Source organism: Accipiter gentilis, chromosome 3, assembly GCF_929443795.1.
Source record: "Accipiter gentilis chromosome 3, bAccGen1.1, whole genome shotgun sequence".
Lineage (NCBI taxonomy): Eukaryota > Metazoa > Chordata > Aves > Accipitriformes > Accipitridae > Astur > Astur gentilis.
Window position 1 is genome coordinate 2649100 of NC_064882.1, and position 72089 is coordinate 2721188.

General features: G+C 40.4%; 1 protein-coding gene across 5 annotated transcripts; it reads left to right on the plus strand.

Moving 5' to 3' along the window:
* Positions 1-18517: 18517 nt before the first annotated feature.
* Positions 18518-40094, plus strand: MFAP3L (microfibril associated protein 3 like). Of its 5 annotated transcripts, none has more exons than XM_049791126.1 (4): positions 18518-18591; positions 23997-24148; positions 30724-31131; positions 34804-40094. In XM_049791126.1, the coding sequence occupies exons 3-4, from the start codon at positions 30849-30851 to the stop codon at positions 35667-35669; spliced, it is 1149 nt and encodes a 382-aa protein (XP_049647083.1). In that variant the 5' UTR covers positions 18518-18591; positions 23997-24148; positions 30724-30848; the 3' UTR covers positions 35670-40094. The 5 variants fall into 5 exon arrangements, with proteins under 5 accessions (XP_049647083.1, XP_049647093.1, XP_049647075.1 ...); XM_049791111.1 differs by lacking the exon at positions 18518-18591 and adding an exon at positions 20550-21529; XM_049791136.1 differs by lacking the exon at positions 23997-24148 and having other exon boundaries at positions 18539-18591.
* Positions 40095-72089: the final 31995 nt, after the last annotated feature.

Consider the following 72089-nt stretch of genomic DNA (forward strand, 5'->3'; position numbering starts at 1 on the left):
TGGCTTTAAACTTACAGATCAGACTCGCTGTAACACCTCACCAGGCTACCAGAAATTAGCCTGGCAGGAAAAGCCCCTCTTCACCTGGAGCACAAAGTCATTTCTGTACAGAAGCGCAGGCAGACACTGAGGACTACATATAGCTGAACTCCAGGACCTCTTTCACAGCTTTCTGAACATGAGAGTTAGGGACATTTCAGCTGGGAGCCCATCCTGAAAGGGACAAGGGACACCCTCCCACGCATCTTCAGTGAGCTCATCGTACAAAAAAGCGGAACAGACAGAGACAAAGAGCAGAGAGCCTAAAACATCCAGGCCATCAGAGACTGTAAGTGATACCTGCAGTTTTCCCTGCTATCAGAGCTATCAGAGAGCAATGTGCAGGCAGGAGCTTAGGCAGGTAAGCCCATCAGACTGCAGCGCTCGCAAGGCAGGAGACTCATCTGCTGCAGGAACGTCACGGCGCTCCAAAGGCAAATCACCCTCGGCTCTGCCAAGGGTTGTCCTGCTGTCTGTCACAGGCCAGCGACTGGAGGCAGTTCCAGTGAAACATTTTGCCTAGTGAGGATATAAAAGATATTCTGAGCACTGCCAAGAGCAGGAGCCTTGGCACCTGGAGGGTGCCAAGAAAGAAGCACCTGGATGGACATATCTTTGGAGTCACTCTGGTGATGGGAGGTGACTCCACTCCGCTACATTCATCTCTCCTGAGGTAAGTCATGACTTCCAGACAAAGAATAAAAGATAAGTTGTTTTTTTTTTTTTAAATCCAGATCACTGCTTTTGGCAGAGGAAATGGTCAGTAACCCATAAACACCTGCAGCTTGTGCTCAGAACAGGAAAGTTTTATGCCTGTCCTACTGCTTTGGGGCCACAAATCTGCTTGCCTCGGCGTTGGTCTATATGATGAGCAGTGTCTGAAATGCACTGCTAAGGCAATTGAATGCTGGTTTGCAGACTCTGAGCTTGTCTACAACTTGTGTATTACAGAGTACAGTGGGTTCGTTTCCTTCAGGGAAATATTTTTTTCACCCGATAAACTGTAGGGGTAGTCTCTCTCTGTGGGGCACATAAGCTATGCAAGGCACGTCTCACTAAACTTTCTCGCATGGACTTTCTTTTTTAAGAACTGCTATAAATATTAAAACTATTTAGAAGGATTTCTAACTGCATCAAACAACCCTGCAGTTCAGATTTATGTTCACAGCATAAGTATACGCAGAGGTAATTATAGGAGACGTGTATGTTCCCAGGAAGTTGTTTTGTGATGCTGTCTGTTTTATTTAAAAAATAATTGGCATGCAAAATTGACCTGGTAAGCTGGGCTTTCCAAACACTGTTTATCTTTTTTGACAATGAACAGAAAATGGAGAAGAATGAAGTAAATCCTCTGAGGGAATTGCTATTCAAACAGCTGCATATGCTGATAATCAGAAGGTATTACCTATACAAATTTGCTAGGAAAAAATGAGGGGGTCTAAAGTTCTCCCTAACATGGACTCTGTCAATGAGCCTACAGCCCACCACTTGTGTAAAAGCAGAAAGTAGCAAATTAAGTTAGCAAGCCTCTCATTGAAAGGTGCTAGCTGCAAACAGGCTGTCTGGAAGGAGTATTATTTCAAGAGGATGCATAATTTTAAAGTTATGGCTTTCACAGTGAAATACAAGGCAAACTGGTACCATGATTTGCTGCAAACATAATGATTTAGCAGCAAACATAATGATTTAGCAGCAGGCACAGATCACATAATGAAATGATGGAAAGAGGCAATGTACCAAGCTGCCAGGCTCTGAATATGCGTGAGGGTCTACACATGCATCCTTGCATACACACATATACGCTGCACACAAAAGGATCAAATTAGCGTGACCATTTGAAGGCAGCATTCCTGCTTTTCTTTACCTTTTGTGCGAGTATACATTTGGTAGTTAGTAATGGAGGATAATTATGCTTGTTAAGCTCTTTAAAAAATATATTTAATTTTTAAAAAGCATTGATTAAGTTATGCTGAACTGTGTACATCACTGATTTGGAATGAACGTTGATTGACAAAGGGAAAACCAGAAAATCCAGAAATCCAGAAAAAGAAAGAATTGCTTGGTCATCACATAAAATATGGCTGTAAAAAAATTGTGTAGTAAATTACCCACAGCATCTTGCCCATCTTGAAGCTACTTTCAGTATGACAATGTTGGAGAGTTGCAGGATCAATAAAACATTCATTTTATATCTTTTCTTTTGCCAGGCTTGGCAGACTAGAACTGTGCTTCCACTGGAATGGTTTTGTGGATTACAGTTAAGGAATCCTCCAAAACACAACAGCTGATCATGGAAGAAACCATGGAGAGAGGGGTAAGTAAGAACTATCCACTCAGGGGAAAAAAAAAAAAAATATTCCACAAGTAGTTTTGCCTGTATTGTGAATTTTTTTTGTTCTGAATATGGTGTGAGTCAAGTGATGTTTTCTTTCAGAAGACAATCAAATTTCAAGAGGTGGGAAGGGGGAATCACATGGTTATTATAATGATTTGGATCTGATCCATTATTTGCACATTGTTTCCTCTGGGAATGTAATATTGTAAAATTCCATTAAATGAGATGGACATTATTGCCCACAAATAAAAATGCTCATCTCCACAGGCATGTATAAAAGCCAGGATGGGTGAATCTTTGTACCAGTCTCTCTCACCTACTGACAAAAAAGCTTCTACCAATTATTTTACCTGAGTCTTTGCAGAAGTAACGTGATTAGCAAGTTGCAAGAAGCATCACCACAGAGATAACAAGATTAGCAAGACTAGGGTGTGAACATTTAGCAGTTTTACAGTTTTTACACTACAAAGTGTAAAACACTAGAAAAAGTATGAATATGGTATTATAAGGACACCATCAGCCTGGAAGATCTTCTGAGCGACCACACACATATTCAAAAATGCTGTCTCCAACAACAGCATTTCCACTGGCTTCTTTCAGCCCCAGTGAAAGCTGGCCTGCACCTTAGATATAAGTATGTGGGCTTGTTGGTTGTTGGAAGCCCCGAAATTAACTTATTGATTACTTTTTCTTTATAAATACTTGGGAACATTATGCAATTTACAAACATTATGCGAAAACCAAAAGGAAACTAGGGGAAAAAAAAAAAACCCAACCTTTAGAGAGGAGAAAAAAAAAACAAACAGCTGTTCTAAAGTCTATGAACTATTCTGCCAATAGCCTTGGCTTTCTTTCCATCTTCAATTTTTATTCTAATGTCAATTACACTTGTAACCAAGCCACTGACTTTTTTCCAGGACAAAACCAGATACACATTCCTAATCCTACCACGACTGTGAATAATTTTTCAATTAGCAGAAGGGACTTTACAGGAGTTTTCTAGGTCTGCAATACATCCTTCTTCACTATTGTGAATAACCACACACTAGTGCCACAATAACCAAAGTGGCACCTAACTCTTCCTCCACTTCTGAACAGGAATGATACTTCCACAAAACCCCTCAGTTATTTCTGTAAATAGTTGTATGGATTATTTGTTAGAATCTAGCCCAAAATGCTTGCAATTACTTATTTGATGTTCTGTAAGGCTCTGATTAAGCTTCTGACACAAGGAGGCATAATCTCCACAGATGGCAGAGAAGGGACAGTTCTTATACCTAAGCTTGTCAGAAAAAAAAAAGGGAGTGTTGTGAGAAAATCTAAAGCTGATGACTGAGATGCTTAATTTTCATCCTGCTGAATCCTCTTAAATCCTCCTCACTTTTGTTTGCCTTCAGATGCAAATGATTTGGTTTAAACAACTGATGAGTGACCAAGTTATACAAACTGACACTTAGTCCCAGTTGCACTGCACCACTGTCTAATATTTACATGCATTTTTTTTCCAATCATCTGCCAATTGAAATGCAATTAATAACTTTTTTTTAATGTCCTCACTGGAGTTGGCTTGCATATCCATCACAAATGCATTCATTTACTCTAAACACGCTCTTTGGGTTTTACTCATTTAAATGAAGCAGTTATATTCTTTCCCAGCTCCCGTTAGCCGTGATTTCTTCTGTCCATCAGCCTAGATGGTCTGTGATACCCCTTTAGTTAGTTATAGCCTATAATCACGTTTGACATTGTCACGACATTATAGCCAATTCTGTTCACTTTGACAGAAGTCAGAAAGACCTAAGAAGTGGTATCCTGAACAAAATCAGAAGCAGCATTGTTTCGGCTTGTTGGAGACTACCATAGTATTGGAATGCTGGATAATACACAGTGTAGGCATTTTCATAACATGCCTACTACACAGATAAAAACTTCATTTTACAGCTGGGAGCTTAGGCACTAAAATCCAGACTGGATCATTATTATTATTATTCACTCCTAGGAGCAACGCCTCTTGGCTGCACAAAGGGATCTGCAGCCTTGTGCTGGGAACCCTACAACCTGATTGAGCAGACAATGGCTACAGGGGATGGAGCACATCCCCCAGTTAGCAGAGGTGGTTTGCCTCGACACCGGTAGCAGTGAAGTTACGTTAGAGCGGTGACATGCATAAACCGAAAGAGAAGGCTTGTTAGCTCAGGGGTGGTACCGTTCTAGCAAGGCTGGCTATCTCCGAGGACTAAGCCAGAAGCTCTGCTTTGGTAGGTTTGAACTATCAAGGCTGCTCAGGCAGCTGACCCAGCACACATGAACACATACCCTCCTTTCATCTGCCGCAGGAATGCTCTGAAAATACATACCGGCTCTCACCCTGTGGGTCACAAAGTCCAGGGGATGTTTGGGTGTGAGAATCAAAGTGGTTGGTAGTAGCTGAGCCAAGGCATTGGAGATCTCAACAGTTCCCGATGTGGTAGCAATGGACTAGTAGCCATTCACACAGTCAGCCAGCCCAGGCAGACGACAGATTTTTCTACACTGACCAACACCAGCTTGCATCCCAAAAAAGCCAGATAATGGCACACGGTTAGCTTTCTCTACCTATTGGACACATCCAAAATGCCACCCACCTTTAACCCCTCACTAATGTGTGGTTATTTTCATTATTTGTAAGCAGTCGAATTAATTTTTACAATATTGGCAAATTCGCAATTGTTAATGCCCGACGATTTTGAGCTCTACAAATTATTATTGCAAAGTTCTCCGAGCTGTTTTGATGCAAAGCGTACAGTGCAGTGAGACGAGCAGGACAGAGTCAGCACTGGGTGCCTGCAGTGCCCAGCTCCATTGCTCAGAAGGTGCAGAGCAAGATCACCCGTCTGCCCAAGGGAAGGGAACAAATGCAACATGACAAATCAGTGCAGTTTTCCTGATATACTTCACTGCTTCCTTGTGCTTTTCTCCAGAGCCGAACCATCTATTTCTAGCTCAAATACGATTTATGCATCTCACCAGATAGCTTTCAGACACCGTTGTGTTTGCTGATTCCAGATGTTGGAGACTGTCCCAGACAAGAAGTGCTGCCCATTTCTCCCTCGCTCCCTCAGACCGATTATTCAGTTCATTTCGGAGCAGGGTCATTTCAGACACTGACAAATTGCTGTATTAAAATACAAATTCTGAAGTGTAAGACATCAGCCTATATGCCATGCTAAACAAGCAAGTCAAGTCAATCGTGACTTGAGAGAACAGAGCCTCAAAGTGCCATCAAGTGGAATGGCATGGAGGGGAGCAAGATGGAAAGCTTGCTTGGGGTTTTCAACGTGTGAAATGACACTACTGCTTAAAGTTCCCTACAAGCGCAGTATTACAGTTTGATATTAGCAGTCAGTATGTTAGTTGCTGGTGTTTGGACTAAGTCAACTCCAGCTTCTCTTGTTTTATGATACTTGTTTTATCTGCTTTTTCCTCTATTTTCAACAGCAGGGGTTTAGGACACTATCAGAAACTGTAAAATAAATCGTATGAAGATATCAAAACAAAATTCTCTGGTGAACTGGCACTTTTTGAAACTGGCATTTATTAATGTATAGAAATTGTGGCTCTAATTTCACTGAGACATCGGAAAAAAGTAACAATCTTACCTTCAGTAACTATCAAGAATTGCGTAATAAATCCAAAGAATAACACTTTACTGGTGTATAAACTGCAGCTCAGGGCAAAGCGTTTAAGCAATTTGCTCAAGGATACGCCCCACCTTACTGAGAGCCCAGGAGTTCAGAGCATCCAGCCCCCTGGACGTGTGACTTAAGACTATTGTTACCTCTCAATGTGACCAAAGCGCACAATGATTTTGTTTCCTTTTTAATAAGTGTGTTTATGCTCATCAACAAGCAGCCCAAGAACCCCAATGAGAAAGAAATACTGGCTGCTCAGCACTGTCATTACCACGTCAGTCATAAGGTTTGTAATACTAAAGAAAGTGGCTGCATACATCCAGTGGCTTCATATACTTTTTCTAGTGCTCTGAAATATGAAAGAGCAGACCCAAAAGGATGAATTCTATATTCCCCACGAAAATCTGAGCATTTGCAATCCTCCTTGCATGGCATGTGAGGAAGAAGAGAACCAAGAGAGCAGCCTGCAACAACCCAGCAGCACCTCTACGTAGGTACCTCCACACGGGACCGAAGCAAATCTGATGCGCTTGGCCTTACATTCCACAGAGAAATGTCACCAAAGTTAAATCTCTTTTGCAGCACAGAGTCCCTTTTCCTTAACATCTTGGTAATAATAGTGTTGTTTCAAAAGAAAAAGTTTAGTTTTGAAAATGTCTTCATAAACTATTTCCAAACAAACAAATAATAGGAAATGCCCACTCAGATGAACTGACAGTTCGCTTTATCTTTATAAGAATGTATGACATTTCAGTGAATAACCATTTAATTTTTACATTTTAAAAGTCTCACTTGACTTGAAAATCAATAGATATTACAGTTAATTCATTTTACCACCAATTCATATTTTCCAAATAACGTAAGAAAGGATAGAGTACTGTTTTTTTCTAATACATCTTGATTTCCTATCTAATTTTTTTAAATAACAGATATACTATCAAACAGTTTTCTCACTTCTTTATGCTAAAACACTGTTTGATTTTATAAGCCATCCTGTACACATGTTAAGTTACTCTTATAGACTGTGATATTTTCCAGCAGTTTCATAAATTAGCCTTCTAAGGCGATTAAGCTGTTCTCTGGACTCCAGAATTAAACTCCTCAAGCAAAATTATGTGTCTTTCATCGAACAATAAACACCAAGAGTGGAAGTGCTTTATTTTTCCAGAGCTGCAAATACTTTCAACAACTGCTTGTCATCAGTACCTGGGCTATATATCGTGCAAAGAGAAACCAATTACCCACGTATCAGTTCATGCGCGGTGAAGAGAAAGCCGTGTGCTCCTGTTGCTGTGAGGAATCAATTATCTCGAATTACCTATTTGCTTGAAATACACAGCTACATCTGCCACCGAATACCTGATGTGGATAGCTTGAATATGCTCACCCCACCACACCTGTGAGGTGGCTGGACACGGCTCACACCAGCTGGGTTTATCCAAGATGACTCCTGGCTTGTAAGTGCATGAAGAATGGGGGGAAGGGCACCTTCTCTACTCCTGCCACTGCGTTGCTTCCCTCCAGAGCATCTCCACTGTAAGCAAGAACAGACACCATCCTCCTCTTCAGAGTGGAGAGACAACTCCCTGCTACTCAGTGCAAGTGCTAAAGGTGACGGATATTTGGCACGAATGAAAATAAAAGACGGAATAAAATTCTACAAGAACACAGAAGAAGAAACACCAAATGCACCCTGTTTGTTCTGCCAGTTGGAGTTATTGCGGTTACCCTTTCCTGGCCGTGCTCAATGTATTCACAACAGCCATTCCCACCTTCAGAAGTGGAAGGGCTGCTGGTGGGAGGCTGGGCAGATGGATGCTCTGCTCTGTTCTTCCTGTGTTTCAAAGAATCTTAGTACATCTATCAATTCTGAAAAGTACATAGGTAGCTTTCTACAAACAAGAATTACCCTATTTAACTCTGCAATAATTAATATTTTTGCAGTCTATGAGTCCTGGAATTTCTTGCAGTTTTATTTATTCTAGTAAACGGTACCACTTTCTCCCTCTAAGGCAATCTGCCAGTATCTGTTAGGATTTCTCCTACAGTGTCTCATTAATGCAGGCTTGGGAACAATGAGAGTAGGCAGTACAATCAACTCATGTTGTAGACAAAAGGAAAGTTTTATAATGCCTAAATATCACAGCCCTGTGAAATGGATTGTGAAAAGGAAGAAGCAGTTTTAATGAGCTTTTAAAAACTATGAGGAGAAGAAAAAAAGGAAGTGTGTGTGAAAAAAATACATGTTCTACATAGAGTAGACAGTAGCTGGTCTTTCAGGAGGTGAAATGCAGGGGAGGTGGAAGAGATTTTTTTACAGTTATCACGATGTGACAGGAGAAGCTAAACCAGAATATTTTTGGTTCCCTTTAGGATCTAGCCATGACTGAAATTGTCCCGCTTTTGTTCAAGACATACTTCAATGTAACATGCAGAGATGCATTGCAGCTGGAGGAAGAAAAATAACCCAACCCACGTCAGTTGGCTGACTGCATGAAAGAGACGTGGTGTTCACACGGGGACAGAACAATGTCACAGTACCTTGTCCCACCCTTCTCTCAGCCTAAGTACCAGCAGTGCTAGTTCAGTGCTGAAGCAGAAAATTAGAATCGGTTTCACTGGCAATCACCAAAACATCCCTATTTTTTTGTCTTCTGATCGGAAGCAGCTTGAGCAGTTCCTGCGTCCTCTCCCTGCAAAACTACCCCTGTTAACGCCTAATGCAAAGATTCTTCTGCAAAGCCGAGAGGCTGACCCCACCAGTCCCATCCCTGACGCCATACCTTCTGCAGTTCATCCCATTTCAGTCCTAGATAAATGATATTCCATGTCTGGGGCTTTAAAACGTTGCCATTTAAAACTGCTCTCTAGTATAGTGTAGGAGACAATTGTCTGTAAGACTAAATAAGCTAAAATGGTTTTGAGCTTAAATTTAGGTAAGCCTATGATTCTGCCAAGCCTCCTCCTTTCTAATATACGGTGGGAATAAATTATTTTTTCAGCGAAGGTGAAACTGAAATATTATTAACATCCAGACAATGTTCTGGTACCAATTACTTTTTTTTTTTTTTTTTTTTTTTTTTGGTATCTGGAAGTAATATCAACCCTATTCAAGGTCTTTCCATGAGGAGGCGAGCTGTAGAATGACTATTTTAATGGAGAGTAGAGAAAGTTACATCATTTGCCCAAAATAGAAGGGTCTCCTAGCAAGAAATATCATCTCTTTTGAAAAATAGTATGTGGAGGAAAGAAAGCACTAATAAGATGTTGATTACACCTCTGCCATTACATGATAATCCTTAAAATCACTTGCCTGTTGTATCCTGCTGTTTAATCTAGCCTTAAAATCGAAACCGAAGCAGATGCTTAATATACTTCATTTGTATAGCTGTTTACACTTAAAAATCATTCTGGAGAAACTTCTCCTTGCTAATGGGAAGCTGTCACGGCTGCTAAGCCAATTGTAGTTGGGCATAGCTGCATTGCCAGGTGCTGGCACATCTTGCTTAGCTCCTCCCGCAGGGAGCCCCAGACAGGGACACAACCCCAGATGTCTGGATGTGAGTCTGACCAAGCACTATGTCCTGCTCAGCACAGCTAAAGTCACTGCTGAGTTTATTTGTTGGGACTGAACATTATGCAACACATATGGCTATATCTGAACCGGTGAAGTTGCCTGTATTGTGCTAAGGGGTACAGACCCCTGTACGGACAGTTTTAGCTGTGAATCTCTGCATGGCAGTTGATTAAACAGGGACATAGCTTCCAGTCCTTGCAAACCAATGCCAGGTGATTTATGAATCCCTTCAACTCTTTTATGGGACAAACTGGTTTTGGTTGGGTTTCCTTTCCCTCTCTTTCAGAGGAGGTAATTCCTCTTGCTGTTTAGATTAACTTTTATACAGAGCCATAGGCTTAATTCTGGGAAAAAAACCAGTCTTGTTGAATAACTAAAGCAAAGCTCACCCACAAAGAGTGAGTACAGGAAGAGCATGACATGGAGTGGGTCTGTGGTCAGTAGAGATGTCGGCTCTGATGCCTTCAAGGCAAGATGCTCCCAGAAGCACAGGCATAACAGTATATGTCCGACCACGTTACAAGAACTTGTTCGCACCTCTCAGCTACACAAATACACGGGGAAGGAAAAACATGAGCTCAGAAAGCCAAGAAGAGACTTTGTCTTTTACTGGACCCCGTATTTCCAGATGCCAGCAGTCTACCAGCTGCAAAGTAATTTACAGAGAAGAGGACAAAATCGGTAACCCCAGAGCCCCTCTCACAGCATCACCTGCAAGCAGAGACTGGCAACATTAGAAACATGCACAGCTCCTCCAGCACAGCTGGTCTGTCATGGTTGGTCTGTCCCGATGCTTGCTTATTCCTTCTCTCCAGATGAACACCTTGTGATGACCAGGGTCCAGATGCACGCTTGACTGGTAATCAGATGCACACATATGAAAGCTCTGAGCCGCCAAAGGAGCTGTGCACCCCTGACTGCTGCCCACTGAGCTCCAACCTTTCCAACCACACAGAGAACCGGGAGGCCAGGGGACTCCCCAGACATCCTCCCTAGTCCTGGGGCAGCACTCAAAAAGTAGCTCCAGGGGAAGCTGAGAGATTTGAAAACCTTTGATGGAGAAAATGTCGACTGTCTGAGAGGGAAAGGAAAAGCCTTTGTTTACTACCTATTTGATCCCTTCCCAGGTAACTCAATATCTGTGCATTTCAGATGCATGTTTCCCCGAACAACAGGAAATCAGCCTGTGTGTTTCAGAAGAGAAGTGGCCTTTTTTGTAGGTAAAAATTGTAGACATCCCCACTCCAATTTTACAGACAAAACCCGTTACTAAAGACTTGCCAGTAGATGGCAGGGTTACCTTGTGACAAAGCTGAAACTCTTAAGTTGAAAGGGCTCCTGGGTACAAGTTCAAGTACCGGTTAAGTATATTTAATTAGCAGAATGAACTAATATCTGAAAAGACATAAACACGCGTTGGATTAACTGATCTAATGTGAGCTGGGAATGAAGAAGCTATATTTTAAGGGAGTGAAAAATCTTGAACCTCAACACAATATTAAAAATTAGCTTTGTTAAAAATGAGCTTCATTTAGACAACTGTTTCTACCACAAAACCGACAAGACAGAAAATACAGCGTTTAACGTGAGAATCCACTGGAGTTGCCAGCTGTAGAATAGTCATGGGAAAAGCAAAAAGCCCTCACAAATGTTACTGAAAGTGATCGGCAAAAGTGGCTTTCAGGACCAAAATCAGCTCAGCCAGACAGTGTAGTGTTTGCCTCTTTCTAGAGACGGAGCAAAAAAAGAGCACCCCCCCAAAAAGGGAATTCTGTACCGCTTTTGCCAATATGAGAAAGCATGACCTCAGCGGGTGGAGAACATCTTCAAAGGTTGGGACCCCCCTCAGAGACAGCTGAGACAAAAGCCTGATGCACCCTGAGGATCTCAGAAACGTTTTTTTTATGTGCCGGGAACTGAACCGCTCAGCCCGGTATGACTTAATAATAACTGGCTGCAAATGGACAAGGGTTTGGCGTCTTAAAACTACAATTCTCTGAAACCGCTTCTCAGCCAAAGCAGTAAGAAGCACCCCACTGTATTTCAAACACTTATAATGACTCCAGTAAGTGAATTCCCTTGTAAGCGTCCCAAGGTTGTATACGCATCTCCTTGAAGGATAGCTGGATTTCCATCAGGTGGATATAAATGTGGTCATTCTGGTTGTGTCAACACTTTCTGAAATCATTTGTAGATGACTACTAATGTCAAACCTTTGTACGCTGCAGATAAACTGAAATGGCTGCAGGACAAAATACCAGTCCACATTTTATGTGGTCTTCTTTAGCTGAAAAGATTCAGACATCAGACACCCAATACTTTTGCTTCTCATTTGGCTTGCCTTACTGAATTACTCACATATTTTAATTTCACTACTATACTGTGGGATTAAAGGATTAGTGGAAATACTATATTTATTCATAAAAAGACGTTACCTGCTTTCTCTTGTGAAGAGCCAATAAGAAAATGAATGGGCTGACAATACACAGGGCTTCTGAAAAGTAAAAGAGCGCAGCCAGGCACACCTTCTGTGTCAGGACAAATTCTGCCTTTATTGCACCAGTGCCACTCAGCAGCACTACCCAACTGCAGACCATGCAGAAAAACAGAATTCTCATTCCTAGTAATAAAGAGTATCTTCAAAGGCACATTTCCTATTATCTCCTGCAATAAACCACTCAACTTCCCCTGATAAGTGTAGAGTGTCACTAAAGAACATAGCTTCAGACTATGTTACTGAAAATAGTTTGGGGGTTTGTTTTTATTTTATAAAATCCTTAATAGTTAGTTGTCATATTTTGGGGGGGGTTTACATACTAATGCACGATTATATTATATTCTTTAAAAGTTTCCCCCATCCCATAGCCTACTTTATTGATGAGTCACACCTATTGATTCGCCTTGTTTCTGAAAGCATTTGCTTTAAAAATATAAAACCAAAAAAGGAATAAAAACTGCATTGACTGATGCTTTAAAATCCTATCACCTTTTTGCAGTTGGATAATACACACAAAGCTTTACACATTCCTAAAATTCTGACTCTGGTGAGAGAGTAACGGAAATGGTAATATTAACATGATCATCTTGATTTTTTCCCGCAAGAATAAGATAATTCCAACTGCTCCAAGATCACGCCTTTTCTCCCCCTTTCAGCCTCATGAATAATTTGGCTCATCTTTCTCACTGACATAAACACTGAATCTTGCTGAAGGTCACGCAGCATTCCCAGTATCCTCTCATTCATGTGCAATTCAGCACTGTATTCTGTGTCTCATATTATTTTACATTAATGACATGCAGTTGTAGATTGTTTCCATGGTGGTATAATGCCTGATAGTCAGTTCACGTGGTGAATGGTAAACACTGATGTTTCAAAAGCTAATTAGTGGTGTAGATTTGTTTTTTTATTGCCCTATCTCAGTTTATTTGACTGGAGAGCTATGGGCCAGGCGAGGTCAGCAAAGGCGATTAGAGAAATGATCATTGTTTCATACAATAGAAAGTTGAAATAAATAAGATTATTTGGTGTAGAAAGGGAAGGAATTAGAATCTGAGGCATCTGACATTATTAAGGTAACTGTAAACCAATTGTTTTGACCCTTAGGCCTTTGGCGCACCCAGGGTCCCCACTAATCCACTTGTCATCCAATATTTCTGTCTGAAGACAAAAGCCCTCTTAGGCTTTGACAGAGAACTGAGATCCTTCTGTTCCTGGCTCAGTGACTTTCGTTTCCAGCCTCGTCTTTCATCTCATCCGTGTCCTCTGAAGCAATACCCTCTCTCCAGTTTCCACTAGCTAGAAGGAAATGCATAGGGAATCATGGGGCAGGGAAGTGGTGGGGGGTACAGAAAAAGAAAGGAACCAAAACTCTTCTATTTGTAAGAAGTGCTCTCAGTTGGCCTCAGCTTACACATGGAGAGTTTTTTCTGCAAGTTGCTAGGGGGAGGGATGGGGACAGAGGGGCTTGCACCGGCCCTTCTTTTATTTATTCATGTCCTAAAGAGCTTGGCAGCTTTTAAACAATGGTGACAAACCCTCTGAACCCAGTTTTCTGTGACTTCATTGTGGAATTTTCCCTTCAGATCACAAGAGGTGTGGATTTCACCCTCTCCTCAGCTGCCAATAATTTACGCAGACATATCTGCCCTTGGCTTAGCATATCCACATGGCTAGGCTTTCTGTAGCACACATCACTGAAGAGCCCGAGCGACAACACTTTCAATGCAACCACAAGCACATGTAGAAACTGTCCACATATATGCTGTAGGACAGGGAGAGTCAAGAGAATATCGCTTTACATCCAGAGAATATACTGCAAAGCCAAGAGAACCTCAAAGAGGAAATGAAACCACAAAAGATACGCTGTTCATTTCAAATTTGCATTTGTGTAAGATGATATTATGGCAACCACATAATCAGTAGTTTTGTTTCATTTATGGACTGTGTCTTTGACATAGTTCAGGAAGGAAATTCCCTCCGAAGTGAGTAATGAAAGTGGATCACCGCAGAGAACATTTTCCTCAGCACGACAAGAATTTCTCCTCCTCTGGGAGGAGCAAAGAGAGAGGTCACAGTAAAGATATAAAAACGAGTTACTTTTGTAACTCCACGCCCTAAAAGATAAGGCATAGGGAGGAATAAAATTTAATCGGTCATTCCCATTCATACACTTGTAGAGGACAAAAAGGAACCACCAGCAAAACTGGAGAGTAACAAATCCAGAAGTGCAGAAGAAAAGTAGTTATCACTACACGATACAATGAGGTACCAATAAAAAACCACCCTAAGATCATGAGCTTCATGCCTACTCTTTTTGAGTTTATTTTGAGTTATTTCAAAGAGTAGGGAGGAGGAACAAGAACAAAACACAGGCCATGATAGGAATGTACGCTGGTTTAAATAAATTAATAAATAAAGTATTTTGAACTAGACCCCAGTTGTCTGGCTCAAGGTAGGAACACCCATCCCCTCCGGTGACACCTCCTTCTGCACCAGTCTGGCACATCTGGTGCAGGCCAGGAGTTCCCAGGACCATGCGATTTCTGCATCTCCCTCCCAACAAAGATCCACACCTTTCAGGTGTCCACATCTTTCCCCAAAAATGGCATGCTACCCAACCAAGAAAGCAGTGCTGGTCTAGCTTGGAATTGCAGTCTTTTAGATGGGAATAATGTGATGACAGTCACTAATGTAACAATCTCGGGTAACGGATACAAATAAAACTAAAATGCAGCTCATATTTCAGAAAACAATTAAATTGAGTTAATATAGCATGCCGAAGATATATATGTTAATAAAGTAAGTTAGTATTTTCTCCTTAGTATTCACGCAAGAACTAATTGTACTTGGGTCTAGAAATTTTAAAAAAGAAAGAAAAGAATAACATCACCATACTGAAAAAAGGCATTTCTCGTAATCACAATTTTCCTTTCTACTTTATGTGAAAGATGCCAAGCTAATTTCTAAATGGAATATATCCTCTCCTGTATCTATGTTGACTGGCACGTTAATACAGCTATTTTGCTCAATACTATTTGAAAAGTTCCCTTTTTGCTTTTGTTTCTCTGCTGTTACCTGACGTTGTGTGGCACACAAGCTTGCCTCAGCCATTCCCGGATCTCACTCCACCTAACGGATGGAGGGATTGTAATCCCACAAAATGTACAATTAAAGCTTATTTTAGTTTTCTAACAGCACGATTACAAGGTTTCCCTGATTATGCTGTTCAGATACAACTATCAGCAATACCCAAGTTCTGTTTGCTCTAAGGTAAAAGGCTGCCTCTTATTAAATAATGCTTTGGTTTTATAGGAGCAAAATGTGCCCACTATATTACTAAGTATAAAATGCCAGTGTTTATCTATGGCAGGCCTTATCAAAGAAAATAACAATATTCTCACTTTTATTCTTTATGTTCCTTCATCTGTATATAATAATTTAATGCCGGGTAAATTAGGGAGATTTTTATAGCTAATCTAGAGCTAGAGTACACATCCGGAAGACCCGTGTTACAGTCCTCGCTCCACTCAGTGCGCCAGTCCTCTGCACGCAGCCGGTGCAAGCACTGTTGGAAAAGTGGGATGGAAAAACGCCTCCAGAAGTCCACACACTCACTCGACAGTCTGGGATTTCAGACCTTCCTCCAGACTGGATAAAGCATGAATTTGAAGCCAGCTCTCCCTCTCTCTCCCAGAGACCTTATCTGGTTTTTTCCTATGCACCAGTGACATCAAGCTTAGCCACCAGGGTGCAGAGTCAGTTCAGAAAGCTTGCCCAACTTGCAGCTTTCAAGGCACAAATGCTATACCAGGTGGGTATACCTAATGCTGGAAGAAAGGGCCCAGGATCAGCCATTTTAAGCCCCGAGCAAGGCAGCCTGACCTGCTGGAAGGCAGTTCCTCGCTGGTCTTCAGGAGCTTCTGGTCAGATAGCGGCCGCGTGCTACGGGTGCTGGAAAAGGCAGTATGCCCTCGCAGCTCGGCCGTCTTCCTCAGGGCTCCTCTACTACGCATTGGTTGCAAGAGTGGGAGATGGGGAAGGAAGCATTGAACCGAAGGAAGCAGTGCAGCATAGCCACTGCTTTTAACTGCTGGGGTGGTACAAGTCCTTGGTTCCTACCTGCCGCAGACCATGAAGAGCAACAGGAGACTTCCCGTGGTAGTCTACATGGCTACATCTCCCTGCTGAGTTACCCCCAGAACAGCTATAGTGAATATAGTGAATGGGAGGACAAGCACAGGTCACACCAAACATAGGAGGAGATAGTGATCTTCCAGGAAAGGGCATAGAGCAAATAATGCGGTGGCTTTAGTGACAGCAGTGGGGTGATATCAAGATGTGGAAGCGCTGGAAGGAGACAAAAGTCCCAGCAAAACTGCCTCTTCGGCGGGTGTGCAGGCATCCAAGTTCCTACGGCTGTCTCCAGCAACGTAGGCTTATGTTCACTGAAACCCAGGGAGACTGAAAGGGTAGCCGCTTTCAGGGGAACTAAGGAAAAATGTGTGACTTTTCCAAACACAAAAATTCAACTTCATCTCACGCAGATCTGACATGCACTCAGAGAGCAGCAGTCCTACCTGACTTAAAGGAGGTTGTGAGATAGGGGACTCAGTTATCAAACCGCTCCATCATTAACCGATAAATAAAAGCCACTCGATTGTGTTCAAAACCAGTACTTAAACGTGGGAGGAAGGAAAAACAAATGCATAGTAAGTGGGGCCAAGCTAGTGCAAGTCACAAGTCAGTGGCGAACAAGGTCCTATGACCAAACCAGCTCCTCCCATCAAGAAAATGTTTTGCTGCGTGAGTGGATGAGTAAGAAGCACACTCCTTGACCTACTCCCTCAGTTGGCACCTGGCTCTGGCCAAGCCTGACAACATCAGGTGCATCTTCCCCACTGTCTTCCAATTCTTCCATACTGGAGACCCTGACCACAAGAAGCCCTGGCTGTCAGCAGCCCATCTTGCCAGAGACCATCTCACCAGTGCCTGCACCGCTCACGAGCACCGGCTGCATCCATGTTCAACTGCTGCAGCCACCCCTGCTCTTCTTGCATGCGAGGTGGTGGTGGGTCCAGGTGCCCAGGCCCTCGGCACGACCAGTCCAGCTCCCTGGAGTGGGTCTTCCTCTCCATTTCTGAGCCCTCTGTTGCTGTTCCTCTTCAGTTTTCCCTGTGCAGGCTGGAGTCCTGCTTCGACGCGCACCGCGGTGCACCTGGCGTACGCCTCCCCCTGCAATGAGATGCAGTCCTAACCCATATTCTTCTGGCAGTTCCAGCAAATGCTCTCATGTGATTACACCAAGGAGGAGCAGAGGAGCTTCGGTTACCAACTGCAATCGGAAGAGGCTATCAAGAGCAGGGTCCAAGCCTGGCTACAGGAGGATTACAAACACCTGGAAACATAGACCCCCATGGTTTAACCCGCTGGCCTTGATGCTCAGCTGAAGGTGGCCCTTCATCCTCCTCTTCTGATGCCACAAGGCGAGGAAGGAAGTACGGGAGAGCGGCACAGGACGGCACCGGCCCACACCAGGTCCCTGCCAGACTCCTGCCCGAGGCTGCCCGCGTACATCCCGATCCATTTTTAGCGGCTGCGCAGCACGTACGGTCAGCACCAGCCACCTTCAAGCAGTCTTGCTCGAGCTAAAAGACAGCTTTATACCCTCTTGTGACAGAGCACTCGGATACCGACAGAGTCAGCCTCGGCTCCCTGCAGGCTGGGACCTCCTCCGGCTGGGCTTAAGCTGGAGTTGGGTGCTGTGATCCCGTTACGAATGTAGCCCTGCGGGGAAACCACGCGTGCCACTCCTCTGAAGCACAGCATTCTGATTTCCAAGATTATCCAGGCAGGTCGGGGTTCTCCCCCCTCTCCTGCCGCCCCTGCTCCCGCAAACGTCTCTGAGAAAGGGGTGCGATCACAGGCGTGCGCATCCCGCCGGCCGGGGCTGCGCCGGCCGGCACCGGGGAGCGCTCCCGCCGGATCCACGGCCTCCGCGCGGCCCGAGGGGACTCGCGGGGGCGGCGGAGTGACACCCCCCACCCCCCGTCACTCCCGCCTCCCCCTCCCCGAGCGGCCTCGCAGCCGCCCGCTCGGGTCGCCCCCCCGCCGCCTCGCCTCCGGCCGCCGCACGGCCCCGCGCCGGCCTCGCCCCGGCGGCCCCCGGGCGCTGCCGCCTCCCGCGCCCCCCGCGGGCCCCGGGGCCGCCCCCCGGCCCGGCCCCGAGCATGCTCAGTGCCGCCCTGACCTACTTTTTTTCCCCTGCCGGAGCCGGCAGCGGCGGAGCGGCGGGCAGCGCTGCGGCACGGCGCGGCACGGCACTGCGGCAGCGCCGCGCTCCGCCCGCCCCGGCCCCGGCCCCGGCCCCGGCCCCGGCCCCGGTATGGTGCTGCGCGGGGCGCGCTGAGGGGCACGGCGGCGGGCGCTGCCGCGGGGCGGCGGCGTGCGAGCGGGAGCAGCCGGCGGGCAGGTGAGCGGGCGCAGCGGGGGGCGCGGGCCCGCGGTTCCCCCGGCGGGCGGGCGGGCGGGCGGCGGTCCCGGGGAGGAGCTGCTCGCTGCCGCCGCCTCGACCGGCCGCGCCGCGCCGCCGGCACCTGCCGCGGCTGCCGGCGACCTGCGCGCCGGTCCTTGTGCGGCGGCGGCGGAGGTCCGCGGTCCCCCGCGGGGAGCCCCGGAGCGGGCGCGCTGCCCCGCCGCCGGCGGCCCCCGGGGAGCCTAGAGGTCCGGAGCACGGGGACGGTGGCCGAGCACGGCGAGCCTGGCAAGCCCGACGCTATGCTTCTCCCGCGGCGGCTGTCGCCCGGCAGCTCCCGGGGAGCCCGCCTTGGAGAGCGGTAAGCTATCCGCGCAACGGGAGCGGAGTAACGCTGCGTTCGGCGTGAAAGTTTAAGAGAGTAATTGAAATCAGCAGCGGGGCTTTTGCGGGGCAGTGCGCTTCTTTAGGCGAAAGAGCTAACGAGCCCGAAGCTTTTACTGGAGACCTTCAGCCGCCGCGCTCCGGCTGGAGCCGGCGGCCAGGATGCTCGCTGCTGTCCCGCTCTGGCGAGGAGGACGGGGCGGGGGGGGGGCACGGGTTCGGGGCAGAGACCTCCGCGGTGGGGCTGACTTCTTAAGAGAGCTTAAGGTGTGCCTCTTTGCATTTAAAATAAAGGCTACCTCTAGATATTTTGCTTTAATTACCCTTTTACTTCACAGGATAGTCTCATGAGGTAAAACTCAATTTCGGAAGTGCCCTGGGGGAACTACAGTCTAACAGCGCCAGAGCCAGAGCAGTCCTCAATAACTATCGAATACTGTCTCTTCACGGGGCAAATTCAAACAGCATAGGACGAGGGAGCCTAAGAGAACAGAGAGCGGGTTACTTTTCTGGTACCTTTATGTGGAGAGTCTTGTAAGAGACTACGCTTCCTCACAGTCCTCTTTCAGTTGTTAAATCTAAGTATCTCAGATGGAGCTTCCCTGATAACCCTGCTCCGGAAATAAAAGCACCGACTGTGTAAGCAAAGCTAAATACTAAATGTGGCCTCATTTGGTACTGTATTTGCCTGAAAGACTGTAAAGTTAGTTCAAGGGAAAAAAGACAAAGGAGTTAAAAGGGGGGGGGGGGGGGAAATGTAGCTTTTTAGTTGTTTAGAGCCATTACGTTTTGGAAGGTTTCTCTCTTCACTGCAGTAGGACAACATGCGGCAGATCTCTTTTCAATGGAGATGATGTTTGCATGGCAGGAATCTTTTGTCTGGCTTAGTGTGTACAGTTAGCAACAGCACCATTGATACACTTGTGGTTGGTGTAGTAGGAATCCTTTTTTATTAGAAAGCTTTCTCATTTAGACTGCAGGGTATCAACATCAGTTGATGTTGAGTGCAACTTACACGGCTGGAGTACACATTGTGCATCATTTTTTTGGAAGAATTTGAAGTTTTCAGAGGTCTAGACAAACACCAGAACATCCACCAAAAAAAAAAAAAAAAAAAAAAAAGGCTTTCTTCCTACTTTAATACAGTGATATGTGGTATTTGTCCAAAGCATGTGTCCCATCCTGAAAGCTTACAGATAAAATCAGTCCATCGTAAAACATTTAACACATGGTGGGCACGTAGCACTGAATTCTGAAGTGATCTCTATTGTACAACTCCATTTGCCTCCCTGCCCCATCCCCCTTGCCTCCCTGCAATTAGACAGGTCCTGCTCTAATATGGAGGAGGAGGAGGATGGAGTTGGCACAAGAACCTGGATAAAGTGTATTTGTCACTTTAACCAGGGAAAAAAAAAACCAAAACCAACCAACCGAAATATGCAAAGCCACCCCCATACAGTTTAGGAGAGGGTCACGTTTGTGACACAATGATATGGGTGCTGGGGTATGATTTAAATGGAACAAAACCAATCTCCATTTCAGTTCTTGCCCAGAAAGGTTTGGAATCTGGGAACTGGCATTTCTTTTATGGTTTAAGCTTCTTGCCAGTGTAAGGCATAACTGAGATATGGATGCAGTTTGTAACAGGGACAGTGTGCTTGCCAGGAGCTAAAGTAACCTGTACTGAGCTTTGCTAGCAGGGTCTTCTTTCACTGTCAGCAAGTTGCACCTTTACTAGAAGTTTTTGCAGCCATAAACGCTTATGATCCTACTTTGAGATATCCTGGACTACATTAATATGTCACCAGAAGACTGTGGTGTAAGACCAAGGTCCTGGATGCTTCCCAGAATTTTTTCATTCCTGCGATTCTTAGCTGCCATCCATCCACGCAGACATGTGTACCTTTGCAAACCTCTCTTCATAGTCTTAATTTGGTTATTTAGTTCTGTTAACTAAAAGAGTGGCATTTCTGATCCACATACAGGCCCATCTTAGAACTGTCATTTCCAAGACAGTGGAGATGCTGTTACTTTTCAACAGTTACTATGACTGAAATCATTTGTAGCAGCATTTTAGAGTAGCGTATGTTCTATCTGCCAGGAAGGCCACAAAGGGCAGACAAAACTTGTACCTATTTGTGTCAGGATAGAGGAATTCAAACAGATTTAGCGACTTTGATTTAGCTATCTAAGAAATTTTAGTAGTGGACTCTTTTATTTCAGAGTAAAAGTAATTACCATGAGTAACACCTGTTTATCAGAAATGAGGAACTCTGTACAGATAGTATGTAAATATCTTACTTTGGAAGGGGGCCACCACACGTGGAGGAATTACATTAAGAATAATCTACCTAGCCCAGACTTAACTTTTAATTGACATGATTCTGCCACTGAGAGTTTTATACAAAGAAAAGATTTCTGCTAATATTTTTAAGTCATGCAGGGCCAGGGCATGTATATGGCACTGCAACTGCGCTGCTAGCGTGTACAGTCATGTGTGCGTGACTTGCGTGGTACAGAGTCCTACCGACAATACTGGATGCTGAGAAAGGTATGTTACATTTTTCAATCCAACCTAGAAATAACTGGCACAAAATTATAGAGGTTCTGTAGCAAACTCTTGAGGGCTTCCAGCCAAATTATTGCATATACATGGCCTTATGTAGGCATGCTTGGAAAGGGCTAAATTGATCACATTTGTGTACAAGCAAGACTTAAGTTGTTGTGTGGTGCAGGGCAAGCTTCTTTGAATCCTGTCTGCTATCCCCTTTGTTATTTGTGGAGGAAGTAGGCGCAGGCACTTTTAACCTGAAATGATCCTTTTTCTATTGCAATCAGTCATGAATGGTTAGATTCCTTTAAATTCCCCCTCTGACAAGGCTAATCCTGTCCTAATCACAGCATCCACGTGTAACCTCTTTGCCCTGTATCCCAGAAACCAATGAATGGGAAAGCCAGTCATTAAGAATTATACCCATCTTGCAGTTCTATAGGGATAGAGAAGAATTAGTCATACTCAAATCTGTTTTCTCCTATATTTTTCTCTTTTATATTCCAACTAAAATGGGAGCCTTTTGTTAAAATACTATAATGAAAACTGTATCAGTGCATTGAAAACATTCTTTTATTCAAAGCACATACAGAATTTAGTTTAAACAGTAGAAGTCTTTAGCCGTGCAAAGCCCTTACTATCTTTGTTTAAACAAAACTTAATTTTTAATTTTATGTCTTGTTTGAACGTCCTGTATCTGGAATTCTTCTTCTTCATTTGGAAAAAGAAAACAATTAGATGTGCTTAAAGGACGGTTAGCTTTAGCAAACACAGCTCAAAAGAGGCGGTGGAGGGAAGTGAATCAGGCCCTGCTATGTTCTTAGCAGGGTCACATAAGCCATGCCAAGAGCATGTGAGATCTGTTGTATTTGCTGACTTTGGTATTCAAACTGTTGGCAGAATAATGCTTACAGAGTGCCGGTATAAATAAAAGATAAGAGGTGAGTAAAGAAAATGAAAGATATGTAGAACTTGGTGAGGCCAGGCAGCGCATATGTGGAAGCGTGGGAGACATTCTCTGTGCATCTTCTTTGTTCCTCCTTTCTCAACAAAGGGGACTTTTAAGCATTGATCCATCCGTGTTTACTGCAACAGCAAAACAGCAGCTATGCAGAAAGCTTGCAAGGAGTTAAGCAAGTATCTCTTAAAGCCATACAGATGTTTCTGGAATAATAGCTTTGTATACAAAACTGTATTCAGTGGTAATTGTGCAGCCTCCAAATAAATACAAATACTGAATAAATCTAGATAATCTACATAAATGAAGTATTTATTTGTAAGATTAAAAATTCTGTAAAGAATGCGTACCTAATCAGATATAAGCTGGGCCTTAAAAAGTCTCCACTACTGATAGTGTTGAATCTGCTTTATGATCTGGGTAGCTCCCAACTCAGTAGGACATTGCCACCACAGCATCACTCTTGATTAAAAACAGCAAGCTTCTCCACTAAATATAAAACTTTGCTTTTACTGCAGTCATTAAAATACCTCCAAGAAGGAACACTTAAATCACTCAGTCGTTATGAAAATGCACATATGAACTACAACTTATTTAATGAAAAATTAAGCATCCAAGTTGCCTGAATGTTTTTGTTACTTCAGTGTGATTTCGCAAAAAGTTGATTCAATACAGCAGAGATGCTGGGGTTACAGGAACTGCAACATCAGAAGGGAACTTTTCAGAGCTTTGGCATTCTTGAGGTGCTTTTAAATAATATCTCCAATAATTATCTACCGACAGCCTTCATCTATTCATTTTTAGGTTAATGGATTAGGGTCTCTGAGTATTCACTGATATGAGGGCAGTGCACATCAGACCATTCAAAGGCACAGTTAAATGAATGGGTCCATTCAAATATTCAAAGTGAAGGGGGTCTTAAAGTCTCTAGGATGCCATATGCTTGTTAGTTTTGCAATATTGAGACATGAAGTAGGATAAAGAGGAACAAAACTGAGGAGAAATTTACAGCAGAAATATTCTAAAACATTTAAACACTCATAAAGGCAACATGAAGAACTCCTTCATTGTACCATTGCTGAATAGAATGGCATGTGCTTCTTTCCCTACACCAAAAGTCTGGATAGGGCATTCATTTTCAATCATACATACAAAATGTGAAATCACCTTATTGCTTGGTGCTTTCTTGCTGCAGTTTATTGATACACTATGGAACCCGGAAACTAAGACAACTGAATCTTTACAGTTGTTAACTTTACTCTGGTATCCCTGACAGCGGTGGATGTGTTCAGAACAAAATAACTTTAGAAGATTCTCATTACAAATCTTACTCTGTTTCTGCCATTAATGGTAGAATAAGCTACGGCCCTTGAGTTTTCCATTTTCTTTCTTTTGTTATTTATCATTTGTCACCTTGCAAAACAAATTGAGAAGTGTTTGCCTGTAATAGCTTACCAGTGCTTACAAAACAAATTCATTTATAAGCTTCTTTATTATAATTTCTTTTAGTCAGGAGTCCTAGAAAAGGGCTCCAAGTTGCCATACTGACAGCCGTTCTTGTTCTCTGCCCGGGGCTGTACACTCAGAGGACAATGAATACACAGAAGACAGTTAAGTCCCCAAATTCTGCATAAAGCATCATAATCTATGATCCTGTGCAGGTAAATTATATACTGTCTCTTGAATCTTCCTAAATTGCCAGCCCTTATTTTATCTTGTGTCAAGAAATTGCAGTCTAGCCATTGTTAATCAAAAAACTTCCTTCTCTTTCCTCCTACTGCACCATCTTCCACCTCGGTTTCACTGAAACTTGTCTTGGTTTAGTGTTGAGAAGCAGTAAATACATATGCCTCAGCTGTCGTCTTTAAACCATTCAATATTGTGTATATTTTTAATAATATCTCTTCTTACTCATCTACCCTCTGAAGTCAGTAGTCTGAAAGGCTTATCTTAGTCTGTCTTTGAGTCTGACTTATTTCTGCTTTATTCTATTTCAAGATTTGATTCACCACAACTGACAATTCTGTAGCATCAAGAAGCCAGATCTATCAGCAGATAATAACCCATGAATTTTAGACTCTGACTATCTACATGTGGGAAAAACCCCAACATTCACTATTGCAGACACCCCAAATAAGTGATATTTCATTAGTTACCTAGGCTGAAAATAAGTCCTCTATGTATGATAAAGAGGACTTATCATTGTCCTTACTTATCATATAAGTATAATGGAGAAGGCCAAACAATTTTTGGGGGGACTGTAGTCAACACTCTCAGCCTATCTCATCATTCTAAAATACTGCTACTCAAAAATAAAAGGATTATGAAGGGGATCATGAAGGCAATTTCCCAGCATCCCATCTAGAAATTTTTAAGAGTAGCCGTATTTTTTTCACATTGACTTCTCCAAGGCAATTATTGTATTTGTGTTTCTTGAGTATGAGTGTTTCTTTAGGTTGGGAGGGACCTCTGGAGGCCATCTGATCCAACACCCTGCTCAAAGCAGGGCCAGTGTGGGCCAGTGTAGACCAGTTTGCTCAGACTGTGTCTAGTCAAGTTTTGAACATCTCAAAGGATGGAGATTCTACAGCCCCTCTGGGCAACCTGTTGCAGGGCTTGACTGACCTCCTGCTTAAATATTTATTCATAAATAGTCATAATTTCTGTTGTTGCAGCGTGTGTTGTCTCTTGTCCTTTCACTGCGCACCTCTGAGAGGAGCCTGGGCCTGTCTTCTCTATACTGTCCCATCAGGTGGCTGAAGGCAGCAAGTGTGACACCAAGTGGCTGAGCAAACGTGGCATGGCCGGGGCAGTACGACACAGCCCTGATAAGGAGTTTCTAAAGGATTCCCAAGCAGCTGAAAGCAGCTGAAGAGACTGAAGTGCACATAGTTGGGAGCTGCTGCCCAGTCGGGAAGCCCCAGTCTAGATGTGCAGAAGGAAGCTCTTCATCTTGCAAACATCGCCAGTGTGCAACCTATTCAACATAGCGAGGGAAGCAGAAAACCATGAAGTTATGAAGGACTGAAGTCCCCCCAAGGAAAATGAACAGAGCAGCTCTTTTGGAACCAAGCCTCAATATTTTGTTCCCTAGCAAATGACTAGAAAAATAAGTCAGAAAGTTTCTGCTAGTTGTGAATGAGTGACATTTCTCGTCATAGCTTAACCTTTTCAGTAGGTGGTTCTCACTCTTAAGTCCTGAACCATCAGTGAGCTTGTCGCCTTCCATGTGGCATAAGTCTCTTCCTTTGCATTCGTGTTCCAGTAAAACCTGTTAACTTTCAGTTTTGCCCACTCTGTAAAGGCATTGCCCATGGAAACTAGGAAGGGTAGTAAGTAGTTTTTAAATAATAAAGAATTAGCTTTGATTTTGTTTTGTAGTATCATCCTTAATACTTATTTATAGACAAATGAGAACTAGAATTAAAATAATTTCATTTTCTTGATCACTTACAAGCCAAGCAAGATAGCATTGGGATGTTAAAGCTATAGGAGCATAATTTATGCATTATACAATAAACTGGTTTCTTGTGCTTCACTTCTGAATTGAATAACCTCACAGTTAATAGGATTACACATTATTCCAAGAACAAGAACAGGCCAGTCTTACAGAAGTGAGCGAGCCAGGAAAAGGTATGCATCGCTGCCCTCCTTTTCTGTTCTTTTGTGCTCTGTCATCATGCTGTTCCGCACAAATGCAGTACTTATAAACATGGCCCCTCACCCACAGACATTTTCTTTGGTGGCAGTAATACTGGGAAGCAAACTCATCTATGACATGAAAAAATAAATGGTCAATCAGAACATGTCTCTGAGTGATTAATGTTCCCAGCCAGTCCGAGCTGTAAGTGTCTTCTGTTCAGACTGATGCTTAATTTTGGACAAGGAAGATTTAACCTCAGTTTTTGTCCCTGTTTCACATAGTTAGGATTAATACCACCACCCTGCAGCTGTGCTTGTTCTGGAGGACATTCCAGGGAACTTCTCTGGACAGAAATGCATAGAGAGCATGCTAGATCTCACTGTTGTGTCACTTAGAAGAAAAGCCTGTCGTAGTTCCCTCATGTGGCTCAAGTCTCGTGCAATTTTCCTTGAAAGTTAATCCCGTGAGCAGTAAATCTGTTACTTTCAGATTTTCAGTTTATACCATTTGGGTTGGGGAAGAAAAAAACCAAAACTATTTAATATAAGGACCACTGGCAACCATCTTTCAGTGGTAAATGTTGCTACAGATACAATACAGCAGGGCAAGTTATCTATATATATGTTCTAGATGCTGGAGGGGAGTTTGGGGGGTTCATCTGATTCCATCTTGGGAGGTAAGCCTGACCCTGACTACAACTTTGAGTGGAAAAGGTAGCTCAGAATAGCTGGGGGTGTTCTTTTTCCTTTTCACGCGCCACAGTTTTAAAATTAAAAAAAAAAAAAAGAAAAAAAAAAAAGTGTATGTAACCACATTAAATATATTATAAACTTTTACTTTTTATAAGTCTTTTACAGGTAGCTCGTGCTTTGGGGATGGGAGAAAGGAACGCTTATGTTCTTCCCATGACCAGAAATTTAACTTTTTGTTTATAGTGACCCTTTTGGGGCAAAAAATGCTCCCAGAGACTCAGTCTATTCCTACAGAGCAATACTCAAAATTGCAGATGTCCTCCTATATTAGTGTCCTGTGTTACTCTCAGTTGTGAGGAGTTATTACAGGAATCTTTGTTTTAGTCTAGTCAATCCAGTTTTGTCTGACTTCGGGTCAGATTAAAAGGTTACAGTTTTGGCCGCCTTCATCAGGTTTATCATGGGGCACAGCTAATTACTGCCTCTCATGGCCAAGAGCCAGGGCGACAGCACTGTACCCACTTCTCCAATATTCTGGATTCTCTTGCTTCTTTGCTAGAAGTGGGCAGACATCACTAGCAGTCCTTTTTCGGTTTCTTTAGCCTTCTCCCCATTAGTTGTGTGATTGAATCATAACACATTACATCACTTGTGTTTAACAAAGCAGCTGGATCCCAGGTTTGTTTTTCCTGATATTCTCAGGCTGCTATTGTGCTTATGGCAAAGCAGTAGGACAGAAACTCTCAGGAAATCTCCCTTTGCACCAGAGTGGTGTGAGCACATTTTCTACACTTTCAGTTCTCTCTCTCTGCTTCTTCCTGCTTTCCTAACCTGACTCTAGCATTTTTGGTCCTGCCTAAAAAGTTAGCAGAGGGTCCTGGACATGTAGGTCCCTGCATGGCCACCTTTTAACTTTCTTGTGTTAGGTAAGGCTGAGAAAACCTTCTTTGGTTTCTTCCATTTTTATTTTACTTCCCACTAGTAGTGCAGAAGGTGCATACCAAAGAAAAGATTCCCTATCACTTCCTAGTTGCCCTGGGAACATTTGTCTAAACTTACATCTTCAAACACCATTCTTCAGAGACATCTCTCCCTGACACCTTAAACATACTCAAGTGTCCATCAAGAGTACTTCCCTGGGTGGCATGTGAAAGCAGCAGCCACCATTTCCACCATTTCCAAACATTCTGCTTTAAACCTAGTGCCTGGTTATTCCTCATACTTGCCATCAAACTGTATTTATTTCAAACAGAAATGCATCTGCAGAGGTATTTAGTGTTTTTTTAATATTCTTCATTCTAGGAACATACATGGGAAAGTACATTCCCAGGAGTGACATGAATAGGTATGAATCTCCCACAGTAGACATAAATTATTAGGCTCTATTTCTTAAAATTTACTACAGTTATTTATGATTTAATTCTGTGCCAGAGTGAGGGAGTTGCTGTTATTTTCAGACAAGTAATTGGCCCTTTGACATGTTAAGAACCAGTCACATTTGTTATCACTACACAAAGGTACATGTTTTACTTTCATACGCTCTGTGTTAAACACAGGTAAACATACAGAATAGGCGCACCTTACATTGTTACTGCCATCACACGCTTTCCAAACATCCATCCACAACATCCCTGTGCTGTAGGGATTCAGTGGGCCACCAACTGCCTTTAGCTTCCCAATACACTGCAGTTCCTTCCATACAGGTTTTCTGTTCACCCATTGGGGTGATGCTATTTCATTTCCTTCTGGAATGCAAATTACTTTCCATGCTGAACACCTTTTTTGATTGCTACTGATCTTTCTGCATCGAAAAATATGGTAAGCTCAAATACAATAATAACAAGCCACGGCCAGTAATTAGCAACACAAAGCTTAATCAATTTATGTTGTTCTTTTGCCCTTCCCATTGTCTTAATCCAGCCAGTCTCTGTTCCTGCTCCCTTGCCAGGAAGTGTGACGTGTCTTTTGGCTTTTCTGTATGGTGCAGTGCAGATCTATAGCACTGTACAGAAACATTTTATAGGATGAATATGTGTAACCCTAAAGAATGGCTGTCTCCAAGGTTAATGGAGTAGTAGAAATGAGATGTAAATAGTTACTGAAGTGAATAGGCAGAACTGAAGGATTTTTTCCAGAGTGCGAATTCAGACAGGCTGTACCTATACAGAACTTCAGAAGCGCAGGCTGTACACACTTTGCATAATTGCAAGGGGATTTCTGAAGTCATTGTTTATATAGCTTTATATGACAAATGAAATTTGCATATTAATTTAAAGTTTAAAATTATCCTGGCTCTTCAAGACAAATATTTCCACATGCAATAATTAGAAAAACAGAGAAAAAAATGAGGGCAGGCTTGGAGTTGTGACAGGCATCCACACCATACATGCAACTTATCTAAGGGTACCATAGTTTGTCCTTTCAAGTAATGATTCATACTGCAAAACGGAGGAAACTATTTTGCTCTTTTAATAACAGTTGTATCTATTTGTATGAAATCAAGTTCATTGCTTTACAGAGAACAGGGGATGGAGAAGAAAACAACCTAAGTCAAATATTACCAGTGAAAGACTTTTTCAATAAAGAAGAAGAGAGGGAAGGGGATTCGTTGGTTGGTTGGTTTTGTTTTAGTGTTTCCTTTATATATGGAACTGACCTAACCTTGTCAGCAGTCATTTTCCATGCTAAGGTAGATGAGTTACCATGGTGTCAACCAAATCTTTTAATAAAATGTAAACAGTTTTGCAAGTGAAATGTTCATTAGGGGAAAGTCTGTTAGATTGTTACCTGTATTTGAATTCCAGGTTCTTCTAACTAATAAGTTTCACTAAGTTTCAATTATTTACTTCAAAAACACGAGTAAACCCACTGTAGTTAGATACTCTGAGGTGATTTTTAACATCATCTGTGGCCCTTACACGCTGAGTGAAATTTTCAAAGGTGCTCATTTTGAGACCAACATTGTGCCCTCAGTCAGTACTGAATGCCAGTTGTGTTCACTGGGAGCATAATGAGGCCAATAGAGAGCACATTTGTAACCCCCCCCCTCCTCTGTCTACAAACTGAAATCACTGTTTAAGAAAAGGCTCATTGTAGATGATTAGTTGAGGGAAAACGTAGTGAGAGTGTGCAAAAAGTATACAGGCAAAATGCTTAATGCCACATAAGGAATGGAAAAGTCCCAACCCCATTTGTATCTCAGAGAAACCTTACCCATAATTATGTCACTAGTGAGTATTTTTCTTTCTAAATCTGCTCTAAAAAATGACACTGAAATTACTTTATCAAGTACTTTTAAGAATATTCTTCCATGCTATGTTTTACCTCGGAAAACTTAAAAAAAATGCAGTAGCTTAAGAAAAGTGAATGTTCTAAGATGTTTTGCTGTTATGTGCTGTTGCATTTGGACAAAATTGTGTATATTAAGGATTCCAACATCAGCTCCAAAAACCTTTCCCAGAGCAGTTCTTTTTTACACCATGTTCCACAATTCACCTAAGACCATACACGTGACAGAGTTGCAGCACTGAGCTGGTAGTGACAGCTTTAACATGCTGTACCTTTGTTTTTCCTGTTGATTTTGCAAATGTGGAAAAAAAAAGAAAAAATCTGTAGAACTTTTGGCGTAAAACTGTAGCTGCTGCTGTAGCTAAATTGCTGCTAAGTGTCTAGGTGATAAAAGCCTTCTCCCACGCCTGCCACTCTGAACAACACTATTGTCAGGAAAATGTATGCATCTTTTTCCAGTAAGAATAAGGACTGTGATAACATTAGCATTTAGACAAGTCACTGAGCTGATGATTGTGAAATGCATTAATGGATGCGTCACTATTTTAAAAGAGCACATCTAATGGATTGTTTATACATACCATCTCATTTTACTTATTTATTTATTTCATAGGATATTTTAAACTTAAAATTGCACAGATCAAAGTAGAACTCTCCTGTGACTTCCTCACCTCAAGGGCCTGTGTTCAACAGAACCGATCCCAGTTCCCAGCCAGTTGCGTATACTGCTGAAGGAAAATGAACATACTGAACAGCCACCACTTTTTGTACTTTCTGCCTACCACACGCCTTGTCATCTTATTAGCAGCTTTGACAACTGCTAAGGATGTGACTAACAGCACTTTCAACCACACTGACATGAAGGTGGGATCTGTGCCTGTGGTGATCTCCCGCATCGACCATGTTATAGTCAAGGAGGGGAGCAGTGCCTTGATCGACTGCAATGTCCAAGGTAGTCCTAGTCCACATTACAGATGGTACAATTCCAACGGCCACCTTCTCCAAGAGGAGGAGAATAAAGGTAAGATGTTAGTATTCTCACTGAGGTAGCCTGTCCAGAGACACTTCTGATTTCAGCAGGTTGAGTAATAACCTGAATTTAAAGGCCTGATGGTGGTATTTTCCTGTGTGAAAATATATGAAAACCCAGTGGCAGTCATAAACTCGTTGAACGCACCTTGGAAGAAAACTGTTAACGTTTTTTTTAATGTGTTATTTATAGCAACACATAGCAAGCCGAAGCACTTAACAGAAGGTGTAGACAGGCTTCTTTTCATTGGAAGACCAGGTTTGATCCTATTTCCCATTCTGTCCTCTGGCACCAAAAAAAGACTAAAAAAGCTATTTTCCAACTCGAGGGAGGATTCTCTTGACATATGCGAATAGTTTGTTGGCATGAATTCAACACAGCTAACTCCCTGATATATCTGCTGTCTTTATGCATAGTGCCATGGGAGTGTGAGAAACAGGAGATGCCCTGAATGACCAACAGAAAAACCTATATAGGGCAGCAGTCAGAAGGACAAGCCAAGTTTGAGCCTTCCTGGCTTTAGTTAAGACTCTTCAGTTGCATTTGCCAGAGACCTTAATTATACATGAGCTTGTTTTCCTTAAACGGAAGGGTTGGGTGATAATCCTAGTTATACTTCTAGGGAACGTTTCAGGGGGGATGAAGGGTGGTTTGCTCATGTAATCCTTCCATACTGACTGCTTTGCTCACAGCATGATGAAATAAAGCCTTAGTTATTCATACTAAATGCAAGATAGCTTGCTAACTAATAGCTGACCAGAGGGAGAACTCTGCTATGACGGGAGTAATGATTGACCCAGGTGAATGTGCAACAGCATAGTGTATCTGTAAAAGCTTACTGCATAACTGGTTATATTTTACATTACAGTATTTTATCATTTTCTGATTAAAGCTAGAGAAAGGAACTACTTGAGCTAGTTAGCAGAATTTCAGATATAATTTGTGCAGTCATGACAACATACTGTGATTAGTGCACTAGACTGTTTTACTAAGGCTCACTAACAGAAATTTTCCCCTTTAGTTAGGCATCTAACTTTAGGTCTTTGTATAGTCAACTGAGAGAGGTAGCCACTAACGTGAATATTTAGGTAGATGAGCAAAGACTTTGACCAAACCAGTAAAAATTGCAGATGTAGTATTAAGACAACATCACTTTAACTTAGACTTTCCACAGTGCACTTCCTCCTTTAAGAAACTGACTGTCCTCCTGTAAGAAATGTTTCCTAGCACAAGACCTTTCTTTAGGATGTATACAGTTATGTTGATTATGGCATTGAATTGTTAATCAAAACCTAGCAATGATACCTTTTCTTGTCATTGTTTTCTCCTTAGGCTTATTCTATCTGCCAGGTTCCACTGGCACAGACGCGGTCATTGAGTCACAGTTCAATGCCATTATGTCATTTAAAATAGCTGGAGCCAGGACACATCAGCAAGGCGACTTGTCATGTTACAATTAATAAAGACCTACTTTGCCAACATTGCAATTCAAAGAAATACGGAGCAGCCAATACTCTGTACTTTTTTCTTATTCTAGAGGTGGAGAAAGAAGTGTCATCTGTTACAGATGCTGACATTTCCTCTGTAATAGAGTTTTCCTCTGAATTTGCCTAACTTTAGCAGATTGAGGTGATTTTTTTTATGGGAAGGTCTGCTTTAGACTGAGCTTTTTATTTATTCTATATTTTTTTAATTTCAGGCAAAGTGATTCAGCTGTTTTCAAGAATTAAGCTAGGGCAAAAAATAGTGTTTCAGCTAAGTTAAAAATTCTAAGAAAGAGGATAAAAAGATGTAATTAAGAACTGTCCGTACAGGAACTGAGGCAGGGGTCTTGTGGGAATACTTTCTACATAGGCTTCTACTGGAGATAATGTAAAAAAAACAATTTAGATAAGCCATGTTTAATTAGAAAAACTTTCAAAATGGTAAAAGCCCATAACTACTCTGAATTAAAGGCTTTTTTTGCCTAATGAGTTTCAGAATTGTCCACAGATCCTTCCTTGAAAGAAATAAAGTAAAAAATTAGAATAATCTTTTTAACAATGAAAGAACTTCCATGAAAAAGATAAAATAAATGCAGAAGCAAGGTATATACCAACCTGTGGCAGGACTACAATCCTTGTCTTGTGATTCACATGCATTGCATGGGCGTTTTGCGCTGGTTTAGTCCTCTAATTACAGATTCTGTGTCTTTGCTCAGCTACCTTAATAAACTTAAATTGCAGCTACGTTAGGTTAGGTTTAAGGAAAAACAATATTCTGATAGTAAAGATAGGTGAACACCTGAAATTGGAAGGTTATTGAAATTCCATTACTGCCTTCAGCAGATACCTGTCAGAAATGGCTTGGGATTGTGTTACATTGATTGAAGACAGTTGAGTCTGCCTCTGAGAAGCAGTATGTACTAGATGATCTTGTTGACTTACATCAGCCTATGTCATTGTTTTAAAAGAAAATCTTCTGTATGACATCTCCCTGTATGAAGTGTTCAGAAGGCACAGAGGCACTCCTACAGTTTCTGGCTGTTCCCTCCACCATGTCAACCCTTCCAGGGGTGGGTTTACATGAAGGAAAGGATTGACACCAGGCTTTCCTGTTGGAGTTGAATCATGGTTTTTATAACAAAGTTGCAATTTAATAAGTCATATCACACTGAATAAAGTAAAAAATACACATCCTCAGTTCTTAAATAGTAGTGGTATTTGAATAAAAACAAAGCTTACTTGGGGAACTAAAAATCTAATTCATTACCAATATATAATGGCAAACACAGTAACCAGCTGAATCTTGAATCATTTTAGCAGTGATAGGAGCACTGGATTTTAACATGTTGTTTCAAACTCAGTTTAATAGCTAAATTGCTCTGCTGTGCCAGGTTCAAAGGATATGAAATGTACATGTACAATTACATGTAGTGACCAAAGATATTAATTATATTACACTGATAGAAATGACTTCTTTTAAAAGTAAAAGAAGTTCCATCATGGTGCGTAGGAGTTCATACTGACAAAAAAGATGTTCGCTTACTTGGTCATGGCTCTTCTCTTTCCCATCATCCATCTTACTCCTCCTGTCCTATCTCCCTTTTTTTAAAATCATACTTCAAAATTAGATTCTGAACACCTCAGAGGCCACGCAGTTTAATATATGATGTCTGAAATTTTAGGGGTTTTAAAGTTTACATTAACAGAATTATATGAGATACTGTAACAAAACACCAAAAATAACTCAACTGTAAGAAAATGCATTGTCAGGGAACGAAACTAGGGAGGACTTAGTAGGTTTTTCTGCCTCACAATCCCATTGTTACTGTTCTTTGAGGAAGTGTGGCATGTGTTTGGGAGGCTTTCTGGAGTAAGTAGTCCTACCTTTGTAACTCAGCTGACCATAAGATTGTGATAGATGTCATGCATATTAACATTTTTTTATGAGACTCTTTTAGGGCATGATCTGATTATTCACAGTTGATGTCAGGGATTTGATAGTAACACAGCTAGGATCTTGGGGACAGACGGGCCTTTGTGATGGTAAATTCTTTGTCTCCTTCTGAACAGTATTTCCTTCTTCCAAAATCTGAAGCCAGTTTGACAAAGCTGATTTTTAAGACTACGCTGATCGTGTGAACAAAATACTTCTAACTAAGTTACTCTGTCTCCTCTCCAGCAGGAAAATGGTGGTTTCTTGACAATGGGCTACTAAACATTACCAGCGTGTCTTTTGAAGACAGAGGTAAATACACGTGTGTCGCATCTAATACATATGGCAGTGTTAACAATACTGTGACGCTGAGGGTTGTTTTTACCTCCGGTGATATGGGAATCTATTACATGATTGTCTGCCTTGTAGCTTTTACCATTGTTATGATACTGAACATTACTCGGTTATGTATGATGAGCAGTCATCTGAAGAAAACAGAGAAAGCAATCAATGAATTCTTCAGAACAGAAGGGGCAGAGAAACTCCAGAAAGCCTTTGAGATTGCAAAGCGTATCCCAATTATCACTTCGGCCAAAACGCTCGAGCTTGCCAAAGTAACCCAGTTCAAGACCATGGAATTTGCTCGCTATATTGAAGAGCTTGCTCGGAGTGTACCTTTGCCACCTCTCATCATGAACTGCAGGACTATAATGGAAGAAATTATGGAGGTTGTCGGTCTGGAGGAGCAAGGACAGAATTTCGTACGGCAGACAGCAGAAGGCCAGGAAACCACTGATACAGATGAGCTGTATATGATTCCGAATGCTTTGAAGCGTAGTGACTCTCCCACAGCTGACTCTGACGCATCGTCACTGCACGAGCCACCTCAACAGATTGCAATAAAAGTGTCAGTTCACCCATTGTCCAAAAAGGACTGCATGGACGGTCAGTCACAAGAAAGCATGCAGTTGGACACCAAGGAAGAAGACACTCCTCAAACACCAGCACTTCCTGCAGAGCCCCCTCCTGAGCCTTCTGCTGAACTCAGTTCTGATGACACAGCATTGGCAAATGACAAAAATACATGCATTATATACGAAAGCCATGTATGATAGTTACTCCTGAATCTATGCATAGCAGGAAAATCAGGTGGAGCTCTTTTAAATATACATATTATACTTGCCGCTAAGCCTTACCTGGAGACTATCATAGCAAAAGCATGTATGTGGATTATTTGGCACTTTCTTCTCAGTTTGACTTTAGTTTACCATGATGTATGGCAGAGTAATTGCTATTACATTAATATTAATTGCTCTTTTCGATTAGGAGTATTTCCAAGAAACATTTACCTCAGCAATTTCTAGGTTGGAGCCACCCGTAGTGGCCTCCTGGAAGTCATTGGTAGTCTTTGATGTAGGACACTTGAACTTACTAAACATAAAACTGGTTTTCATTTTCCTCCTTCACCCTCGTTATTTCCATCTATTGCATTTTTGCAAATATTATCTTGTGAATTTGAAATATTGCCCAAGAGGCAGCACTCCAGTAGCCAAATAAAATCCTAATAGATCCCATTTACAAAGCCTGTTTGCTCAGCTGCATTGTGATTTAGAGGGCTATTAAAGAAAGTTAAAATGTTTCCATTTCATTTGAGACCACACTGCTTAGGCACATGGGAAATAGCTTTCCCTTTTCCATGGAATGAAGATGCCAATAACTGTTTTTTTCACATCAAGAAACAACTTTGAGGTGTATTTTGCAGATGGGAAAGCCCATAAACATCTTACAGAAAGTTCCAGTCCAACAGCCCTGCAGAGGTTTTTTGAATATATTTGACCATTTTTTACTTTGCCAGAAGTTTATATGGAAAACAGCAGCAAATATGCAAGATGTCTTGTTTTGTAGTAATTTGGTAGGAGTAAGTATGCGCTACCTTACCAGAAGGTACACAGGTTCCTTAACAGTCCTGCAAATGCCCGTAATCAGCTGATGACAAGGCTGAAACGGCAGAAGAGCCTTTTATTGGGATTCCCAATTTTGTGCAGATTCATATTCTGAAGATCAATCCTAAATTCATCTATAGGCATAAGGTTGAGAGTGTTTCATCCAAACTAAAAAAAAATAAAAAATAATTATAATCAAGTGTCCTGGGAAATTACAATGACGATCACACAAACTATTTACTGTGTTATAATTGCTTTGGTATTTTAAGAACCTCCTACCTATGTAGGATGTTCACTGCTTGAGTACATGTGACTCTACCCCAGTAAAGCTTTAATGATCACAGCGATTGTGGCATTAAAAAGGATCAACGTTTATGCCAGGAGATGCCAGGGGTGGAAGGGAAGTGATAATTTCTATTGCAGACAGACAATAAAAGGACCTTCTCCGGAGTGAGTCTGGAAAGAAAGCACTTACAAGGAGGAATTTGTGTAGGATTAATAGCATATTACTTAGTTACCTGACACACATTTAATTTGGAACTAATGAACAACCTATCACCTTGCAGTTTTTAATAAGGACTGTAAGTATAGATACTCAGAATAAATCTGGAATCAAGTATATTGCAGAAAAAGAAGTCACTTAGGTCTATGGGGAAACAATGTGTGGATGGCTCTCTGGACATTTTATTGATGTAGCCACATCTACATAAGGTGTCCACTGGAGGCAATCAGGTATATTAACTGCACAGGTAATTGAGACCAAACAAAGTCAATGTTGCAGCTGTCTAAAAAAACCCTTGATAATGAACTGAGGTCTTGTGTCAACTTCCTCATGTTAAAGTGCAGAGCTTCCCTAGCAGTGTAATACAGGAACACCCCATGACTTATGGAGGTGATGCAGAGAAGGCTCCATATCCATTCTATGGTTATAAAAAAAATACATGTTTAATAATGGACTTCAGATTTTACGACCAACTTGTGAAAATGACAGCGTTTAGTTGCCTAATATTTGTTTGTGTTCACCACAGTGGCAGGCATCTATATAAAATGCATTTGCACATGCTCAAAAGGAAACATGCAAGGGCAAAGTCCCTTTAGGAATGTGGCTGGAAATATTTTAGTTTCCAGCAAAGCAATATAAATCTAGAACACAGGGTAGATTAAGAGAATACCATAAAGAACCTCAATTCTGACCAGTGCGATTGAAAATACTACTGATGTAAACTGTTAACTTCCTGTCTGAGTCCTAAGTACATTTCTGTTTAGTGTTCACATCAGTTTTTCAAGTTACTTAATTTGCTTCTGGTGTGAAAAAGGACAAGGGCAGAAACAAAAGCAAGCAGGAACTTGCACTAAATTCTTTTAATTCACCTTAACCTCCTGAAAAGAAGGGGATATTGATTTTTCTGCCTGTCCAGCATTTACAAACAATGCTCATGCATTCTAAAATTACCTGCCTGGTGCCCAGCTAAGATTACACAGATGAGCAAGGATGTTCTCCTTGAAAGCATAAAAATAACTTCTAAACTACACTTTAAAAAAAAAAAAAAAAGAGTTTCAAAATTATTTATTAAACTACAGTATTTTAACTTTAATTGTTTTTTAATTATGAACTTTTTAGAGTAGAGACCAGACCCCTTCATGTATTCATGTGGTGATTGGTACCAGGCAGTTCTGATCCTGATTGCTGCCCTCAGACTGGCCTCCAGCCTGTTTATTATTTATTTATTGAGAAACATTTGAGAACAAATAATCCCCATGGTTTTCTTCAGTATCTCTGTGTAAGCTTCCTTGAAGATACAGATTATGGTTTTTTCCAAAGGTTGCCCACAAAGAGCATGTATCTGAAGTACACACAAACGTACATTGCAAACCATGTATGAGCGACAGCTATTTGGATGAGATGCATGTTAGTAGGTGTAGTGCTGAATTCCTGCTGTTGCAAGGTCAAAGGGAACTTTGACTTTGCTGGAGCTGGACTCACTCACAGCTGAGAGGTCACAGGTAGGACTGGTCCAGCCAGTCTGCTATAAATTCTTTGGACATTTAGCTTTGTGGTATTATCAGAATAAAAGCAAAACAGCACTGTATCTGAAGAAAATACAGATTGTAATGGTTCTGATTTATGGGGTTTTTTCTGTTTTCATGTATGCTGCTCAGTATCTTTATGTATCCATTATATAACACCTGTAAGCCTAAAGCTTTTTACGTGCTTTGAGGCACTTCCTTTGTGGGAGATAGATGGGAAGCAAGACCCAAACCCTTCTTTCCTGTTCCAAACTTTCTGGCTGTGCTGTTATAAAGTAAACAATTCTGTTTGGCAGTATTTCTTAGGGAATGGCTATTTTATGGTGCGAGAACATAATCAACAAGTATAAAATTAATGATATGGCTCTAAGAAAACATTAACATTTGCACTGTCGTGTATTTTCATGCACCTTAAGCACTTCAGGGACATTAGAGTGATTTGCTCCCTTCATTGGACTATGCACATCTTTTGTTACATTGTTCTGTTTATTATATCACCAAACACTAATGGTTCTTAAAACACTCAGAGTCTAGAAAATCCAGTCCAACTGTATTTGTGTTCTAAAAGCATAAGAAACACCAAGCCAGGCTTAGAAGGGAAGAGAGATTTGCAGGATATATTTACATGATTTTAAAATATTTTTGCCAAAACTTCATGAAATGTGACTAGATTTCTGCAGCACAAGAAATCACTGTTGGATTTGAATTTCACACTTATTGTTCTTTTTTCACTAAATGTAAGAGCATATTAATCAGACCACTTGAACATAGTACTCACTATCTACTTAACATTTTCTTTCTGAGTAGCATTGGTTTACTGATGATACTTCTTTGCTCTCTGATTTGAATATGCTAGTGATCAAACCTACCCTTGAGTCATATTTTGAGATTGTCATTTAAAAAACTTTAGAAGCACCCATAGATCAGCATTTTGATTCAGATTTATTGGTATTAGGAAAGGCACAGCAGTTCACTCCTGTGCTTAAAAATTACTGTATAATCATAAGACTTGCAGAATGGCATATACAGGCAGATGTTGATTTTTTTTTAAATCAGTGCCTGTTTTATTCTAATGTACATACTATGTCAGTTCCTTGATTTGCAGTTACCCTTTGACAAAAGTACTGTAACTTATAACCAGGGCTTTCTAATGTTCAATTTGGTTCAGATCAACTAATTCTGGAAAGTGTTAGCAGTGTCAAATTTTAGAAGTTCTCATGGAATATCTTGGCAGCATGCTATTTTAAGAGTTGGCCTCTTAAGAATGCCATACTTAGTGGGACAACTGAAAGCTTCTTAGATGCAAAGGAAATGCTTGCACTAAAGTATCTTAACTTATATTTCATTTATTATGAAATCCTTTTTGATCTTACAAGAAATGTAAGAAAGACAAATATGAATGTGTTCTTTTGAGAAGCAATTACTGTATTTTGATTTAAATAACTGTTATGATTTTATAGTTTACAGCCGTAAACCACAAAGAGACCAGTTCATGCTGAAGTGGCAAAATGAAATGTGATCCAGCTTGTAAATTGATCATTGTTTCAATAAAGAATTTGCACAGAGTATGCTGAGTTTGTACACGCTCAACAAGATGGTAATTTCCTAGTAAGAGTATGCCATGGCTCCAGTTCAAGTGTAAGTGAACTATCTCCCTCATTGTACATCTGCTAATATTCCAGAAACTTTGATCAGGAGAAGGAGTTGTTTACCTAGAAAGGAAGTTTAAATAAAACTCTGAAAGGGAGCTGTTGTCATTATTCAGAATATAGACCCAATTGTTAGTCCGTGTTGTTATCAATAGCCTAGATTGCTCATGTATGTAGCATCTTCTCTTTGGAAGTGTGTCAGCGCTTCCACATGTAATCCAAAGGACTTTTTTGTCTGGTGTTTCCCCTCTGAGCCCTGTCATGGGGCCTTGCAAAAAGTCTTGCTGCTGTTTCAGAGTTGGGGCCAATGAAGTAAATGTCTTTTCTCCCAGAGCCACCCTAGTACCAATACAAAATAGAAGTGTGGGTTGCCATACCCACCCCCATTCCTTCATCCACCCTAAAAGGATGAAGTGAAATGGCTTTCCTGTCCCACAGCAGTTGGACTATATCATGCCCTACCAGTCTTCAGCAGGACTTAGTTGAAGCAAACACTGTAATACCTTGTCCTGGCTCTGCTGGTGCTACACAACTAGCAGCCAGTGGCAGTCACTGACAGAGATGGAGTGGGGGGGACTTGCCCTTTCACACATGAAAGATTTGCTCTTGCCAGCTGCCAGTTCTAAGCTGAAAAACACAGCCAATAGCAGGAAAACAATAGCTATTTCATGTTTTAACTCTTCTGTTTGAAAGAGTGCTGCAATTTTGAAAAATATTTTCAGAAACATTTTTATTCAACAGTTTCAGTTGAGTTAATGGGGCTGAGACATCCACAATTTATCTACAAATACCTATGAAAAATAGTGAAGGGGTCACAAACTGATCATAAAAATGGAATACATATGGCTAGAACCATATGCTATTTTATTGTTTCAGCCTGGGACCCTTTCTTGCAATGGGGGCAGTTTGACATGCTGTGACTTTTTTTTATATGGAACAGCATCACTTCAGGATGCTCCCCTCCAGCATGCTGAACTCCTCCAACAGCTTTGTTGGAGCATTTTTCAGGAAGGCAAGGTACCACCAACCAGTTGGTCCCAGCGAGCTACGCTCCTGAAGACTGTGAAACAGGCTGCCCCAGCCCCAGTGCTTCTTACGATGAGATGTTTATCATGTGGAGGAGACTGCCTTACATCAGTACTATAGAGGCACTCCAAAACTAAAAGCTGCCGGTGGGTAGTAACTCCACAGAGACAAAGATGGGGACAGTGGGAGGTCTCTGCTCTCCTACTAAGATGAGCCAGGGAAAGCTGGTGCATAGCTCAGGGCTAGTACCCCAGATATTTGCAGGGCTACAGCACCACTTTCCCACAGGACTGGATATTTCCTAGCCCACATCCTGCACTAGTGCCTGGAATAACCATTTCTTCCATCTCTTCCTCTCTCCGTCCTACCTTCCTGTGCTTTTTTCTGTCCCCACCAGCTCCACAGTGCTACTTCTCAAATGAGAAAAGAGTGAAATTAGTGGTCAGGACAAGTGTTTCTGCACTCCAGGCACCTCTGTGCCAAACTGACCTTTCATAAGTCCCAAAATGGACTTCTTTTTTTTTCCCAGCTGTACCAGGCTTTAATTCTATGTCCTATATTTAGCTTTCTGGCTCCCAGGCCCAAAGTGAGTCATTATACTCTTACAGTAAAGGCTGACTCGTGAATCCATGGTATCATGTATAAGTCTGTAAATTGGTCAAAGACAGTAATATAAACTGAAGCTAAGTTACCAATTTCTTAGTCAAAATCCGAATGTATGTCAGCAAACAATAAATTCGGCAGACTTAGGACACTCAGGTTATGTAACGAGAAGCTATTTCATACTGCAGCAAGAAAGAGAAAAAATAACATCCAGCCTTGTATAGCGTGGAGAATACATGTACAACCTTGCTTATGATTGAGTAGAAATTTAGCATCAGTATCAAATCAGTTTGCCATTCTATAGCCAGTTTATATTTTGAGAACAGATTCCTGTTATATCTACTCTAACCAGACCTTTCCTGTGTGGGCAAGCACCTTAGGCATGGAAGGAGTACGAGAGGTATCAGAAGGAGCCTTGTCTCCCTCATCTACCATTTTTTAAATAAATTATTTTCAGGACTATTTAGCTATGCATCAAAGGCCAACCACAGACTGCCACTCTGTCCTGTTGTGGAGCCACGGAGTTTGAGAGCTCCTGTTTGAGATGCACCAGCTGGTCTTTCTGAAATACCTCTGTCTTCTCTTGCAGAGGTTTTGATTATACCACCCAATAAACCACTCATATTTATTAATGGGATTAGGCCAAGTCATTCTGAATTGATAATTACAGAGAAGAAAAATAAATGCTGCTACCACCTCCCTCTTTCTGAAGCCTCTTACTGTTTCTACCCAAGATTAGCCCTGACAGATAGCTCCTGAGTTATTTGGATATCCTTTAACTCCTTCCTGCTGGCGAACACTACCTTAGTCAGAAAGCAGGATTCAAAAAAAATTATCAGCCAGAAAAAGAAGCTCCCTTCTAAGGAGACAAGCATGGATCCTGCCTGTTTAAAATGCTTCATTATCCTTCCCTCTAATACGTGCAGAGTAAACAGCCTCAGGAAAAGGCGGTAAGAAAATAGAAATAAATTTAAGAAGATTAAAATGGAAAATTTTCCTCCTCACTCAAAACATCCAGAGGTGATTTATCTTCAGAGTATATTAAATTCTAACTCATTTAATCATGTGTTCATTTGTTTTTAAACATACTCAAGTGGAGGAAGAGGACATTCCTAAAAACAATGACATTTTCACCCCCAACCCCAAAGTAAATTACCACAAAAATATGAAACATATTGCCCAGCCCTTATTTCAGGATACCTTTTATCAGGGAAGATATTTCTAGTCCTTTTTATGGTTCTGCTTAGGTGACCACAGCTTCCTTAAGGAATTGGTGGAAGTTTCTTTTCTGCTGTCTTCTTCTTGGTTAAACATTCTCTACCCTGTGTGATCTCTTCTTTGTGTATAAAAATCAATATTCCACTGAAGATTTATCTTCTTGTTTCCTTTCCCCATTCCACTTTGATACCTTTTTTTTGTGTTTTGTTTTGGTGCTTGGATTTTGTTTTGTTTGCCCTAAAATTCCACATGTTTTAAAATAAATCAGAGGATCCTAATGGTTTTTCAGTTGCCTGTTTTGGGGCAGGATCGCTCACACCCATCTGTATAATTTAATTTTAATTATGCAGATGTATAATTAAGTACTCCCAGATTGGTGCAGGATGAACTAATCAATAGGCTGCAGCGGATTTATTTTGCAGAACAGCATCAACAGAACAGGTAAAGCCATAATTCCCAAGATACAAGTGAAATGAGTGTCCTCAGGCATATATGCGTCTATGAATATGCTACGTTCTTTTGTTTGTTCACTTCAAAAAAGTTATATATGATACATCTCTGCCTTAAATAACATGTTTCTTTTTGCCTAGCTTCCCATCATGGATGCAATAGCACGTTTGCACTGTTCCTACACTTGTACATCAGCTATCCATTATCTGGATTCATTTATCTTTTTCACTGGATAGCTTGCCAAGTGCAGGGGCCTCTCTAACTTAGATATTTTTGAAGACACTGCAGACAGCTTGGTAATACTATGTAAATGATATTAATTTCAAATGCATTGATAAATGCTTTTTCACATTTTTTAACTGAAATGCTGTATTTCTATATAGGCTGATATTTACATGTTAATGGCGTCTGTTTTTCTGTATTCTTTTAACCAGAAACTCCAGTTTTTCATAAGTGTGCAGTAAAATGACAGTAATCTGCTGCTGAATAAAACTGCTTTTTGCAACTACAGTTTCTACATTTCATAATCCCCGTGTAATCTCTGTTAAGCACACAGCTCAGTATTTAATATATATGCCACAAATGAGGTGAAAGGCTCCAAATCTCTGTTATTCATGTAGTCTGCATCAGACTACTGGTTATTTTATTAGACAATATAATAGACCTACCCTGGCACTGTAACTCCTGTTGCAGTTAACAGAAATAGCCCCAGAGCATTAGCCAAATGTTATATGATACAGCACTGAGAACTATGTTCCTACTCTACTCCAATTTCAGAAAAAACTCCAGAGAACACCCATCCCTTCTCAGCAGGGAAGTGGGGACCGAAAGCCTCTGAAGTACTTAATGTTTCACACAGCACCCATGTAATTATTGGGGATCTTGCTTGTAAAATTTATGCAGGAGCTAAAATATCACCAAAGATGGAGCTCACTGCAGCATGGAAGATCATCACAACCGGTAGGTAGCCGTCAGCTGCCAGTAGCTAAAGACACTTCTGAGGGTAACCTGCGATACTATAAGGACGCAAACGTTATTCCATTATCATGTAAATTAGCAATGTCCAGGTGACTATGGATACTGTTGCAAGATGCAGTGCCCAGACTGTTCGGGTGACGGCACTGCATCTGAAAGTCAAGCCTGTTTCCTGACCAGAGAAGGGCACTGGGAGCATCACCAACGCCTCTGTGCTGGGATGGTGGAGTCAGACCCTTTCCCCAGTTCCATCCTGTTGGCTTGATACTGTGACCAAAGTACCCCTCTTTTTTATTTGCTTTAGCACTACCTCATAGTTCCTCTTCAAGAGAGACTAAACATGGGCTCTTCAGTGAGGTAACTGCTGAAGACGATGCAAGTGCACAGAGTAACGAGCAGCTCAGCTGTACTGGCGATGTGAGCTTGCCTTTGTACCATTCCAGATAAAGACTGTCCCAGAGGTCTGCCAGCATTCAAGTGGAAAAGGGCTGTGATGCTGTGAATCCAGACAAGCTGGGAGCAGGCGAGAAGAGGCAGGCGGGAGCGAGCTGGAGGCAGACTGGGCCAGTCCAATAGACGTGGAATTAAGATGACAGTCCCATGCTTACTACTGAAAAACACCTCCGGCAAAATCAGCTCCCTGCCCCTAGCCCCTCTTCTCTAAAGAACTGCGTCACCCATCACCCGCTCAGCAACAGCTCCTTGTCCTTCTGCCTATTCAGGCTCTGACCAGTCAGTTTTTGCTTCTTACTGAGCAGCTACAAAGTTGACTAATGCTAATGGAGATTTGTCTGGCTCTTCTTCCTCTGTCTCTCCCCATTACTGACCTACAAGAAGGCGTGGGGTTCACTTGCCAGCACACAAGTAAAAAGCTAGTCCTCAGAGACCTAACAGACCAACTATTCTGTTCCAAAGGAGGATGTGCAGAAGCTAGGCACATCATGATGAATTAACAGATTTAAAGCCTCTGCCTGGTTAAGCCCTGTATGCTTATTCATCTTATTCTGTAATGGCAGAATTCTGGCCAGATTTAACAAAGTACAACTTGACCTATTGCTGTGTTTTAAAGGAGAGTTTTATATGATTTTATTTTTTTTTTAACCTGTAAAAATGGAGCAATGAAAGGTTAGGAAAACACAGATTCCAGACTTAATCACAACACTTTCTTCTCACAATGGTATAAATTGTATTCTGTGTCTATTTGCAATTTGCAGAACAAACACAGGATGTCCCAGAAAAATCAATATTTTCTCAATGGTGGTGGTTGTCCTCAGCTTGCCTCCAGGTAACAGAAGAAAAGGTTTTAAGGCACTGTCAATTAGCAGAATTGATAGCGAATGCTTTTGATCAGGTAACCTGTTTGGAAAGCAACTACACTGGGAATTCCCGGTTTGTAAATGAGGTCTGTTGCCTTTATGTTGACTTAGCATATAATGGATTGTAAAAAGCCAGTTTTACTGGAGCAGAATTACACAATCTTTCACAAGTCTGGCCTACTGCTGCACATTTTTTCTTTTCTCTTTAAGAATCTGCTATAGGATATAATATGTACTAGAAAACTTTAATGTTCTACCCATGCAATTAGAGATTTTATTCAAATACAGAATCAGAAAAAAAAAAAAGTCTTCCTTCCTGTTTTTTCTTTCAAAAGCTGTCGTCAATAACTCTATCGTTTGCGCCATGTTGCAACCACAAACTGAGACAGATGCTGGTAACTTTTCTGCCCACTTCAGCCTAGACCACACCACTTCATTAGAGTGCAGAGAATTTGCTGGCTTCAGAGAGACCAAGGCATGTATTCTTAAGAGACTGAAAGGAAAATGTTCCACAAATGCCAAGCTGGAACTTGGCACTGTGGTCACTTGGCAAATGAATGGCACTGTACATAATAAACAAGCAGAGAGAGGGAGCTTAAATTCTAAATACCCTCTTGAGAAAAGATAGAAAACAGTTCCTAGGAACAGTGAACAAAAGTTGTCAGAAAACTAAGATCATTGATTTTTCTCATGAATGACTTATGATTATGGTTATGTGGTTGGAATGGAAATGGAAGATCCTGCAGTACAAAGCACTGTGTTCTCTAATCTCATGTGAGATTTCATTTACACTCATTAGATAAAGCACAGTTTCACATTTGTTAGATCTGTTGGACTCAAATACTGTATTTTACACATTAATCCAATTATCTGCCTGTTTCACTACCTCTTTAGAAGACATTAATGTATCATCAATTAATAAATGCTTTTTCTATATCCATATGTATTTGTGTAGAGGAAAATACGGTTTAGAATAGCCATTAATTTTCTATTCAAATGAATGATCTGCTTAAAAATGAAACTGACCAAGCTGCAATTTTATTTCCACACCTCTCATATTTTTATTATGCAACACACAAGCATTAAAAATAAGAAAATATATGGCACAGAGCTTAGGCTGCCAACTGGCTGCCTGACAAAAGAACAGATTAAGCAAGGTAGCAGGATCTCTGATCCAGCAGATGAACAAACTGTATTCTGCCTTCTGGATATTAACACCATTCAGATCTGAAGGGAATCTGCTGTGACCCACATGCACTTTAGTTCTACACTGCACAGCACTCAGGATATTCACCAGTCTGTTACTACACCCCATACCCTCGATATCTTTCACAGTCACCATCCATTACCAGTTCAGGGTTTCATAATGCACTCTTACCAAAGTTTTCAAAACCTTATTCTGCACTGAAACAGAAGTCAGCCTCCTCAGAGATCAACATACAGCCTTGTTCTTTACCTCAGAAGGGCTTTAGTCCACATCCAGTCCCATTCTCTTAAAATACACCCAAAGATTAATAGAAGGTAGAAAATGAACCTTCAAGCTCACCAAATAAGAATCTTCAATTTTAAATACTAACACTTTATCACCACTGTGCAAAGTCACATACTACTCTCTTCTCTTTTCTAGGTCTTTTGCAGCTTTCCTTTACAGTCCTTGGCTTTCTGATTTGTGGGCCTGAACTACACCCTCCACCAGAGGAATCTGTGTCTCTGAGTTTGTGTTCAACTTTTTCTTGAGCTTACTTGCCACTTGAAAGAAATCCAGTTGTGCAGTTAGGCCCAGATCCAGAAAAACACATGAGCACATGATTTATATATATATGAATAGTATCATTGTGAAGGGTGCAGGCTCTTTCCCAATATTTGCCATCACTCTTTTCTCTGCTGTTGCTTCTTTGTTCTCCATTACTGCATGTCGCCTTTCTGTTTATTCCAAGATTTTCCTGTAAATTCAAAATGGGGCACAGGCTACGTATATGATCATGCCCAGACTGAAAGGAGAGGGCTCTCAGAAGAACTGAGACATAAAACACACATACAACTGAGTTTAAAATGAGATGTCATAAAGTTCTCAGCACTGCTTTTCATCTCAACCAATTAACAAGTATCAGAACAACTGTTGGCTAGCTTTCTTGTTCAGCTTGAACTTTTAGGAAGATCATCCTGGTAGCTCATTCAGTTAGGGAAATATCACTACAGAAGAAGTAGTGAAGGTTTATGAGTCACAATATAGTTGGGACTCTAAATACTCTAAAACTAAACTACTATAAATAAATAGTGTGGATTCTATAATATTGTGAACCTATTAATATTCTGTCACCTATGAGCAGTGGTGTATATTTAGAGGAGAGATATCGACATGTTTCAAACAGTCGCATAAGCAAAATAAACATTTAGAGAGAGGTATTAACTGAGACCAATCATTAACATGAATTCTCCTGGAAACAATTTCATATAATCAAGTCATTTCAATTATCCTGCTTTAGGCTTAGGAATTCCTGTTGGAGATTCTCACATATAGAACCAGACATTTAAAAGTGTTGATGGGATATTTACTCTAAAATACCAGACATGAACTCTTTGCAGATATGTCCGACACAGTGTGACTTCACCCTGAATGACTTGAGTCCTATGGTCAGTATTGCAGAAATACCAATGCTGGTCAAACACTCTTCACCATTAACTTCCATGAACTCTAACGGGAGTTAACAGCGTGCCTCAGGGAGGTATTAAAAATGTTGCAGAGTCAAGGTCCTGATAGACCTATCACACAGCAGATACCTCAGCTTTCTGAGGTTAAAATCAGAAAAGAAAGTTGAAAGGGCAATTTTTTAAAAAATCTGTATTGAATTAATGACATGTAACACAGGCAATGCCATCAGTCCGGTTCTCAGAGAAAGGGCTGAAGGTTTTGGTGAGAAATTTTGCCTCAGCAGTGCATACAGAGTCAAGGACAAGAAGTTGATCTTACCGTAATAGTACATTCATGCTGTTGTCCTAGTAAAATTAATTCCTAGTTGCTCAAAACCTGACAAAGCAAAAACCCCTTTAATTCAATATTCTTGCAGTGTTTTAAAAAAACAGACTATAAGCTTCTGTGTTAAGGCTCATTCTAGTTGAATCTTAAATCAGCTAATGTTATAGTGCTGACAACTTACTAAATGTTTCCAGGCAACAGAAAGAAAATAGCAAAAAGTAAACAATTCAAATATGCTAAAGAAGAACAAACTGGTACAAAAATAAAACCTACTCCTGTGTGGAGCTCCTCACTTCTAAGCAATGTTAACTCCACTTATGTTTCATGCATAAAGAAGAAATACAGAGTCTCACTAAACAAGGGGCAGTGTTTTTCAGAGGTTTTTGGCTGTGTTATTTTCACAAAGGATCCTTTTGTTTCTTTTCAACACTTCAGCAGACAATTGCTTCCAATTTCAGTCAACCCATGAAAACCACCACAGAGTCTCCAAAGACTTCATGAAGTCACTGAGGCAGACTCTGAAAGTCTCCCTGTGCTATATATACCTCTATTATGTGTCTTGGGGGTTAAGTGTTTCCCTATAACCTCTCTTGTGTGGCCTGCATAGTGGAGCGTGGAGTCTGTATTTTGTGCCCTGTGATACTTATATTTTTTACTGCTCCCGGAAACCAGGGGTGCTGAAATTGCAGTTTGTGCCAGCCAAGAGGAGTTGCTGACTGTAGCGAACTCCTCTTGGGCCAGCCAGAGTCCAAGAGTGCTCTCCAGTATCTTTCTGATTTGTCAGTGAACTCTGCCGTCAGCCCTAACCCATCCCTAGAAAACCCTTCTTCCTCTCTAGGCCACAGTAATACATGCTCTCCACCTGGATGGGGCAACTGCTGTCCTTTGGATACACTGCAAAACACACAGGTACTTGCTCCAGTGTCCCTGATGCCCCAGTTTATAGGTGTGATGGCTTTAGAGGCACCACAGTTCTGGGTGTGGAATGTCTTCTTATTACCCAGCTACTTCAAAATCACTCTTACCACAAAACAAGTTAGATGCACAGAAAAGCATCTTTTTATCTACACCTCTCTTTCATGGTACAGTTGAATAGTTGCAAATCTTCCTGAGAAAAGGTTCCATCTTTCAGTGACACACACGTCTCGGGTAACAATCATTAAAGAGTGTCTTATCATGCTGGAGAATGATACCCTCTATAAGCCACCTCCCATTTAAAATCCTACCAGGGGTCATAAAACGTATTTTTTTTCCTCCTTATCCACTATGTCAGCTGACCATTTCCACTTCATTAAAACAAGCACTGTTTCACTCCCTTGGAGTTGAAAAATACCTCTTTGCTAGATGAGGTATCAGGTCCTGTGCTTGACTGGCTAATTAACAACTTGCATTGGGTTTGCATGGCAAGGTTTTGGTAGTGGGGGGAGCTATATGGGTGGCTTCTGTGAGAAGCTGTTAGAAGCTTCCCCCACATCCGATAGAGCCAATGCCAGCTGGCTCCAAGTCAGACCCTCTGCTGGCCAAGGCGAGCTCATCAGTGATGGTGGTAGTGCCTCTGGGATAAGAGATTTAAGGAGAAAGGGTGTGGGGGGGGGATGAAGCTGTGCAACAGTAATTGCAGCAGGAGACAGGAGTGAGAACATGTGAGAGAAACCACTCACATGTCAGTGACACCAAGGTCAATGAAGAAGGAGGGGGAGGAAATGCTCCAGGAGCCGGAGCAGAGATTCCCTTGCAGCCCGTGGTGAAGACCCTGGTGAGGCAGGCTGTCCCCCTGCAGCCCAGGGAGCTCCACGGGGGAGCAGATCTCCACCTGCAGCCCGGGGAGGACCCCACGCTGGAGCAGGTGGATGCCTGAAGGAGGCTGTGACCCCATGAGAAGCCCACGTTGGAGCAGGCTCGTGGCAGGACCTATGGACCCATGCAGAGAGGAGCCCACACTGGAGCAGGTTTTCTGGCAGGACTTGTGACCCTGCGGGGAACCCATGCTGGAGCAGTCTGTGCCTGAAGGACTGCAGCCCATGGGAAGGGACCCACACTGGAGCAGTTCATGAAGAACTGCAGCTCATGGGAAGGACTCACCTTGGAGTAGGGGAAAAGTGTGAGGAGGAAGGAGCAGCAGAGACAACGTGTGATGAACTGACCACAACCCCCATTCTTTGTCCCCCTGTGCCACTCAGCAGGAGGAGGTAGAGAAAATCGGGAGTAAAGTTAAGACTAGGAGGAAGGGAGGGGTTGGGGGGAAGGTGTTTTAAGATTTAGGTTTTATTTCTCATTACCTTACTCTGATTTGATTGGCAATAAATGAAACTAATTTCCCCAAGCTGAGTCTGTTTTGCCCGTGATGGTAATTGGTGAGTGATCTCTCCTGTCCTTATCTTGACCCACAAGCCTTTCGTTATATTTTCTCTCTGCTGTCCAGCTGAGGAAGGGGACTGATAGAACGGCTTTGGTGGGCACCTGGCATCCAGCCAGGGTCAACCCACCATACAGCTCCTTCTGTCAATAAGGGGTGGAATTATTCCCTTGTCCGTGTTGATGACTCCCTGCACGTGTTTCAGGTCGAAGAATTTCCTGCCTGAACTTTACAGTCCATATTGCGTATTTGTAACTTTGTATTAAAAAAAAAAGTAGCTTATTACTAACTCCATACTGCAACCACAATAATAATGTCAACACTTTGGGCTGACAGTTGGTTTGGTATGATCTTCCCCCATTTTCTTTCTTCAAAGGATCCTATAACCTGACTACACTACTAAAACAGTGAGGCACTCTTCAGGAGGCTGGTTTTAAATTTCACTTCCTTTCCCAAACTGCTATGCTCTTGTTCAACATAGTGCACTTTGAAAAGAAGCTGAGCTAAAACTGAGAGCCATGCTAATTATGGAATAAGAATACACACATACGGAGTTACTCAGGAATAGCTGTTCTTGAATAACATCATATAACCAAGCCTGGGACATATTTTTAAGGTTTTCTTTACAATCATGACAAGTAGGGCTTTGGGATTTTAATTTTTTTTTTACTTCATTTTGCTTTCCAATTTTTTAAAATTTAAACAAAAACTCTGTGGCGCAAAACTTGCTTCAGATAAATTGTTCAGAAAGTGCATGAGTATTTGTATCGGTGAGTTCTGTCTTAAATTTCAGTTTAAAAGATAGACATTACGATGCAACTAAGAACCCAGAATAATTTTCCACATTCCCAAGAGCAGGAAAAGTGATATAATTTTAATTATATCAGGAAGAATCAATTCAGCACTCAATGGGAACAAGATACTGGTCCCTGATGTTAGCTTGGTGACTCAGGCACCATGGCAGGATTTCCTTCCCTCTAAAAATTCTTTAATTGGAATGGATGATGAGGAATCTGTTCCCTCTACTTTGGACTCAGTACAGCGCTCTATGGAAAGACACAACTGTTTTGGGAAACAGACAATGGAAAACCTTTTTGACAAAGTACAAAAGGCCAACAAACAGTGGAGCCAAATCCATTCCTGACATCCCTGATGGATTTCAGTGTCACCATGGCAAAGATTATTATAGCCTACGTGCTAGATGCTCTGGTACAAATTAGAAGCATTGGAGTAACTTCGCAGTCCCGATTCACAGAAACAGCTAGCAGTTAGGACGTCTGGCTGTAGGTTAATGTTCCACTTCTAGGAAAATGATGCTAACTTTTTTCTTAGGAAGATAGTTGGCTCCTGAGCCTTGCTCCCTCTTTCCTTGGCCCTTCAGAAAATCTGGGTGCGTATCTAAGGAACAGAATTATATTGTTGCAGCAATACTGCAATATAGTTATTGTTTCTGGAAAAATGGGAAAGATCTTCAAAGGACAGATAACTTAAATTGTGGATCCTTTGTACCCCTGTATGTGTGCAGAGAGTAGGATAGGGTAGAGAGCAGGACAGGCATCTTAGAAAGCAGTAAGGAGCACTGAAAGAATTTGAACATACCTTTAGTGTCTGCTTATTCAAAATTTTTATTAAAGGTACAAAGTCTTTTAACTTCCACACGTTCATACTTCAGTGATGAACTAACTAAACCTAAGGAGGAAAAGCTACATGTGCAAGCGCATGCACAAACACATACAAACACAGCCCTCCCAGTATAAAGCACAGAAGAGGAAGGATGATACACACCTGCTGTAAGAGCTGCCTTCCATTGCCTACAACATGCTGCCGTGCTGACCTGGCTAGGAACTGATGCAGCAGCCAACTTACCAGCTCGGGAATCACTGAACTGTTATTTTGCCGAGCAGTCTGAAGTGTTTTAAGAAGAGGTAAAATGCTGCTGTTCTACTGGATTCAGAAGAGTCAAGAATTCACACACACATATTATGAGGCCACCCAACAGAGACTATGAAATCATCTCCCTGAGATGATCAGGTGTCTATATTAAAGACAACTTGTAGCTTAGTGTACTAAAATATGGAAATGTACGCATTCCAGTGAAATCTTGCATTGAAATTTGACAATAAAAAAGTGGGGAGTGAGTCTTGTAAGACACGTTTATGGACTAATTTGCTCCACATTAGTTTTGTTCTGAAGTGAGCAATACTGTCTGGAAACAGTATTAAAATTATTTCAATAAGAAATTATTTCAATAAGAAATTATATAGTACCCTCCAAGATTTATTGGAAGCTGCTATAACCACAAAGTACAGCAGAAATATACATAATCAGAGTCCTGAAGTCATAATCCTAAGGATAAATCTTTCTGCACATTCCTGTGAAAGCCTAATTTTAGCCAACTTTCCAATAAAAAGAGATAAACAGAGAGCAAAGTAGAAGAAGTAATAAGAGACCCATGCGTAGTTTTACATCACTACTATTACAAGTATACAGAGGGATTAGACTGCATGGGATTTCAAGCAGGAGAGGATCTCCACAATATTGTTCTCCTCAAGCCCCATTAGGAATTAATGATGCCTCAAGCAGTATTAACTCTTGCAAATTTCTTTCTACTGTTGCTGCTACATGACTGCGGCAACATCGTGGCTTCTGCCCAGCCTGTGCTATTAGGGGGAAGGGATCTGCAACAGAAACAGAGAGGCACCAGTTCCTCAGGGACATCTTACTGATCTGCTCAACTCCATTAACCACATATCTGGGATTCCCAGACTTTAACATTCCCACGGGTGCTCCATCTTCCCTAAAGCTCTGAGACGACAGCAAATGTCAGCTGAGCCTCCCCAAAACTCCTGCTTTGTTTCCCTTCCTGTGGGATGTTGTTTCTGGGGTACAATGATGCATGTCTTTGCATATACCTTTAATTGAGCCTAGATTCCTCCTGCCAGCAAAATATTACGTTTATCAGAATAAATGGGTGAGAAAATTTTGCAGAAATAATGGAAGCGCTCAACCTCTTCTAATTATACAATGCATTAAACTTTTATGAGAGAAACCATACTAAAATTCTTTGCTTTGAGTGTATTCTCAGAGCAGCTAATTTAGTTTGATCAGCTGAACTGATCAGGCAAACAAAAGTTTAACTCAAAAAAGTAAAAATATTCACGCAAGGGTGGAATCCCACACTAATCTCTGAGCAAAGCAAAAACAAAAGGAAAAACTCATCGCTGGCTCGAAAAGGTAATAAAGAACATGCTGCTGTATCATTAAAAAGCCACCCTATTTCTAAAGCAAGAGTTGTTCTAAGGCACTATTTCCAAGCATACATGTTTGTCTTTTGCTCATTTTATTTATCTGCCTTTGATACACCATCTGATGCTGAATTTTATTTATATTACTCTATTTATTTCTGCAGCTCCAACTCAGACGCATGTCTCTGTTGTGCAGTACAAACATGTACATAATAAAATATCACCTCTGTTTCAGAAAGCAAAGAACTTGAGGGCTAAACAGACAAGGCAAGAAAATTGTCAGGGAAAAAGAAGACTCAGAACACCCATTTCACACGGTGCCATTCAGGCACATCTTACACTGGTAAATGGCGGTAATGTTTTGTCACTGAGATACACAGGGATAGGGTTGCATTTTCTATAGTGTACCCAGAGGGACATGGAATATCCATGGCACAAAGGAGGACTGAGCCTCAGTCTGCTGCACACCATTCAGAGGTGCTGACACTTTCTTTGACTGTTTACCAACATGAAATTCTTTTGTGTAGCATAAACATACACATTACATATACATTCTATACGTAATAAGGAATATAACATACTACTTATAAGATAGTGTATATATTGTTTATACAGTACAATATACACTATACTTACCTCCGAAAAAGCCCAACAACCTCAGAGCCAGTGGTTTTGATGCCTGCTTTGTATTTATTAGCAAAACAGTATGTGGTTCTGCCTAGTAATTTGTAAGTGTCAATACTTGCTGGTTGACTTTTGAGAAAGAGACAATTTGCTGTTGCTGATTTGTGACAGATGCTGGTAGGCTGGTGGGTGGGCAGCCACCCCTCCAGATCTGTGATTTCACCTTTTGAGAAATAGGGAGTGTGTGCACTAAAAGAGAATCTGGGGTAACCTGACCTGACCTCCATCCTCAAATCTGGTACTTGGAGAAGTGGCTTTGGAGTCAAGGGGTGTCCTGCTTTACCAGCAGCCATTGTCACACTGGGCAGATCCTTTCACAAGTTTCCCCATTTGGTAGCTATTGGAGAAAGACAGCAATTGCAAGTGTATAATAGAGACTATACCTGGATGGAAAACAGAACTTTGCCTGGCAAAAGACAGTGATATTTTAAGTTGGGGAGAAGCCCTTCAACATTTTCAAAATTCTACACGAGGACAACTCTTTAAAAGGGAATAAAACCAAAAGCAAATCCATTTCTGCTCCATCAGAATCTTTTGATTCATTTTAGTTGTGGGTGGGTTTTTTTAATAAAAGCTAAGAAAGCCATTGAAATAGATACATCATTTCAAACAACAACAACAAAAAATCCACAACAGAATTCATTATTCTAAATAAGCCAAAACTTAAACAAATGCTTTTTCTGTTTGCACTTTTTCCCCAAAAAAAATTAACATGGGAAAAACTTATCTTTCAAAGCCCTTCAAAGTCAGTATCATCCCTTGATGTCTTGCCAACCAGCTCTAAATAAAAATACCTACTGTTGTGTAATTCCTTGAGAATCACAAATAGGAGGTGATATATACACATAGTGAATAATAATGACTATTGCAGATAATAGATATTATACTTTTGAGCTAAGCTATATATTCATAGTTACAAAACAAGAACTCCAGCAAAACTAGGCTGACCTCTGTTATGTGATGTGATTGACAGAATGAGCTGGTTACACTAAACACTGCATTACGTCCTGCTAGTCTGAATCAAGATCTTTCATGACATATTGTCTTGAGTTTTCTCTGTGATTCCTACTGATTATTTCTGTGGAAAATATTCATTTGTTGTTAGCTTCAATGTATATATTGCAGCAGTAATTTAAAGAGATATATACTGAAGCTTCAAATAGTATTTTGGAATAACTTACATAGGCATACATCCTAGAAATCCCAGATCAAAAGTGGATATATTTCTAAAAAGTTGTATATATATTATCAAAGGGAAATGTTGTAGTCAGTGCAGAAATTATTTAAAGAGGATCTTTAGCTGTGGCATGCAGAAACTCAGTCTCAGTGGCCATATTGTCTTTTTCTTCATTAATATTCTATCTTTTACTCACCTCTTGTGATGGAATCTGTGCTTAAAATGAAAAGAGCTGCTTCCTTATTGCAAACTTTGGGGTATTAGGCAGAGTCTGAATTTAGTTTTGCTGCAGCATGCGCAATTCTGCTGAGGGCAAACAAAGGATGCCACTTAGCAATTCTTTGCTGCAAACTTTATCAGCTAGCTTTGGCAGATTCTCTGTAGGGTTTAAGGTTGCTGGCCGTGCCACATCTAAACAGCAAGCTGTTTTCTTGTTCTGTGCCCTGCAGAAAAGGGCTTTGCCTGATTTGCCTACGTGCTCAAGCTCTGTGGCATATAGCGCTTCACGCTTCACAGTTATTGTCTCCTGCCGCAGCTGTGACTACAGATATATGCTAACCTTGCTCAGGAAGAAAGGCAATACTTTACCAGCTGATAAAGTATAAATGTCTACATCTTCATGACCAATTCAGACATTTCCAATGCTACCTGAACACAAAAGCACTCAGCTTGAATGTCATAGCTCTATCAGAGTGAAGTACAGAGCACTGAACTGGAATTCAGAAAACCTGAGCTTTGCAACTAGTCCAGCAAATAGACTGAAATTCTGCACAGTTGAGGCTGTTACCCATAAAACAGGAAAAAGATGATCTATCAATGAAAAGTGTCATCTAAAAGCAGGTATAGAATTATTACCATAGCTACTACTGACATGATTTTGCAGTTCTTTTACTAACTGGAGTTTGGTCCAAGCAACAAAGTTTGGGTCTTAATGTTCAATTTGCAGGTCAAATTTTGCCTGCCTAATGTCACAGCTTAAAATATCTTGAGTGCAGGCTTTCTGTGTGCAAGGTAACAAACACACCATTCCTTTTCTTTCAAGGCTGGTAACATTTTCTTTTAGGATTAAAACATTAGCTATTGTTTTAGCATTTTTGTTGGATTTGCTCTTCGGAAATCACCCACGAGTTCAGAACAAGGGTAGGGAGCTCCAGCCCAAAGGAAAAATTTCCGAGAAGTTATGAGTTCCTACAATGGAAGCACAGAAAGACAAGACTCTCTGGGTTTTTTCCTTTGCTAGTCAAATAGCCATAGCAAAACACAGGAGGTACACCACTCTGTGACCTGAGATTACGTATATAAATCAGTGCCTTTATGTACTAGATTTTCCCCTATAGCTGAGGCATACAGTATCCAGGGACAAACAAGTGTCATCTTGTCACACAGAAAGCCCCTTAGATATTAATACAGGTTCTGCTGACATCAAGACAGCAAAAGTTTATCCCAATTTCACATGCTGATATAACTGGAAATAGGACGGGCAAAGTTTGAAAAAAGATTACTCCATCAAATACAAGTTTTCATTAAATCCAGATGATACAATGGCATTAACAGTGGACACCTCTGTTTCAACCACAGGAAAAAAATGTAATTTTCCTCTATATCCAAGTTTTATAGGTTTAACTGAGTCAGTAAAATCTATTTTTATATACATAAATGAATTACATAAATAAGTGTTATTTAAGGAATACATGTACACTTTTAATATTTCTGTGACTGCAGTCCAGTCCTGAAGAACTTGCCAATGCCAGGAATCAGGATTTAGAAGAGAACAAAATGTACTTTATAGAGAAACTAGTGGTAAAAGCAGATGAACTTGTTCTGAAGAGGGTGTTAGTATGTGCCCTTTGAAAATTATATGCCCCACCATTTACAGCTGCAGTGAGTCAGAAATGAAAACTGGGCAAGGCAGGCTCCTCAGAGAGAAAAAATGACTCACCAGAATCTGCTTAGACTGAACTCTCTGGTCCTGACTTCCTTATAATAAGAAACAACACTATGTTGGGAGACATGGGGGTGGTCAGATGAAGGAACATTTGCCCCAGTGGGGCCGCTTTTTCCTAGCCCTTTCTCATCTGCCTTAGTTGATAACTTCTTCATATGTGGAACTGTAAGATGAGGAATTCTGATCTCACTGAAAGAGCAGGTACTTATGGGGGAGGATAGCAATGATTCAAATACAAGGAAAGAAAATACAGATAAAATGAAGGGCAAAGTTCACTGACAAGATTAGCAGTTACTTGATCGTCTTAGAGATGGCCTACCTTAGAGAGAACAGAGTTTCATATGTGGCCACTATTTGTAATTATCAATGTTTTATTCTGTATGTGACCCCCTTTTCTCAGAAAGGCCAGAACCCCCCTCGCTGTGCTGCGATCACAGGCGGCCAAGCTTGGTCCTATGCTTCTGTCCTTAACTCAGCAGAGATTACACGCAAAAGCTAATTCAGCTTGGAACTGTAATGTCTCTTTCCAGAGACGCAGTCGGGGACAAGAGCCCTTCAAAGCAGTTATCAAAGCACTCAAATGTAAGGAAGGAGTCCTTAGTGTGGACTTAGCAGAATCACAGAGTAGGAGTGGTGATGGAATAATATGAAAAGGACCACCATCATACCCTACTCTGTGCAGCAATGTAGCCTAATCTCTGTAAAAGGAATACCCCAAAACATCTGCTCCAGAAGGAGCTCTGGCACTGTTGGGTGGGGGGCTTGCTGGAGGGACTGATGCCCCGGTGGGTCCTTGGCTAAGAATTGCATTGAACAGAACCAAGCTGTCTCTGACATGCCACAGCTGTCAGTGAGTCATCAGAGGGGCTGCCTACAACAGCAGAAAGAAAATGTTCACTCCTTCCCAGGATAAACTCCCAGGGCAAACATGACCATCCCCATCCCAAGTGGATTTAACCAGTCACCAGGAACAGAGAGTGCGTACTCTTCACTACCTATGCCAAGAATTATTTTTCACACTTTTTCTAAAGAACCAGCTGTTGAAATAGCACAGGGTAAATTAGTATCTTGCAATGGGACATGAAGCTTTCCTCATCATCTTTTTTTTCAAATAGTTCAGTCTTGGTGCAATCTCCTTCATTCCAAATGCTTCCCCCCAAATATTTCTTTCCAGGGACTTTATGTGTGGGACTGTACCTCTTGACAGGAATGATCTGACAGTAACCAGAAGTGGAATTAATTCTTCCATTGCATAAAAGGGAATCAAAGCAACCTTGTTATTCAGTTTAGTGGCAGAATATTAGTGAGGGGCTTCCACAGGCCCCTGAAATCATGTTCTGCAATGAAATCCAACTTAATCTAATATGATCCCTGCCATCTTGAGAAATACTGCATATTTCAAGCTGCCACTCAGCCCTAGCTAAAATCCATCACTGGCCTTTCAATGCATTTGTTTTTATAGGTACTAAACATATTTATTTTGGGTGGTCTGGGGTTTTTGTGGTTTTGGTTTGTTTTTTCCTGAAGCACTTAAAAATTATTTACACCTTGCTTGCAGGGTTGATAGGCAGTTTATTTCATTATCAGCATTAACCATACTACTTGAACTTCCTGTTGTTTAACAGCATCCTAACTGATTAAAAATGGAGAAAAGAGAACACTGAGTGCCTCTGCAGGAGACTGCCTGCCCTGTGTGAAATTAATGACAGAGATCTGCTGAATCTCAATACTTCTCTGAAGAGGTTCACACAGACGGTGCCTGAGGAGAGCAGAGATCTGAAATGAAAAATATTTCTCTGCTTTTAGGCTAGTTAAGCCAGCATTTCTCCCCTTGTTTGGAGATCACTTTGTTCAGAGGTCACTTGCAATGCTTTTTAAGTCACAATTATGTCTCAGCAAACATTTGAGCAGAAACTGTGAGCCAACTACAAAACTACAAATCAAATAATTTTTTATTATTATTATTTATTTCCCAGAAATATATGTGGCTTTACAATCCACATGTATGTATCACCACTAAAATGTGGGTAAATATATCAAAGAATGCAGATATGATAGCTGGATTAAGCTACACATTACATCAACTCATTCAGTGCAAGCTCTTAACAGTTGTTTTACATATAACTACCAATGAGATTTGGCAGAAAGCAGTATTTTTCAGGAGATGGTCTGAAATGTTATGACTTTGGTGTTATATCTAAGAAGTGTTCAAAAATGAGCCAGAATGGACACTGTTGTGATTAAGATTTATTTCTTATTTGTATCACCAGAACAACTGGGAACCCTAAAAAGGATCAGCCCATCTCCTGTGAAAAGAACCCTGCAAACATTGCATAAGAAGTCTTCAAAGAATCAACAACCAAAACAACAATTAACAAGCCATAACCTGAGCCAAAATCAGACCTGTTAGACAAACCAATTCACATGGGCAGTATGCTTTAAACATAGGAGAAACAGCTATCAGAAAACCAGATGCACTTGGAAATGTAGCGCAGCTTGAACTGATTTGGTACTGGGCAGGTACTCAGAGAAGGACCTCTCTTTGAACTGGTATCTTCATGATGTTCTTATTTTCTCAGTCTTCCGAAACTAACGAGTAAACCACAGTCATTGCTGCCAAACAAGAAATCATAGCAAGTTCCATGTTTTTATTGTTTTCCAATGTCTTTCCCTAATAACTTATATGAAATGTTTAACCTATTGCACATCTCTGGTGAACTTTTTCCCTTCTAACTGCCAATATTAAAAAAGAATTATGAAAGGCATTAATTTAAAAGTACATGAATCCATATTACTCTTCCATTTTTATAGGTGGTTGGTTATTAAATATTTAATTTATTATCATAGAATCATTGAAACATTTAGGTTGGAAAAGACCCTTAAGATCATCAAGTCCAACCATTGTACACCTTTTTCACTTTACATTACCGGAAACAAGAAGACATAAGGCATGGGGAATATGGGTATGGTGATAATAGTTAAAGATTATGTTTCAGTTCAATTACTGTGGAAAAAAATTGCTATTCTACTAGCTGTTAATAACAAGATGATGTCATTATTACAAAGAAAAGAATGAATTTAGAAAAACTTGACAAAGATAATTTCAGCATAATAATTTTTTTTCTAAGCTATTATGCAGCACATAAATTGTCCTGATTTTATTTGGCATCCATACAAATAATTCAAATATTTTAAGACTGATTATGTACTCATTTGCACTGATTTGCTCTATTTACAGCAATGAACTGCTTATATTTTGCATCAGTGTAAGAGAAAAAAAGAAATAGTCCTTCCTTTAACTGAATTCAAGTTATTTGATTTGATTTGATTTAGTAAGATACTGTGGTTTTTTGACTGACTGCTATCAACAACTTTCATCAATGAGATTATTGCAAAGAAAAAAACTGAAGAAGTATTGAAATTTTGACAACTTCTTGTAAGATGCCCACATACTCACATTGATGAATTTCATTTTGATAGTAACATTTTTCTCTAAATAGTGGAAGATGTGAATTAGAGATAAAGCCACTGCCAGTAATCACTTGCAACTAATATTAGAAGTTCTGGAAAGCAGTTGCGTGCTCTTTATCAGCCTTTTTTTCCTCTCATCACTACAGAAGTGGACTGTTTTCTAAAGCCAATCTTCTCTGCAGACACTCTATCATTCTGATAATGTAACATAATGACAGAAAATTGGCACTTAATTTTCAGTTCTGCTCTTCCAGAAACTCTGTATTTGTCATTCTTAGAACAACCAGAAACTGGAACTTATCACAGAAGGATGAAATCTGTATTGAATCACAAAATCTTTCTGAACACCTTCAAAGGTCAAATTTTAACTTCAGTTAACATGAGATACAGAATAACTAAAACAAAAGTAAAAACACAAATTCAAGGAAAGGACATATTTCCAGGAATCTGAGTATCAGTTTTAAGTAGATCACCATTCAAATAATACTTAACTGAACTGGGGATCAGCAAACAAATGAATTCATCAAGATGATCCCATGCAAAGGAATGATAAAAAAAGCCAAAAACCTCATCTTTCATGTGGTTTATGAATATTAATTGTACCTCTCGAAATCTGGGAGATTCTTGATCTGCTTTGTCCCCATCTCTCTACAAGCTAAATAACAGACATAGGGGATGCTTTTAGCTAAATCTGTGAAACTAACTGTACCAAACCAGCTACTGACTTGGAAGCTGAGAAGAAAAATAAAACACCTCAGCCTGAAGTGTTTATTCAGTTTTTCTCTGGAGAAACAAACAAGGAAGCCTATAAACAGTGCTGCCACCTTGGAAAGGCTATTCTTCCTTACTGCTACATGTAAATATGCTTAGATACAAAATGTTCTGAAGTGGAAATCTGAAGCACTAATTAAAAAAAAAAAAGAAAACAATTCAAAATACTTTGACTTTTGATGAAAACATTTGAACTTCTCATAGGGTTTCTTGACCAAATTGTTGAATTCACACATCTAATCAACATTATTTTCAAGTGAATAAAATATTCAACTGACATACTTTACCATCAGCCAACAATTTAAGCTGAACATGCTAAAAACCAGCTGGCCCATCACATTTCTTTCAGAAAACATGGTTTACCCAAACGCCAACTTTCATTGTTTACACACCCTCATCTTTCTCCTGGAACAAGATCTCTTGTACTTGTTAAGTCCAACTCAGAAGATGACTAGGGAGCAGTAAGGAGGGGTTCATGCATTTCTTCTTGTGGCATAGATTTGGTCCATCTCTCTCTTTCCTTTCCTCCCTCCCAGTCTAACTATTCCTTTGCTGGCAGCCAAAAATCAAGTTTTTACACCCTGTCCAGACTGGCCCCTTGCCACACATAGCTGCAGAAGCTACTGCCCCCTCACGTCTATGTAGCTGATCTGCTGGTCAACGGGTCTTTAAACTGCTGCTATTAAAGTGGGGGTAAAAAACAGGAGGGGGGATGGTTTATCTCTCTCTGATGGATATACCAGTTCAGAGTCAAGGGGTGGAGGTGAGAAGTCCCGGAGAGCACAGTATGTTGAAGTTGGGAGGTGTTTAGTTTTAAAAGAAAGTGTGTAAAAGATTCTTATGGGGAAAGGAAGAAAGGGAAAAATGCTTTGTTCCCTTCATGAAAAAAAAGAATAACCTTAACCCTTCTAATTATAAAAATATATTATTTAAAACAGTCAAGTATTTTTTAACATTCAAGTGCATTCTGCTTTAAAAAAGGTGTGTGTTTCTAGTTGTGAACTAGCCTCAGAAGAGGATGAAGGGTGGATCCTAGACCTGTTGTTTCAATCTGAGTGCTGTGAGACACATAATGTGACACCAGTTTTCATCACTATTAGACTTAACGCCATTAACGCGCACCATGAAGCTTAGTGAGGAACACAGCTCTTCAAACAGCCAAAGCTTAAAGGCCAAGTTACAGTCAATGTTTCCATGTATGTAGAACCAGTGAGAGCTCCAACCAGAGAAAGCATTTATGCACCATTTGAGATTCTCCTGAAATAGCACTGGGAAAAGCTCCAGGGAAGCCAATGAAATTACACAAGGGATTCATCTGTTTGACAAGCATCATCTCTGCAAGGTTTAACATAGCAAACAGAAAGACACCCTCAACAAAAGTAAAAATACATTTCCAAACAGAACTGTAGTAAGGAAAATATTACCAGTCCCTCAAAAAAAGATCATAAAACCTCAAGCCTTGCAGATTTTTGATAGTTTTAATTGTCTTCTGATGTCAGGGCATTTATGTTCACATTTTCAAGCTTTTCTTCACAGCTACTATAGCTAGGAGCTTTCTTTAATGAAAGACTAACACTTCCAGGCTGTATATAAACCAAGCAGATATTACAGATAGAGACTCAGCAGTGACCTTGGGAGTGCCTGCCTAATCCACGCAGCTGGGATCACTTCCACTGAAAACTGAAGCAGAGCAGAGAAAGAGTGTGCAATAAGGTCTCATCCCAGCATGGAGCTAGGGCAGGTGCAGGGTTCCTGCACAGGTCCCAGAATTAGGAGGTGCTCCTCCCAATAGATCTTGATAGAAGAATTATTGCTTCTGATAACAAATAAATTCTAATCTCAATCTCAAAGCTGATAATTTAAGGCAAACACACCAAATGAGATAAGACTGTGATTTAAGATATGAACTGGCAACACTAAAAAGTACTATTTTTGTACAACATGTTCATGAAGTATTGACTGTGCTGTGTATCTGTAACATGGAGCCACTGTCTGGAAAATTTATAGCATTCCACAAAATTTGGGCAAGTAATTCCAAATCTACCACCTATTATAAACAACAGAATTTGACCAGTTGACTCAACACCACTGACAAAACTGCAAAACAAGGGTGAATAAAAAAGGAACTCATAGATCATTAGGCTGTATCAACTGAAGTCCCACATTCTGTTCTACACGTAAGCAAAACTCCAGTCAACTCCAGTGAAGAATATAAGAGCTGGACTATGTTATAAACGTTAGGAGATACACTGAACATGCCTGAAGAACTCTCAGTTCTATTATGTCAAAATCTTTACTGAAATTATCTTTCCAACTGTCAGTTATTGTACTAATGCAATGAAAAACAAGCTGTCAAAAGAAAAAAAAAAAATCACCTCTCACTCTTTTTCCTTAGGGTGCAGTTATAAGCTTTTATTCTTCATTTGGTAACCCATATCTGATATTGTTAAGTTTTGTGCATCACCAAGAAAGCTGTTTATGAAAATGGTATTGTACAGCTTTCTGTTTTGGTAGGGAACGAGAGCTATTTGAAAGACATGGAAATTTTATTCAATCAAAATTTCAGCTACTGGTAACTGAAGCGTTGCTTGAATGTGTCCAGCTTCAGCAATACCTCAATAAAATGGCCAATTAAAATGTTACAGGTTATGCTCACTTCATCTTTGAAACAGACTTGACAATTATATTTGCAAATACTAACCAGCCTCCTGAATCACCAACACTGTAAAATCTTAATACAGGCTGATACTCAGTGCTGATATTTCTTTTTGCTTTCAAAGATAAATCAAAATCTAATGAAAATATGGAAACTATTTTGACAAAAAGGAAATCTGCCTATTTATTACTGCTTCTCTTGAAATATTCTAGAAATCCAGCTTCTTGTCCTGTGGGTATGAATGAGATATCTAGTATCACTAAAATTTAGCAAAGGGCTGCCACAATTCGATGTTACTGATCAGAATAATTTGCAAACATCCAAAAAGAGCTGCATCAAATAATCCTTTTCTGAGTTCAACACAACTGCAATGATAAAAAATACAAGGTAAATAAAAAAAAAAAAAAACACAAGAAGAGGAAATTAAAGGAAGAAAATAAATGTTGTTCTTCATTCTGTTGTAAGCATTCTTACTAAAATTACTGATCTCCCACACCTCCTTTACATGAAACTACATCACTGCACCATGTATTGCAGCTCTGCTCTAGTTTGGATCAGCAACAGCACCACATATCATATGATTGTGGCTCAACACCACAGTATTTCCTTTTATCATACTGAGTAAAGGCAACTTGACTACCTGCCTCTTCCTTTGAGCTTAGATTTCTGCTCTCATCTTACTCTAGAGAAGAAAAATGTATTGTCTGAATACTTTTTATACAGGTATTTTAAACTATATATGCTACCAAGTATCAAAGTTAGAGGAGGTAAGTATATGAATGGCATGTTGTGTTTTAAGTGCAGGGCAGGGAGGTTTGTGTCAGTCTAATTTCTGTGGTCATTTAGCTCAATGTCTGACTGGCATGAAAAACATCTGACATCTGAACATATGAGTTTTACCTCTAGAGATCTGCAGTGTGACAAGCAAAGAAAGTAACTGATGATGGCTTTTATTTGAGGGCTTTAGTTGGCTTTTTAGATATACCATGGAAGAAGTTGACTATCAGGGTCAAAGCAGTGATATAATTCAAAATTCAGTGGGAATTTTAGCAAAGAAAGGGAAGCTTGAGTGTGGCACTGATGATCTGTGAGGCTGAAGACATTTCTGATTACATTTTGTACTGGATGGTGCCCAAGTATGGCAGACTTCATTTCCAGATAGACGGCACTGTTGTAACACAACTGAGAAATGAGAAAGGTGTGAATAATTGACACCAGATTGAGATAAAGTCTTTTAACTACCCACTGAAAAGACTAACTTGCAGATGGGGACAAACTCCTAGTTTGTTGAAGGATCACAAAAACTGTTGTACAAAAATTATAATCCAATTATTTTCCTTTACTGAGTATCCTAGACTATATGCAGTTTGTTAGTCTAACACCTTTGCCTCTATTCCTAGTCCTGCATTTATGTAAATCCACTTACTTAAAATAAGTTATTTATAGCTCCCATTAATGTAAATGAGATCAGAATAAAGTTCCACTTTATATGTAAACACAGGTGAATGTGCATCTGTATATAGTGCTATGCTATGCATCACAGTATCTCTCTTCACTACAGTTGTTCAGACCCAAATTGTACTAATCCTTTCCCCACCCTGCCAAAGGCAAAAAGACACATAAAGGGAATGATATTTTAACCCTCCTGCTAATAAAACAGCAACAGATACATACCAAAATAGGAACAATATGCTTTACTTTTGTGGTGGTGTGCCAGTAACACATCAGCTGTGCTATGGAACAAATTCTACAAAGCCCGAACGTTAGCAGAGAAATAAAAAAAAAAAAAAAGAAACTCCAGATATTTAGGAAGACAACAATGTGAATTAAATGTTCCATGTACCAAGCATAAAGAGCCCAGCCCAACTCTTTCTGAAGTCAACAGGAAAATTCTCGTAACTAGATGTTATGAAACAGGGCACAACCGCAGTAAAGCCACTTTTAAGGCGCAGCCCTCTTTCTGACTTTGATTTGTCACTGAAAGAGAGTAAAACACTATATGAAAATGAAAAATCCTGTATGAAATCAGTTCAGACAACATTAAGTTGTATCCATACATCAAATAGCTGATACTGCTTTCATCATATTTCATCAACCATGGTGGTAGTTAGGACTGATATGCAAATACTTGCTTAAACATCTTTACTTCAGCACAGTCCTTCTATAAAAATGCTTTGGTGGCCAAGAAAATATCTGTTCTAAGCAGGTTATCTTTACTGCTTTTTTATTTTTTACTTTTCTTTTCTGCAAAACTGGCAGTTCTTCAGGACTCCATGCTGTTGCCTCTCATATTCTCATCATTTATTGAAAATCTGCCTGAAGGCTGAATTCACAAGCATCACAGTAGCACTATTTATTTACCAGCCTCTTCTACTCTGCTGTTAGAACTACAGCACTAGCACAATCTAAACACTTTATACAGTGAATCGAGAATCCTAGCTCTTCCAAATAAAACTGTGTGACTGAAAACAGGTAGTACAAACGGCTCATGACCCACTGGGAGGATATGACTAATGTGCGGCTGTATTACTGCCCATTGCTGGATACAATTAAAACAGGTTGCCTTATATCTCTGGCCCAGAAACTGCTAGTTATACTCATCACTTAATCTGATTTCTCAGTGTAAATAGTTCAGGGAATTTTATTTATTTATTTGGTTTAGGGACTTTTTTTTCCCCAGGTTATTCTATTTCTGCATCCAATAATACACAATACATTATTTGTGCTCACCTTGGAAAGAAGTCCCAAAAGTCTCTAAAGTCCATCAAGCAATAGCTGATCAGGAGTGCTGATATTACTGCGTACAGACAGAGGCACTGAGCACTATCCTCCTGCAGAAAACTCCAGTTAGCTGGGATTATAGTGAATTATTTACATCCTGCTTTCTATTTTACAATTCAGTTAACCCCAGGGAGAAGTAAAACTCCACCCACAGAAGCAAAATTCTCCAAACCCTCTTTTTTTTTCTTTTTCATATTACTTGGACTTGTCATAACCAATGAAAGTTTTCATATAACATCTATATTTCCCCTGTATCCCCATTCTCCTGTGTTCTCCTCTAAACCAATATGCAATTTGAAATTTTCAGGCAATTTGAAATTTCCAGGCAACTTGGATGATTTCCTTTCCTCTCGTATCCTATTGACCTTCCCTGTGGTTTTTTATTCAGCTAAGTCCACAGTGTCATTTCACAGCTTCAAGGCCTCAGCTGGGCCCAAGAAGCCTCCCACTTCCTACTTAATGGTGTTTTTTTTCTTCCCATTAAATAAATGTGACACTGTCTGAATATTTCTTTCAGCTATGTTTCTGTAACTGCTTTATTACACCTTGGTTATTGCACTTCCCTTTCCTCTTTCACTGCTTTTCATCAATGAGCCCAAGTTACAATTTCTGATGGAATCCACGTAAACTTTGGTAGCTATGGCACGCTCCTGCCAGACATTTGAGCAATTAGGCCTTTGCTTGTTTTTGAAATCAGATAGAAATGGGCTGCCTGGATAGCAAATGTAACTAATCTAAACTGGATAAGTATCTTTGCATTCAAACATCACTTCCCATTCTGTCAGAGATATGCAAAACATGAAGAATTGCTTCACTTACGGGTCTTATATTGTGTTCAAAATTTGCTTAGTTAAATGCTTTTGAGTACCTGATTTCAGCACTGCCACATAAGAAAAAAAAACAGGCTCAAAATCTGCCATCTTTACAAAGCCTAAATAAATATTTCAGTTTTGTCTTAAAGGATGCCTTTCAAGTGCTCTGTCTCCAAGGCAGTGTAGAGTCAGCTGCCAGAAGGAAAGTTTTTTAATTTGATTAAAATTGAGAGTAAAACTTCTTCACAGTTTGGCAAAGTTGAACATCGGGGGGTTTTAGTTCATATTCATCCTTTCTCTGAAGAATATCTGCATACAGCATTGTCTACCAAAGAAATGCAAGCAGGTTATTACATATGTTAAGTTGCAAAGCATTTAAAATAACAACCCTCTCCAAACAGCCTTTGGGCTTTTTAGGTAATAAAAAACAATGGAAGGCATTTATAGAATAGCCAGAATTTTGGCAGCAATAGATCAAATGTTAAAGATGAACTGATTTATTAAGCAACATCCATTCTGTTTTCATTATATTCTATCATCATCTTCTCGTTACCTTTTCCTTATCCACTTCTGCTTCTTTTCATTTCTGACCAGTATTTGCTATTTCAAACACAAATGAATACATGCACAGCAATGGCAACATGGTGTAAATAGAAGGAAAGGTTATTTCTGGGAAGAGCCTGGGTACAGAATAAAATTCTTCTCCAAAAATACATTATGCCTTACAGTAATCATTAAATTTTCTTGTCGAGAGCTTTCTAGGTTATGAGCTTAGCAAAAGTGGAACTTAAATGCACAAAAATAAATCACTCAAAACAGATTATATGCATGTCAATGGGTTATACACAGTACAGATATTTATCACAATGTTTAATTGCAGAGTTTGAAAAAGAAAATTAATTGTGTGCTAGAGTTATTCATATAGTATAAAAAGCTACCAAGTTGTTTGGGGTTTTTACAAGCAAAGGCTCTGGTTGTCTTTGGAAGAAAAACCCAATATATAATATTTGAAATGCAGCAAATTGCTTTGGAAAAAAAAAGGATATTTCTCATCTTTAATCTGTATTCAGTAAAAAAAAATTATCTATAGCTGAAATAAATATATAATAAAATATTATTATAGGACAGCTGAAGCAGCAAGCCATTACTCTGCTCTGTTGTTCAGTTTAGATAATTCTTAGATTACATGTTAAAAAATTCTTGTTCAGGAACTGCCCTTAGAACAATCCATTAATACTAAGAGTATTTACGGAAAATACTGTCTATGTGCCATTTTCAGCATTATTCCTGTTTATAAGTGTATAGGCAATTGTTTTTTCTATTTTATGAAGTGTAAAAGAATCAGTCACTTATGTTACATTCACCCATAACTACAAGAGCTAAAAGAACCAGAAAGCGACAGCTTATGGTAATGTACTCCATATCCTGCTACTTGAAAAAGCAAGTTTTACAGCCAGATTCCACTTTCTTTCCCAACAGCCAAAGACAAACCCAAATCTAATACAAAACACAACTAGTTTGTGACTCATTCCATTTGCTTGCATAAAACCATCACTGTTGCTCATTACTTTTTGTTGTTTATATACTGTCCAAGCTATAAATTGTGGCTATTTTTTTTCCCTTTAGGCCCACTAGTCTACTGGAAAACAGTAGTCATTAAGAAAGTGTCCCTAGCTTTACTAAAGAGATTTGTGATTATCATAAAATTTTACTTCCAGTTTCATTGACCAAATCAAATTATTCCCAAAGTCAAATCATATTTTCCCTTCAGTGCATACTGTCCATCTTTCAAGGTAATCCTGGAGTTAGCTTTAATATTCCTTTAGACTATTAGATGAGAGTTTTAGGCACTGAAGCTTACCCTGAGTGGGTACATTTTAAGGCAATGTATTGATAATCGTCTTTGCTTTTTGTGATAACTGACTGAAGAAATATTTGGCACACTAACAGAGTACATTTATTGGCATTTTTAAACTATGTTACCTGTTCATTATTTTTTTCAGAGGATTAATTTCTATCCAGATCAGCTAAGTTAAGTTTTAAGAGACTTTCTCATATAAAATCTGTAGTGAGAAACCTGTCTGACAGCTTTTATGAGCTTCCTTTGACAAATTAAAAATCAGGGAAACACACCTCTGTAAACACAGACTAGGACATTGCTAGAAGCTAACAGTTTGGATTTTGTCTCTTCACACTCAAGTATGAGTCTGGCATTCATCAAATTATTCAAATGTATCCAAATGGTAAGAAACATCCAGGTGCCAGGCTCTAGAAAACCACTGAACTGAAACAGAGTGAACAAAGGGAGGTAGACTCAGAAAAAGCTGTATGGAAGAAAAAGCAAATAAGTAGTTCAAAACCAGTAAGTCATCAAGCCTAAACAGTGTATCTGACAGTGGAGATGCAATTCATTTATATGACTGAATTACTAAAGGGAATATGCAATGCTTCATTAAAAAAAAAATGCAAGGTGACAAAACGTCACATTATATCAAACTACTTAAGTAACTTGAGAAGTTACCAGAGAAGACTGTAGGAAAGTGCAGAAAGACCTAAACAAGAGCATTATGATAGCATAATTGAGTATTTAATATGCACACTGAAGAGCATACACATTTAAGAGAAATATATAAACCACCTGTACAGTTTAACTATATCCAAAGAGATCTGCATGTTATTAGAGAAAGACAGATAAATTGCATTAAAAAATAGAAAAGGAAAAAATTAATCCCCAAATCCTACCAGTACTACAGACAATACCTTTATATGAATCAACAGTACAGTCTTGGCTGGTATATTCTGTGCAGCACTGGACACCTACTCTGTAAAAATATGTATCAGAAACAGAAATGTTCGGTGATCAACAAAGAAAGACAAAGGGATGCTGTAAGGATTTGTACTTTACATCAGGAAGAGGAATATGAAGTGACATCAAGTATATAATGTATATCATGAGTGGAATACTGAGCAACTATCATCTCTGAATTGTGACAGGAGAATAAGGACATATATGATCAAACAAAAAGAAAGTAAATTCCCAACTGATAAACTACATTTTCACACAAACAGAAATAAAACTATGGAACTCATTGCCAGAGGCTGTCAGATACCTATCAATGTGCAAAAGTTAGACTGGAAATTTGCATTTGACTGAAGGTATCAAGTGGTAGCATAAGACTGATAAAGATCTTGGAAAGGACATTAGACTGGCTACTTTACAGACTTGGCCAATCTCTAAATAGACGTCAGAAGCCTTAATACAGCAGTCGTCTGCCAAGCTCTTGCATCTCTCCTTGAAGGACTAGGCACTGTGCACTCGTTTGATAAAGAGCTAACCGACATTGGGCCTAAATCTAAATGACAATTTTTGTATTCATTAGTGCAAAACTAAACTTGAGCAGCTCTCTGAAATTCCTAATTCTGTCTATAAGGTACACCTATGGACTTGC

What these genes read in the sequence shown, in the direction of transcription:
- MFAP3L (XM_049791126.1), top strand. Translation starts at nt 30,849, where the DNA reads ATGAACATACTGAACAGCCACCACTTTTTGTACTTTCTGCCTACCACA. An exon ending in CCAAGAGGAGGAGAATAAAG is followed by an intron (nt 31,132 to 34,803) that starts GTAAGATGTTAG and finishes TCTCCTCTCCAG; the next exon opens with CAGGAAAATGGTGGTTTCTT.